This window comes from Solanum dulcamara, chromosome 1 (assembly GCF_947179165.1).
Source record: "Solanum dulcamara chromosome 1, daSolDulc1.2, whole genome shotgun sequence".
Taxonomy (NCBI): Eukaryota; Viridiplantae; Streptophyta; class Magnoliopsida; order Solanales; family Solanaceae; genus Solanum; species Solanum dulcamara.
The window spans coordinates 8,019,078-8,091,166 of record NC_077237.1 but is presented as its reverse complement, the minus strand read 5'-3'; the positions used below and the strand labels follow the sequence as shown (position 1 = coordinate 8,091,166).

At 34.8% G+C, this 72,089-nt stretch overlaps 7 protein-coding genes and 2 pseudogenes across 10 annotated transcripts in view; 4 read left to right on the top strand and 5 right to left on the bottom strand.

Annotated features, from left to right (window-relative positions):
* LOC129886728 (AT-hook motif nuclear-localized protein 20-like) overlaps positions 1-749 on the top strand; it is a 1,858-nt gene extending 1,109 nt beyond the window's left edge. Inside the window, exon 2 of the mRNA XM_055961545.1 lies at positions 238-749. Within this exon, the coding sequence (XP_055817520.1) occupies positions 238-611 (374 nt within the window). The 3' untranslated portion in view covers positions 612-749. The remainder of the gene's footprint in view (positions 1-237) is intronic.
* A 23,117-nt stretch (positions 750-23,866) lies between these two features.
* On the top strand, positions 23,867-25,479 carry LOC129886718 (UDP-glycosyltransferase 86A1-like). The gene is made up of 2 exons (XM_055961533.1): positions 23,867-24,394; positions 24,476-25,479. Exons 1-2 carry the CDS (start codon positions 23,867-23,869, stop codon positions 24,710-24,712), a joined length of 765 nt encoding a protein of 254 aa, XP_055817508.1. The 3' UTR covers positions 24,713-25,479.
* A 2,388-nt stretch (positions 25,480-27,867) lies between these two features.
* LOC129900607 (UDP-glycosyltransferase 86A1-like) lies at positions 27,868-29,523 on the top strand. Its single transcript, XM_055975621.1, has 2 exons — positions 27,868-28,396; positions 28,485-29,523. Exons 1-2 carry the CDS (start codon positions 27,868-27,870, stop codon positions 29,384-29,386), a joined length of 1,431 nt encoding a protein of 476 aa, XP_055831596.1. The 3' UTR covers positions 29,387-29,523.
* On the bottom strand, positions 28,668-38,790 carry LOC129900616 (uncharacterized). Of its 3 annotated transcripts, XM_055975646.1 has the most exons (9): positions 38,454-38,790; positions 32,042-32,151; positions 31,029-31,234; positions 30,866-30,945; positions 30,648-30,750; positions 30,414-30,556; positions 30,229-30,330; positions 29,750-30,092; positions 28,697-28,785 (listed from the first exon to the last, which is right to left on the bottom strand). In XM_055975646.1, exons 1-8 carry the CDS (start codon positions 38,679-38,681, stop codon positions 30,087-30,089), a joined length of 978 nt encoding a protein of 325 aa, XP_055831621.1. In that variant the 5' UTR covers positions 38,682-38,790; the 3' UTR covers positions 28,697-28,785; positions 29,750-30,086. The 3 variants fall into 3 exon arrangements, with proteins under 3 accessions (XP_055831614.1, XP_055831621.1, XP_055831606.1); XM_055975639.1 differs by lacking the exon at positions 29,750-30,092 and having other exon boundaries at positions 28,668-28,785; XM_055975631.1 differs by having other exon boundaries at positions 29,750-30,330.
* A 746-nt stretch (positions 38,791-39,536) lies between these two features.
* Positions 39,537-57,570, bottom strand: LOC129900594 (uncharacterized). Of its 2 annotated transcripts, XR_008769653.1 has the most exons (3): positions 56,318-57,570; positions 48,404-49,255; positions 39,537-40,401 (listed from the first exon to the last, which is right to left on the bottom strand). XR_008769653.1 is itself a non-coding variant. In XM_055975607.1 (2 exons), exon 1 carries the CDS (start codon positions 52,626-52,628, stop codon positions 50,988-50,990), a length of 1,641 nt encoding a protein of 546 aa, XP_055831582.1. In that variant the 5' UTR covers positions 52,629-53,237; the 3' UTR covers positions 39,537-40,401; positions 48,404-50,987. The 2 variants fall into 2 exon arrangements, 1 of the variants encoding a protein (XP_055831582.1); XM_055975607.1 differs by lacking the exon at positions 56,318-57,570 and having other exon boundaries at positions 48,404-53,237.
* A 90-nt stretch (positions 57,571-57,660) lies between these two features.
* Positions 57,661-58,914, bottom strand: LOC129900638 (uncharacterized; annotated as a pseudogene).
* Positions 58,899-60,080, bottom strand: LOC129885517 (uncharacterized; annotated as a pseudogene).
* Positions 60,081-62,979: 2,899 nt separating this feature from the next.
* Positions 62,980-63,603, top strand: LOC129885509 (uncharacterized). Its single transcript, XM_055959806.1, has one exon. The coding sequence runs from the start codon at positions 62,980-62,982 to the stop codon at positions 63,601-63,603; it is 624 nt and encodes a 207-aa protein (XP_055815781.1).
* Positions 63,604-65,760: 2,157 nt separating this feature from the next.
* On the bottom strand, positions 65,761-66,462 carry LOC129885498 (uncharacterized). Its single transcript, XM_055959797.1, has one exon. The coding sequence runs from the start codon at positions 66,460-66,462 to the stop codon at positions 65,761-65,763; it is 702 nt and encodes a 233-aa protein (XP_055815772.1).
* Between the last annotated feature and the right edge of the window lie 5,627 nt (positions 66,463-72,089).

Here is a 72,089-nt window from a genome sequence, read left to right as displayed (position 1 = left end):
TAGGTCTCAACAAGCTTCTTGTCTGCTCTGATTTCATGTTGAATTATGTGATCAGTTCATGTACAATCGTAACCTATAGAGAGTAAAAGCAATACTTAGTTGTGTTATGTATTAACACGCCTTTTGCCTTCTCTGTTACTATGTTGATGAATTGTGTGACTAGTCGATAAGTTTAATCAAATTGTTTGGGGGAGTATGATTATATTAATTACTTAATTATATAATGTCTCGATGCAGGTTTGACTATATACTTAGCAGGAGGACAAGGACAAGTTGTGGGAGGAAGTGTAGTAGGGTCTTTAGTGGCTTCCGGACCAGTTATGGTAATTGCATCAACTTTTTCTAATGCTACATATGAGAGGCTACCTTTGGAGGAGGAGGAAGAAGGCGGTGGACCGGCAGCACAAGGACAACTTGGTGGCGGTGGTGGTGGATCGCCACCGGGAATGGGAGGAGGAGGGCAACAACAACAAGGTGGTGGTGGTGGTGGTATGGGTGATATTCCATCATCAAATATGCCAGTATATAATTTGCCACCAAATTTGCTACCAAATGGTGGACAATTGAACCATGAAGCATTTGCTTGGGCACATGGACGCCCTCCTTTTTAATTTAGAGGTAACAACAACAATAATAATAATTCAAAAAAAGAAAGAAAAAAAGTGAGGATTTAGAGCTTAGCTTCTTCCTTTTGATTATGTTGTATGGTAAAAAAATTTAAAGAAGTTATTTGAGGTCCAATTTATGTATATTAATTTTATCCTTGAATTTGATTCAACACATGATGGGGTAAGGGGTTTTTCCCCTACTTCAATCTTCTTCTTCTAGTTCTACTCCTCATCATATTCTTGTTTTTTTTTTATTGATAGGGGGAATATATTTGAGTAGTTTTCACAGTGGTTTTATCACTGCTAAAAAATTATTATTTTCCCACCAAATCTCTCATTGAAAAATGTCTACTAACTATTTGCACAAATATTTTAATCGAATCAAGAAAATAATAATAACAATATTTTTATATAGAAAAATTAAGAAGTTTAATTCCCATTATTTCAGTGATAAATTATTTTTCATCATGCATTTTCCCGAGTTCATTCAGTGAGAAATAATAAAAAAAAAAACATGTTTTATAGCATAAATTTTTCACTAATTTACGATGAAAAAACCCTTTACTTCTTATAGTATATTATATATCTCTATATAATAAATAATTCTCACCATATCATTTTAGGGTTTCTCTCTTTGTTATTAATTTCTTTTTCCCTATGTTATTTTCTTTGGATGGTGTACTTTACTCCTCCTAGCTAGTATTATATATCATTTTTAGTTGGTGACCCCATGTCTTGACCATCTCACCATCCGTCACTCACAAACCCCACTCTCCAATTATTTCGTTTTAATAATATTTTATTAGATTAAATATATATATTATTGAAAAAAAATATTTTTTTGCTGATGCATAGACCAAACACTAGAAAATAACCCTCAAATTTATTAGGTTTTCTCCCTTCTTACTTTCCGCAAGAGAAAGGTACTTTTAAAGGATAAAGATTCTTATAAAGATATTTTATTTCAAAGTCTACTTCATGCCAACGGAGTTAATTGCCAATATAAAAAGTCATTAGACATTAGGTACCAAGGCTTAACTAATCTAATTAATAATGGGGTTTATTAATTTATTCATATCCATAAACTTAAAAAGAAAAAAAAAACAAGAATCATGCCGTCTCATTTTATTACTGAAATATTGTATTAGGTTCAATATGTTACTTAGTTTGTCTCAATTTATATGTTAAAAAAATATCATTTTTTTTATATTTAATTCTATAAGATGATCTATATAGCCAAGTAAATAAATTAAAAATTCTAAGGTTTGATATAAATAATTTTTAGAACAGTGAACTGAGAATCTTAGGAAATAGAGTTTGCTGAATTCATGGAGAAATGGTGCTTTTGATGCAACTAGCTAGTAGTGACCAACTAAAAGAATGTGAAGATATACTCCTTTCTCAAATAATGGATGTTGTTTCTCTTTTACGCTTCTCTTAAAAAAATATTAATAAGTAATTAGGAGGAAATTTTGATTATTTTATTCTAATTTACTTATGTCTTAAAGATACATTTTTATTTTTATTTTTATTAATTATTCATTCTATTGAGGTATTTATAGTTTTCAAAATTAGTTACTTCTCCTTCCGTTTTAAAATATTTATCATATTTTAGAATTAAACGATATGAATAATATATTTTTTCATCATACTAATATCATAAAAATTACAATAAATTGTACTTTTTGTACGGTTTTTCGATATCTAAATTTTAATTTAAAATATTAAACTAATCTAATTTAATTTAATTTTAAAAATTAATCAAATTAACTTTTAAGAAGTAAAATATAACAATTATTTTAAAATGGTGGGAATACTATGAATAATGTGAAAAAAAATAATTAATTTATTTTTAAATTATTAAAATAATAAATAATTTAAGATAACTATTTTTAAAAATTACTATAAATCCACCAAGCTCTCTCTATTCTAGATCTGATTTTCTGGATCTTATGACAAAAACTGTCTTCTCTGTCAGTTACACAATAAATGGTTCCCATAGCTATCTATATAATATATAGATAAAAGAGATCATCCTATTATTCTGTTCCTTTTTTATTATATATTTTTATTAATAGGATTGACGTATTATCAATGTTTTTAAGGATTGGAACACAAAAGATGTGCAGGCCAAGTGAAAGACATAATAGGCCACAGCTTTTTCTGTAAATCCCATGATACATGCATGTACATACACTCTTTTGTACATTCATGTATTAGAAACAATTTATCTATCTCTGTGATATAAGTAAAGTTTAGATACGCTCTATTTTCTTTAGACTCAATTTTATGGGATTATATAATACAAAATATATTGTTATTGTTGTTATATCATAGAGATAAATATTTGAATTTTAGTGAATTTAGTTTAATATATAGTTGAATGTAAATGAATAGTATAGTATCATATCACTTACAAAAAATTCCTATGATTGAGTAACTTTTTATTAGAAGTGAGATTAGTAATTTAAAAAATAAAACGAATTAGTGATCCAATAACTAAGCAACAACAGGAAGTTAAATACACTTATCATGTAAAAATTATTATATTGTTCGCGTGTATAAGTTAAATTCTTAAAATGGAGAGCAGAATATATGATCAACTCGATGATGCAAAAAACCCTTTGATTTATTGGGTAAAAAAGTTGGATTTAATATACAATTATTTATGGCAGGGAAAAAGGTCAAAAATGCCCTTAAACTATTTGAAATGAACAAAAATGTCATCCGTTTATAGGTTGGTCTAAAAATGTCCTTGTCATTAGTACTTTGATCCAGAAACACCCTTATTGTTATTTAATATGTTAAAAATGTCCCTATTGTTACAAAATGGGTCAAAAACGCCATTTTCCGAATAAATATATATTTTTTAAAAAGAAAATCATGTTCCTTATAAAAATATTACTTTTAAGAACTCTATTCTTGTTTTCTTTCTTTTTAAACCACTTTAAGTAATAAAAATGTAAAAAATTATTTTATTCTTCGTAATCTCATTTTATCAATTAAAAAAGAATAATTTTATGTACTCTAAGTTTTAACGGATAATATATGTCATATATATAAAATCATAATAAATCCATCATTAATTTTTATTCAAATAATGATAAAAAATAAGTATGATAAAATAAGAAATATTTTTAATTTTTTTAATTTTTTCTAATAAACATTTGCTAATAAAAAAATATTATTAGGAAAAAAAAGTGTTCAAAAAGAAAAATAAATAATATATTTATTTGAAAAAAAATATTTTTGACTCATTAAATAACAATAAGTGCATTTCTAGACCAAAATATTGACGACAAGAGCATTTTTAGACCAAACTCTAAACGGATGAAATTTTTATTCATTTCAAATAGTTTAAGTGCATTTTTGACCCTTTTCCTATTATTGAATGTTATGTTAAAGCATGATCAATTATGAAAATTTCGAGAATATTATTTGAAAGAAATTGAAAACTTCATTAAAAAAGTCAAAATGACAAAAACTATAAATTGGCTCAAGAAGTTCAAAGGAAAATGATAGATTTTCTTTCAAAGGGAAAGATGGAAATGTTATTATCAGTCAAAGACTTTTTGACTAGGTCAGAAAAAACATACTAGTAAATTAGCATTATTAAAACAACAATAAAGTTCATAATTGCTCAAGCAAATTAAAAAACATTTAATTCTTTTTGTAAAGGAGAAAAAAAAACTGCAAGAGGCATGCACCTACAATATTCAACTGCTTTCTTGTCGTTTAGAAAAACTCTATAATATAATATGTGAACAAATTATAATATAATTAATATAATAAACCTATTTAATGGTGCATCAAAGTGTGGCCGGATCAAATACTCTTTCCGTTTCAATTTGATTATCCTATTTTAATTTGATACGATTTTTAAAAAAATAAATAAATCGTGTGATCTTAAATTAAAAATATGTATAGCAAATTATAAAATACTCTTAAATTTTATGGTCTTAAATATGTTATGTAAAAAACTGAAATTAAAAAATTAAAAAAATAAATAATTTATAGTTATATAAATATTAACACTAATTTTGAATTGTAAATCTTAATTATTATTTTTCTAAATTTCATGGCCAGTAATAAATATTATCACATAAATTAAGGCAGATGATGTATGTCGTAGAATAATATGAAATGAAAAAAATATATATATGAAGAAATAGAAAAAGGGAATGATGAGTGTTTTGTTTGAGTGGCGCTACAGTTGGCACAATAATGAAATATTTAATTATTTATTAGACAATAAACTGAGGGGTTTCTATCACTTTACTGGTGCTTAGAGGATTAATTAATTAAATAATTAAATTAATTAGGTCAGTGTTTGTTGTGGTCAGTGATTCCTGATTAAAAAATTTAAGTATTAATTTGCTGGTGAACAGATGACCTTTAGTAGCTCACTAAAGCTAATCTAATTTATTTAATTACAATTAATTTAATCAAGCTCCAATTATCATATTATTTATTATTGCTACTGCTTTCTTCTACTTTATTTCTAACATGACTTCTTCACAATTATATTTCTTTCAATACTCGGTATTGAATTGACCGAGGGTCGTTTATCAAAGACGATATCTCTGCCTTCACAAGATAGGAACAAGATTGTGTACGTACATATGATCCTTCTGAAACTCTACTTATAAAATTACGACGAATATTTTATTTATTTATTTAAAAATAATTTAACCAAAACACTGTTAGACTAGTGTTCTAATACAATTGGAGTATGTATGAGAGATAAGAGATTAGTTTGCACGTCACTATTGTAAATTACTTGTTTAGCATTAGCTGCTGCAGATAACCTGCTCATTAAAATAAGAATTTTATAGTCGTTTGATCGAGCTTTTAAAAAGAAATTATTTCAAAAATTGTTTGCACAAAAAGTACTTATGGAGAAATAATAGTTTGTATTTAGCTAATTAATTTAAATATCACTTTTATCAATTTTATATCAGTAATTTATGTTTGATCAAAGTTCTAAAAATACTTTCAGAAAAAGAAAAAAAATTAACTTATGAAAATAACTTTTGGTATTACTCAAAAATACAGTATTTTTTTTTAAAAAAATGTTAGGTCAAATATCCAACTCACTAAAATAAGTATTTTTGAAATTTTAAAAAATAGATATTTTTGACTTCCAAAAATTTGGCCAAAAAGACAATTAATCATAAAATAATATATAAATATTTAACATCATTGGTGTTACTTTAATTTCTTATAGTAAGTTGCTTACAAGGGCGGAAAGTGTTTACTACGAATTTGGTCGAATCCATTTGTTTTGATTTATAGGGCAATGAGGGTTTTTTTTTGGGGGGGGGGGGGGGGATAATTATTGTTATACCCCAAAAAAAGAAACTATTTACAATTGAATACCCCATTACTTTCATACGCCTTATTTTTAACTATCTCGCACATTTGATACCATGAGAATATATAATATACTCTGATGGTATCAAATAATTTCACTGAAACACTGTCTCTTCCTTCTTGATACCATTAGAGTATAATATACTCTGATGGTATCAAGAAGAAACGGCTAGATAAATTGCTTAATACGATCAAAGTATAATATACTCTGATGGTATCAAAGAGGAACAAGGGAAGGAACATCGGCATAAATACACGTTTGATACCATGAGAGTGTATATATATATATATATATATATATATATATTCTGATGGTATCAAGAAGGAAGAGACAGTGTTTCAGCGAAACTGCTTGATACCATCAGAGTATATTATACTCTTATGGTATCAAAGAGGAGCAGTGATGCTGATATCAGCATGACATCATGTATGAAATTAAAAGGGAGAAAGTGGGGTAAGAAAGTAAATATTTTAGCCATGAGTCTATTAAGGGTAAATAGTTTGGGTTAGGTTCAATTTGAGTAAATAGTTTCACAATTGGTCTATTTTGTATAGTTTTTCCTTTTTTCGGACCCCTTCCATAAAAAATTACACTATATAAGGTATTTTTTAAATTTATATATATTAATTTTGAATCTTCTAAACATAAGAATATTAGAGATTGACTAAGTCATTAAGAGAGTTCAGAATTCACCTCGAAGTTCCAAGTTTCACTATTAATCACTATATTTTTATTTTTCAAAACTTCCTTAGTGAAAATCGTGATTGCACCACTGTCAATCACGATAATTTCTAGTAATATAATCAATCCATTGGAGCATTAGCTTAGTAGTCATAGCATCAAGTTCATATTAAAAGGATTAAATTTTATAATATATATAACTTTGGACTTTGAACATAAACTGGATAACTCTAGCAAAAGTTTCAATGAGAAGAATTAATGTTATCAATAAAAATTGAATATGAAAAATACAATTTAATGTAGTGCAATAACATGCCAGTTTTTCTGATGAGGGATGATGAATTAGCGAGTCCGGAGTAAAAAAAACAAAATAATTGATCAAAAATTTCAAAAAGACAAATAAATTACGAAAGAAATTAGAATGGAAAAAAACACAAGAGGCCATATGCCTTACCCTGTATGTCGTTAACGGCGTTAACTAAGAAGGAGGAAGGTGCATGGTGTCAAGCGCCTTCTAAGACACACTGACACCTACGCTTTGCCAGGTGATGTGGCCTCCCAATCAGCCCATTTCATTCCCACCCGGCCGGCCCCAACTTTCCACTTTACATTCTCCAATTCTTTTAGTTTTTTGCCATAATTTTTTTAAATTTCTTTTTCAAAAGTAGTACATTTTGACAGTTTTCTAATCATGATAATGGTTATTTGTTTAATCTAATTTGACTTTTAGTTTACGGGAGCATTTTTAAATCTTATATTAAATAATCTGCATAAATCATTTTTAAATTTATTTAATCATTTAGATTAAAAATTAAAATTTTAAAATGTCTATATTCTATAACGTAGATTAGATTTTTTAATCATTTAAATTAAAATTTTAAAAATTATTAAATATATAAATTTAAAAATGCCTATATTCTATAACGTAGTCTATTTTCAAATGAGAAATTATGTGCCCTTAATATGACTCTAATTTTTCAATTTTATTTGCTGCTATTTTTTTTTAAGATAAGTATTTAAAATTTAAATTTTAAACTAGCAATTTTGGAGATGGTTACAACTTGTCCATTTAATTATAATTGTAGGAGTTTTCAATACCAACTACACCCATTTCCCTTTTTCCTCCTCATGATCACACACTTTCACTTTGAATTTTTATTTTTATTTCCTCTAGGTTTGTGCACTCATAGCACTTATGATGTCTAGTATTTGCATATGTGTGTAGAGACAGATTAAGATTTAGATTCACTATGGTATATTTAGATAGATTAGCACTGCACTTTTTAAATTTTTTCAATTTTTAAGTATTCGGAGGGGTGATTTTTGGGGTATCATAATTTATCTTTTCTGTCATTCAAGTCTCTTTAAATTTCTGTCTAAGCATCTCATTATTTTGAACTTTCCTTGCCTTTTGGTTCTTTAAAAGGAAATTATTTAACAATGCGTCCAATTGAGCATAACTAGGAATATATGCTGATACTTTGGTTAATTTTTATATTATCTGTACTCAATGTTAATTATATATAGTTATTGGTATTAGTGTAATTAATTCTTTTTTGACATTTCTTGATTTCTTCATTTTTATGTTTGGACAGTCATAACTTCCTTTGTGTTATGATACAAGAAAGTAGTTAGGGAGGTTAGAATAAGAAGTTAGGAGTTAGGGTAATTTGGTCCTTTACCAATTCTAGTTAGAATTAACTAACTAACAATTAGTTAGTAACTAGTTAGTTAGTAGCTAACTAGATGTATATATATACATGTCATTGTACAGTGTGCTGAAGTTAGGGCATTGTAGCCCCAAAATCAAAAGGATCAAAATTGTGAAGCTTCTCTTCTCTCGTCTTCTCTTCTTCTTCACTTTCTTTGCTTCTTCTGTTTTTGGCTCTCTGAAAGCACTGATTGTGCCACTTTGTTCATGGTATCAGAGCAACATCACAGTGATTACTGTGTGAAGGTATCCGGTTTTTCAGCTACAAGTCGAAGGCATATTTGCAAAGTCGTCCAAGTTTTTGAGATTGTTTTGTAGATCTGAGCTCCATTGAACCTAAAATCTACGATCAACAGTGATTTCCGCAACAAAAGTCCAAAAGCTTGAAGAAAATGGCAGGTGAAGCAACGACTGAGTCAGCTCAGAATCTAAATCAAAACCACTTCAATGTTCAACGAGGCTCTGCGAGTAGCAACGGGCAAGGTATTGACTATAATCATCCCCTATTTCTTAGCCCTACGGATGTAAGTGGAATTAGTATTATATCGTTCCAGCTGAGTGGTGTGGAAAATTATACTCTATGGAATCGGTCAATCAAACTAGCTCTGTTAGGAAGAAACAAGCTAGGTTTAGTGGATGGAACATGCAGGAAAGAAATGTATACTTAAGAACTGTGGGGTCAATGGGAACGAGTGAATGCTGTTGTCCTGTCATGGCTAATGAATGCAGTTTCGAAAAGCCTACTTAGTGGAATAGCATTTGCTTCGAATGCTCTGGATGTGTGGACTGATCTGGAAGAGAGGTTTGATAGAGTAGATGGATCACGAACCTACAGTTTGCACAAAGAAATTGCTAGTCTACAGCAGGGGACTGCTTCTGTGGCTGTATACTACACAAAGCTAAAGGCCTTGTGGGATGAGTTTGAAGTTTTGGTGCCATCACCTTGCTGTAAATGTGAGAAATCCAGAGGATTTGTAGCTCATATGAACAGACAAAAGCTATATCAGTTCTTAATGGGACTAAATGATTCATATCACCAAGCTAGGAGTCAGATTCTTATGATAGATCCACTACCAACTATCAATCAGGCGTATGCTATGATAGCAGGAGATGAGAGTCAAAAATCTGTGGTTATAGGCATAAGTAACTTGGGTCTAAATTCTTCCATCCTGGAGTCAGCTGCTATGTACTCTAAAAGTGACTCAGGTGCTAGTCAGAGATTCAAGAAAAATACTCACCTAATCTGTGACTTCTGTAAATGTAGAGGTCATAACAAGGAATTTTGTTATAAGGTGGTTGGTTATCCACCAGACTTTAAGTCCAAAAGAAAGATACAAAGTGCAAACACAGCCTACTTTGGTGCTCCTATCCTGTCTAATCAATCTCAGCAACCAGTGCAGGCTCATTTTTCTCATGGTTTGAACACCAATGTAAATGATCAATCAGTATGGGGAAAAAACATCACTTCACAGCACAACACAAAGTCAATCCAAAGTGAAGCTTCTACATCCAATAATACTATCAGCCAAGCTGAAAAGGATGTCAAACAATTACTTCAGGGCTGCACATTCACAAAAGACCAGTATGATCATATCCTTAAAATGATGAGTCAACAATCCAGGTCAAATGTCACTCCATCTGATGGCAATAAGGCAAATGTTGCAGGTAAGGCATTGCTTGTCACTGAAAATAGTGATGTGTGGATTGTAGATACAGGTGCAACAAACCATATGATTTCCAATTTGGATATGTTACAAGAGAAATCTGTGTTAAACTTGCTATTCCTAAGGATGTATGTTTACCAAATGGGGGCACCACACAAGTAACACATATTGGTTCCTGTAGTCTATCAGCTAGAAGTGTTATTACTAATGTTTTCCATCTACCAGAGTTCAAATATAATCTGTTGTCTGTCAGCAAAATAACAAAGGAATTGGGATGCTCAGTCTCCTTTTTCCCTAATTTCTGTATTTTCCAGGAACTTTACACTGGGAAGGTGAAGGAAGTTGGTAAAGAAGAAGGAGGCCTATATCTGCTGTGGAGACAATTAACTCAAAGCACTGTTAGTAAGACTAAGGAGTCTGCTCTTGCTGTTGATACATCTCATTCTCATTCCAGAGGCAATGATTCAGTCACAGACATGGAACTATGGCATCAAAGGCTTGGACATGTATCTTCAACAGTATTGGCTAAGATGTTTACTATGAATAAAACTACTATGTGTCAGGTTTCTAAGTGTGTAGTGTGTCCAGTTGTAAAGCAAACCAGATCTGTATTTCCTTCTAGTAGTATCAAAAGTGGTAATTGCTTTGACTTGTTACATATTGATCTTTGGGGACCATACAATACCCCTACCTTTGATGGCAACAAGTACTTTTTTACAATAGTTGATGATTTTTCAAGAATGACCTGGTTATTTTTACTGAAACAAAAATCAGATATTTGTGTATCTCTTCAAATCTTTCTGCAGTATGTTAAGACTCAGTTTGACAAAGTGGTCAAGGTTCTAAGATCTGATAATGGTACAGAATTTGTTAACTCAGTTTGTGATAGTCTGTTTAAAAAACTAGGTATTATACATCAAAGATCTTTCCCTTACACACCTCAACAAAATGGTGTTGCTGAGAGGAAACACAGACATCTTCTTGAAGTCACAAGAGCTTTAAGGTTTCAAGCTAAAATACCTATACAGTTTTGGGGCCACTGTGTACTGGCAGCAGCTTATCTAATTAACAGGCTTCCTAGTAGTGTGCTTGGTTTTCAAACTCCTTATGAAAGACTATATGGTGTCAAACCTATGGTATCTCATTTGAGGACTATTGGTTGCTTGTCTTTTGCAAAGAATCTTACTGAACATGATAAACTCATGCCCAGATCAAAATCAGCTGTTCACATGGGATATTCTGAAGTGCATAAGGGGTACATTCTATTTGATTTACTCCACAGGTCCTTCTTTATTAGCAGAGATGTCATCTTTAGGGAGGATATCTTTCCATTTGCCACTGAGGATAGTTTTGCTCATCAGCCAATATTTGTAGATACACTGCAAGAGTCAGCTGTAGTTGCTCAGGATGTTCCTCACATAGCTCCTGTGGTGTCACCAATTGCTGACCAAGCTGTTGATACTGGTGGTGAGCAGCAACCTGAGGCACATATTGATATCTCTGAGGTGCAGGTTCACTCTGATGCAAGTGGTCCTACTGTGCCACAAACTCCTGCTCCTCCACAGGTCACTAGAAAATCTACAAGATCTAAACAGCCTCCCCTCTGGCTGAAAGATTTTGTATCCTTAAATGCAACCAAAGATGTTCCTTATCCCTTGTCCAACTATGTGACATACTCTCATTTAACACCCTCCTATAAGTGCTACATTGCTGCTACCTCCATTGAGACAGAACCTGCCAACTATGCAGAAGCTATCAAGGATTCAAGATGGGTTGATGCTATGCAAGCAGAAATTCAAGCATTAGAGAGCAATAATACCTGGGAAATTACCACCTTGCCTGCAGGCAAGAAGCCAATTGGTTGCAGGTGGATTTACAAGATTAAATATAAGTCCACTGGTGAAATAGAAAGGTTCAAAGCCAGGTTAGTTGCAAAGGGCTATAGTCAGCAAGAAGGTATTGATTACAAAGAGACCTTCTCTCCTGTTGTGAAGATGGTAACAGTGAGAACTATTCTATCCATAGCAGCCTCTAAACAGTGGCACATCCATCAAATGGATGTCTTCAATGCCTTTCTTCATGGGGATCTAGAAGATGAAATCTATATGCAACTTCCTCAGGGGTTTGTCAGTCAAGGGGAGAAGGTGTGTAGACTGACAAAGTCCCTATATGGACTCAAGCAGGCTCCTAGGCAATGGAATCACAAACTTACTGAAGCTCTCATTTCTCTTAAGTTTACACAAAGTCAATATGATTACTCCCTGTTCATCAGCAAATCAACAGAAGGAATTGCAATTGTACTTGTGTATGTAGATGATATGCTGATAACTGGCAGCAGCTTGAAGTTGATAGAAGAAACAAAGAAGGCCTTACAAAGAGTCTTCAAGATGAAAGACTTAGGGGAGCTCAAATATTTCTTGGGGATTGAATTTACAAGATCCACAGAAGGTATACTTATGCATCAGAGAAAGTACACTCTTGAACTTATAGCAGAAGTAGGGATGACTGCAGCCAAGCCAGCAGGAACACCTGTAGATGCCAACATCAAACTCACATCAAGGCAATATGATGAGCATGTGAACAAGAATCAAGGAGAGTTAGAAGATCCTCTGATAGATCAAGCAGCATATCAGAAGCTCATAGGTAAGTTACTGTATCTTAATATGACAAGACCAGACATCTCCTTCAGTACTCAAATACTGAGTCAGTTTCTAAATCAGCCAAAAAAGTCCCACATGGAGGCTGCACTAAGAGTAGTCAGGTACCTAAAGATGCAACCTGGACAAGGCATTCTACTGTCCAGCCACTCAGATAGTCAGGTCACTGCCTTCTGTGATGCAGATTGGGCAGCTTTCCCTCTCACCAGAAAGTCTGTCACAGGTTACATGATCAAGATTGGCAAGTCCTTAATATCATGGAAAGCCAAGAAGCAGACCACAGTATCAAGAAGTTCAGCTGAAGCTGAATATAGAAGCATGGCTTCTACTGTGTCAGAGCTAGTATGGCTACTTGGATTGTTGAAGGAAGTGGAAGCTGGAGTTAAGCTACCAGTACAATTGTATAGTGACAGCAAAGCTGCAATCCAGATTGCAGCAAACCCAGTGTATCACGAAAGAACAAAGCATATAGAAATCGATTGTCACTTCATTAGAGAAAGACTACAACAAGGACTGATCAAAGTAAACTACATACCAACTCAAGAACAACCTGCAGATATACTAACAAAAGGACTGTCTAGAGCTCAACATGAATATCTTCTGTCCAAGCTAGGAGTTTTGAATATCTTTGCACCTCCTAGCTTGAAGGGGAGTGTTATGATACAAGAAAGTAGTTAGGGAGGTTAGAATAAGAAGTTAGGAGTTGGGGTAATTTGGTCCTTTACCAATTCTAGTTAGAACTAACTAACTAACAATTACTTAGTAACTAGTTAGTTAGTAGCTAACTAGATGTATATATATACATGTCATTGTACAGTGTGCTGAAGTTAGGGCATTATAGCCCCAAAATCAAAAGGATCAAAATTGTGAAGCTTCTCTTCTCTCGTCTTCTCTTCTTCTTCACTTTCTTTGCTTCTTCTGTTTTTGGCTCTCTGAAAGCACTTATTGTGCCACTTTGTTCACTTTGTTATAATAGTGATACTTTTTATTGCTAAAGTTGAACAGATAAAAGTAATACATGATGGGATCTCATAATACACTATTTGATTTAGTAAAAAATAATCAATATTCTTCTTTTCATTTTTAGGATTACACAATTATGTTGCAGCTAAATTATGTTCAGTTCTTTTCTGTTGATGAACTTAGAGTATTTATATAGTGTTGTAACCTTTCCTTTTATATTTCATAATTTTTTGTTTCTTACAAAATCTCTTTGAGGGAGAATAGTGTGATTTAAAATTACATATATAATACAAAATGTTACCATGCAATTAGAACAATCCAAAAGAATGAAAATAAATATCTAATATATCACACATGGTTCGTATGCATATGTTTCTATTATTTTTTCTTGACGTGTCAGTGCTTCAATTATTTTTAAAATTTTTAGTTTATAAAAAATTAATTATCTATATTTAAAATAGAAAATAAAAATTTATCAAGAAATGTCAATTTATAAAAAGATGCATATACTTAAAAAAAAATTAAAAATGTCAATTGACATAAACGCATACAAAACTGTCAATTAACAAGATTATTTACAATTGTTTTTAAAATTTAATTTCAATAATTTCTGTGACAATATTAAAAGAATTTTGAATAGAAAAAAATTTAATATTGAATATTTAAAATTTTATATTTGTTAGGAAATAGCAAGTGGATGTTCCACTGGGACCCACAAATGCAAATTATTTTTCTCCCACTTTTCTTTCCACTCCCCTTTGTCCTCCATACGTTTTTTCCTTTTCTTTGCTATAAATTGCCTCGTTTTGCAATTTAAATGAACACAGATACATACAAAATTCTCCTCTATTCTCCTTTTTTTTCTCTTACTCTTTCCTCCTTATTTTGTTAAGTTAGTGTATTTTATAACACGTTATCAGCACGAAGTTCTAATTTTCTTCAGATAAATTAACTTCTATATCAAGTATATCTACTGAAGAAATTTTATTTTAGTTGTCTTTGTTATTTCTAAATTAATTTCTATATCAGTTGTCATCATGTCAAATTTATCAAAACTCGAGTTTGTGGCACTTGACATTTTCGAAAAAAATTATTTATCATGGATTCTTGATACTGAAATTCACCTTGACGCTAAAGGTCTTGATGATACTATTGAACAAGAAAATCAAGCATAAAGCCAAGATAAAACAAATACCATGATTTTTCTCTGTCATCATATTCATGAATGATTAAAAACTGAATATTTAACTGTGAAAGACCCCCTTGAATTATGGACTAATTTGAAGGATCGATATCACCACCTAAACCTTACGGTGTTATCAAAAGCTCGATATGACTGGATATACCTTCAATTTCAAGATTTTAAAACTGTGACAGAGTATAATTCTGCTATCTACAAGGTAAATTCCATGTTAAAATTTTGTGGAGATACTATCACTGATGATGACTTACTTAAGAAAACTCTTTCCACTTTTCACGCTTCAAATGTGTTACTACTACAACAATATCATGAAAAAGAATTTAAGAAGTATTCTGAATTAATTACATGCCTACTTGTGGCTGAGCAAAATAATATTTTGCTGATAAAAGATCATGAAGCCCGTCCCACTGGGTCTGCTCCATTTCCTGAAGCGAATGTTGTAGCAGCAAATAATCAGTCTGAATCAAGACAAAATAATTATCGCGGCCGTGATCGTGGACGTAGGCGAGAATGTGGAAGAGGACGAAACAATTATCGTCATCATGATAGAAATTAACATAAGAACAATAAAGTTCTTCAAAATAATCTTTCCGGAGGTAAATCGAATATTTGCCACCGGTGTGGTATGAAGGGTCATTGGGCACGTGAATGTCGTACGCTCGATCATTTTGTGAAACTTTATCAAGCCTCTTTCAAAAAAAGAGATAATAATGTAGAGGCACACTTGAATTTTCGGAATGATGATAATGAAGCAACTCCCTCAAATAAATATGAAGATATTGAGGCGAATCTTGCTTATAAAGATGAGTTTTCGAAGATCTATCAAATATTACTTATTTGAAAGTTGAAGATTTTATAAATGTTGACTGAAGAATTGATCATCTAACTGGGGATAAAAAATAGTTATTTTTTTATTATGTTTGATATTATGTAGTCCTTCGTAAAATGTTTCTTAAGGCAATACGGTTTCTTAAAGTTTCTTATATTATTAGTTTTTCACGTTCTTATCATGTATCTTTTTGTTTATGAAGAATATGAAAATTCTTCAGTCATCAGTTGGATCCAAAAATAATTATGATGATATATGTCTTATTGATAGTGCCACAACACACATTATTTTAAGAGATAAGAAATATTTCTCTTATTTGATTATGAAAGAAGATAATGTTAATACAATATCTGATAGTACAAAATTAATTGAAGGATTCGGAAAAGCTAAAGTTGTTCTTGTCGGAGAAACAAATTTAACAATTAATGAAACATTATATTGTAGTAAGTCTCAAAGAAACTTATTAAGTTTCAAAGACATTCGTCAAAATGGTTATCATATTGATACTACAAATGATGAAAAAAATGAATATCTTTACATTACTACAATGATGTCGGGCAAAAAATTTATACTTAAAAAGTTATCCGCTCTTTCATCCAGCTTATAATTCACAAGTATTAGCATGGTTGAAACACATGTTATAGTAAACCTTTGGTTTACTAACTCAAATGATTTTATTATTTGGAATGACAGGTTGGGCCATCTCGATTCTAATATGATGCGCAAAATAATTGAGAGTTCACATGGACACTCTTTGAAGAATCAAAAGATTCTTCAATTTAAAGAATTCTCTTGTGCTGCATGTTCTCAAGGCAAATTGATTACTAGACCATCAGTAATCAAAGTGGAAAAGGAATCCCCAGCATTTCAAGAATGTATACAGGGTGATATATGTGGGCTCACTCACCCATCATGTGGACCATTTAAATATTATATGGTTTTAATAGATGCATCTACAAGATGGTCACAAGTGTGCTTATTATAACCTCGTAATATGTCATTTGCGAGATTACTTGCTCAAATAATCAAGTTAAGAGCACAATTTCCAAATTATGCAATAAATACAATTCGTCTTGATAATGCTAGCGAATTCACATCTCAAGCATTTAATGATTATTGTTTGTCCATTGGGATAATAGTTGAGCATTCGGTTGCTCATGTTCATATTCAAAATGGTCTAGCGGAATCATTAATTAAATGTCTCCAATTAATTTTTAGACCAATGCTTATAAGAACAAAACTTTCCATTTCATTATGGGGTCATGTTATTTTGCATGCAGCAAGTCTTGTGCGGATCAGACCCACAAGTTATCATAAAGTCTCCTCATTACAATTGACTTTTGGTCAGGAGCCGAACATTTTCCATCGTAGAATATTTGGATTGCAATATATGTTCCAATTGCTCCACCACAACGTACAAAAATGGAACCACAAAGAAGAATGAGGATATATGTTGGGTATGAATCTCCTTCTATTATAAAATATTTGAAACCTATGATTGGATATTTATTTACTGCATTATTTATTAATTGTCATTTTGATGAATCAGTATACCCAACATTAGGGGGAGAAAATAAGCAGCTGAAAAGAGAAATAGATTGGAATGCATTATCACTATCTCATTTAGATCCTCGTACAAATAAATGTGAACTGAAAGTTCAAAAGATAATTCATTTGCATTGCAAATCAACTGCCAGATGCATTCACTAACCTATCAAGAGTTACTAAATCTCATATTCCAGTTGCTAATGCTCCAATTCGAGTTGATGTCCTAGTAGGATAATTAATTAATGCAAATGAGTCCAAACCACATTTAAAATATGGTAGATCGATCGGTTTCAAAAATAAAAATCCTCAAAAAAGAAAATGAGCAAGCAATCAAGATGATCATGATATGAAATAATCTTCTCAAGAAGAGCGAGGAGACATAACAATTAATAAGACCTTGGGAGAGGTTATGGCGCCCGAAAATGATAAAGAAATTTCAATAAATTATGTCTCATCAGGAAAAATATGGAACCGAAATAATATAATTATCGACAATAGTTTTGCTTATAATGTTGCTATTGAAATAATGCAACAAAATGTGGATCTTGAACCAAAATATGTCGATGAATGTAGAAAGATGAATGATTGGTCGAAATGGAAAGATGCAATTTAAGTTGAATTAGCTTCGTTTGAAAAATATAAAATTTTTGGACCGATAGTCCGAACACCTGAAGGTATAAAATCAGTGGGTTACAAATGGGTCTTTGTGCGAAAAAGAAATGAGAAAAATAAAGTCGTAAAATATAAAACACAACTTGTGGCACAAGGATTTTTGCAAAGACCCGACATTAATTATATGGAAAAATATTCTCATGTGGTGGATGCAATCACTTTCAGGTATCTTATAAATTCGACAGTTTATGAAAAATTTGACATGTATCTGATGGATGTCGTTACAGACTATTTATATGGTTTTCTGGATAACAATATTTTTATGAAAATTCCTGAAAAATTTAAAATATCTGAAATATATAAAGATTTTCGAGAAACTTGTTCAATAAAACTTCAAAAATTATTATATGGGCTGAAACAATTAGGGCGAATGTGGTACAATTGTCTCAACGAATATTTGCTAAAAGAAGGATATTAAAACGATCCAATTTGCCCTTATGTCTTTATGAAAAGGTCTGGATCTGAATTTGTCATGATAGCAGTATATGTTGATGATTTGAATATAATCGAAACTCCTGAAGAACTTTCAAAGGCAGTAAAATATCTGAAAAGAGAATTTAAAATGAAAGACCTCGAAAAGATAAAAATTTGTCTTGGTCTACAAATTGAACATTTTGCAAATGAGATATTTGTCCATCAATCAACATATACAGAAAATATTTTAAGGAGATTTTACATGGATAAAGCACACCCACTGAGTACATCAATGGTTGTGAGATCTCTTGATATTAATAAAGATTCATTTCGACCTTATGAAAATGATGAAGAGTTTGTTGGTGCTGAAATACCATACCTTAGTGCAATTGGTGCATTAATGTATCTTGCCAACAATTCTAGATCAAATATAACTTTCTCAATAAATTGTTAGCAAGATTTAGTTCTTCCCCAACATGAAGACACTGGAATGAAATTAAACATATATTCAGATACCTCCGAGGGACCACAAATATGGTATTGTTTTATTCAAATGAATCTACGTTAGAATTGATTGGTTATGCAGATGCAGGATATTTGTCTGATCCACATAAAGATCGATTGCAGACGGGCTATTTATTTACATGTGGTGGTACAACTATATCATGGCGTTTAACAAAGCAAACTATGGTTGCCACTTCTTCAAATCATGTAGAGATAATAGTCATTCATGAAGTAAGTCGAGAATGTGTTTGGTTAAGATCAATAACTCAACACATTCAAGAAACATGTGGCCTCTCTTTGACAAGAGACGCTCCAACAATATTGTATGAAGACAATGCTGCATGTATAATTCAATTAAAGGGAGGATACATCAAAGGAGACAGAACAAAATATATTTCACTAAAATTCTTCTTTACCCATGATCTTCAAAAGAAAGGTGAAATAGATGTTCAACAAGTTCGTTCAAGTGATAATTGAGTAGACATGTTCACCAAGGCATTGCCAACTTCAACCTTTGAGAAATTGAGATAAAAGATTGGAATGCGTCATTTTTGAGATATTAAATGATGTTTTCATCAGGGGGAGTATAATACGCGCTGCACTCTTTTTTTCTTAATCTAGGTTTTTTTCCACTGGGTTTCCTAGCAAGGTTTTTAATGAGGCGGCGTATTATTAGATGTGTGTACTTTTTTTCCTTCATTAGGCTTTTTTCCACTGGATTTTTTCTAATAAGGTTTTAACGAGACACAATATCTATGGGGATTCAGAATAACTACTATGTATATTATTTTTTTGTAAAGTTTTTAATAAGGCACATTACACGTGGACATCCAAGGGGGAGTGTTAGAAAATAGCAAGTGGATGTTCCACTTTATAAAGTGAGGCCCACAAATACAAATTATTTTCCCCCACTTTTCTTTCCACTCCCCTTTGTCCCCTATACGTTTTTCCCTTTTCTTTCATATAAATTGCCTCGTTTTGCAATTTAAATGGACACACAAATACATACAAAATTCTCCTCTGTTCTCCTTTCTTTTCTCTTACTCTCTCATCCTTATTTTGTTAAGTTAGTGTATTTTATATTATAGCTAATTAGTAATCAATGTAATAAGATTGAATTTAAATTAACACATAAATTATAATTAGATTAGTTTAAATAACTTAAAATATTAACTACATATTTAGGTTAAAACATAAAGTATATATTTATATTAAATTAAAAAAGAAGAAGAATAAAAGAAGAAGAGAGAGAAAAAAAGGAAAAAAATAACTAAACAAAACTACACCCGTCCCTTCAGCCCCATATCCCCACTAACTCACAAACAGACACATGCATGAATTAAATAAAATTAAATTTCAGATAATCAAGAAATAAGTAAATAGAAAAAAATTTATAATTCAAAAAAATTTCACAATAGTTTCAAAAGGAAGTTACACACGTTTTTGAAAGTTTCAGATCCTATATTTTTGAAACTGCATTTTCACAAAATATACCTAATAGATAAAATTGTGTTTTTAAATTTATTTGTTTGCATCAATTTAAATTTTAAATTATTCTTAATTGTTTTTCAATGTTATATAAAAAAAACTTCAAACTAAAAAAAAATTACTAACAAATATTCAACAAATTATTCTAAGATTATTACACTTTATCAAAAATAAAAAACTCACACAATAAAGTATAAATTATTAAAAAAATTGAAACAGTGTAAGAAAAATAAGATATGGAGTCTTTGAAATGTTTTTTTTTAAAATATGAAACAAGAAATAACTTTAAAAACTAATCTAAATAAATGGAAATTTCTCCAATAAAGAAGGAACTGATTTTTAATAAATCAAAATATCGACAACCTGAATTAATTTAAAAAAGAATTTACAAAATAACTCAAATTAATTTATTTGAAACAGAAAAGATAAGAAAATATCCACATCCGTATTTAAAGCGGTTTCTAGGGATAAGGAGTGTCTACTACTTACCTATTTTTAAGCACAAAAGTTCTATTCTTAACATTCTCTTCTTCCTCAATTTTTTTCTTTTCTTAAATATATGTTTTTTTTAATTGCAATGAATGAATAAATATTTTTTCATTTATAATTTAATGTTTGTATGAGTGTTGATTATTAATTTTTTTGTATGTTATGAATGACGTAGAATTTGTGAAATTTTATGTTGTATCCACAAAGAATTTTGATATATATAATAAAAATTAGTGAACTATCAAAGGCTATTGCAATGAAGACATAGCAGTTCTTTCTTGCTTGGTAATGATGATGATCCTCATAGTTTCACTGAAGATGTCAAGTAAGTTTATTGTTAAATGTTTTCATAATCATTAATTATCTTTATTTAAAAAAAGAAAGAAAGAGATGACTGAGAAATGACTTAAATGATGCATTTTTTTCAGATGAAAAGAGTTTTATCGTCAACATTTTAACAAATTTATGAAGCCAACCATCTATAAAATTGAGGGTGAATGAAAATCTTTCAGAGAAAAGAGGAATAATAATTTACATATAGGTAGAAGAGTTAAACCTTATTTGAATTAATGGATTTATAACTTTATGATTATAAGTCAAAATAATAATTTAAAAATTTGAACTTATAATTTTTGACTTATTATTATCTTTTAGACTAAAAAAACACGTGCTTAGAATCATTTTTTTTATCATACTATTACAAAAATGATTAAAACTATTTTTGTTTTAAGAGACTTAAAATAAGTCAATTCACAAATGGGGTAAACATATTCAAAAAATGCTAAAAAAAAGAGAGTAGAGAATTCTCAAATTATCATAAATGCATGCATAAATATTGCTGTCAAAATTAGTTAATATATCCTATCTGACTAATGTATTTTGATAAAAGAATTTTTAAAATATATAAATTATAATTTTATTTACAAGTTTTATTCAATTGCTTAAAAATTTACTTTTCTTCATATTCAATAAATATTAATATTTTTTTATTGCTTTTCTATGTTAAAAAAATGTGAACAAACATATTAGTTAACTAATAAGGTTTGTGTGCAGGTAAGATAAATATATGAATTTGAAATTGTCAATAAATTAATATTTACTAGTTAGTAATAATATATCATCCATCATGTTCAATGAACCAATTGCTTTTTGCTGACATAGCTCACATAACATATGCTAGGTATCTAAAATATGTAACTTTGATGTGACAAAATATTGTGAAGTTGTGAGTTGTAACATTTGTAAGAATAAAAGAGAAAATAGCATTGAAAGAAATTTATGTTAAATATCTGAAAATAATGCGAGTAATTTTTATTTTCTCTCACATTTTTGACTCTTTACTCAATAACATTTCTCAATTATACTTTAACAATTTAATTGGACTAATTAATACAATAAATGGTATAGTCATTGCCAATGTTTTTGGTATAATTTCAATTAATTAAACTTTTAAAAATTGTAAAACGTTCAGCCAGTATGTCAAAATTTTCACAAACTTTGTTCTCATCGTCCAAAATGTTACAAGTCTGAAAATGAATTTAAAATTACTTCCTCTTTTTAAAATAAGTTCAATAAAGAAGAGAAAACTCTTCAAGTTTTTTACCTTTTTTTTAGGAAAAAGATGATAAAGGAAAAAATTGAGAAAACAAAATGATGACTTACGACATATATCAAATTTATTTTTTATTTATTTATTGACACTTGGAACCATAACATAATTGCAAGATTGAACTAAATTTAAACGAATTAAATTGGGCTGAGTTATAAATAGGTGAATCAATAACCCGTTTAAACTTGAACGAATTGGATGGATTGAGTTTGATTCTTGTCATCCCTAACTACAATTATATGTTTTCTAAAAGTGTTTGAATAGTTTCTTTGAAAAACTTGTAATCTTGTATTCGAAAAAATTTCAACCAAACATCATTTGTTCATATGACAGGGGCGGAATAATACATATAAGATGCTACATAAGATGCGAATTGTCAAGTAGAACATGTGTGCCTACTTGTTTAACTCTATACAAATTTAATTTTCTACTTGTACGCACCCAAAATTAAAAGACATAAATATGAGACGAGGCTAATTAAGTTAAATGTCATATTATAATTCTCTTGTCTTGTTGATTAGTCTTTCTTTCTGCAAATAATTGTATCGTATTTTATCATAAGAATTTTATAATTGTCCACATTATCATGTATTTTTTTTCCCTCAAATTATTAAAAGTCAATTTTTGAAGGCGCACTCCTTGTTAGTGTTGTATTTTGTATTCTTTCACATCACATGCTTTTTTTTTCTTACAGAAACAAATCAGACAGTGTCTCTCCTCCCTCTGTATCATTTTTCCAATGTTACTACTCATTTCGTTTCAATTTATTTATCTGAATTTGATATTGAGCGTAAGAAAACAAAAAAAGAATTTTGAATCATGTGGTTTTAGATTAAAGATATGTAAAATGTATGATCTTAAACATGTTAGATAGAAAGAATTAAAGAATAGTCAAAAAGGAAAAGTAAAACAAACAAATCGAAACAGTATTTGTTAAACGAATGTAGAACACAAGTCGACGTTACACTAAAAAAACGAACACAGAACACGAGTCAGTATTTATACAAAATAAAAATAAATACAAGACACACACTTGGTATTTACACACAAACAAGAACGAATGCAGAACACAAACCAGCATTTACACCAAAAAAACAAATACAAGACACAAGCTTAGTGTTTACGCACAAACAAAAATAATGCAGGACACAAGCCGATGTTTACATCAAAACACAGTTTCTGTGTCCTGCATGGCATAATGGCCCATCTCAAATCTTTAAATTTCAAAGTGGTAGCCTAGGAGAGGCTCCAAAATTCATATAAATGCAGCTATAAGTCCAGCAGGACACCAACTTAGACAATTACTAACACTCAACACTTCTGCATCAAAAAGAACATATATAAATCAACCATCTCCTATTTACTTCTTGCCTGCAGTCACAAGTTCTATGTTAGTACTACACTTTGCTTTCTCAAAAAAAGGCAACCATATTCTCCTATATTTTAGGACTAAAATGGAGCTAAAAAAACACCAACAGCCACATGCAGTACTGATACCACTTCCTTTTCAAGGCCATATAAATCCATTCACACATCTTGCCATGAAGCTTGCCTCAAAAGGTTTTACCATCACCTTTGTCAACACAGAATCAACTCACCAGCAGATAGCTAAAGCTCAGTCTCTTAAACATGACGACAACCCTTTCTCCCATGCAGAGGAATCTGGTCTTGACATTCGTTATGCTAAAATCAACGATGGTTTTCCACTGAATTTTGACAGGAGGGCCAATGCGAGCCAGATCACGGAAGGTCTCTCTCATGTTTTCCAAGCTCATGTCGATGATTTCATTGAAAATCTAGTCCTCTCGAAATCAAATCCACCAAATTCTTGTATAATAGCTGACAGCTTCCACGTATGGGGATCAACGATTGCCAAGAAATATAATCTTGTCAATGTCTCATTTTGGACTGAACCAGCAACAGTGCTTACAGCTTTCTATAACACCGACCTGCTTAAGATTAATGGCCACTTGGGCGTCATGGTATGAAGCTATTACTGTCTAATTTCTGACTACATTATACATAATCAATTAGCTAGAGTTATCATTTTTTTTCCAGATAAGTACGATGACACCATTAGCTACATACCAGGAATCCAAGCCATTAAACCAGAAGATTTACCTTCATATTGTCAAGTTGATGATCCAAAAGCGAGTAAATACGTGTTCAAGTGTATTGAAGATGCACAGAAAGCGGACTTTGCCATTGGTAATAAAGTGCAAGAGCTAGAGTCTTCAACCATCTCGGCCTTACAAGAGCAGCAGCCATTGAGAAAGAAACATTTTGCCTCTCGGATTTGAAGAAGAAACTGCAGATAGAGGATTGGTTGTGCCATGGTGCTCTCAATTAGTAGTACTATCACATCCAGAAGTTGGAGGATTTTTGACTCACTGTGGGTGGAATTCAATCTTGGAGAGCATATGGTGTAAAGTTCCAATGGTGTGCTTTCCTGTTTTGGCGGATCAACTTACTAGCAGGAAATTAATTGTTGATGATTGGAGGATCGGTGTGAATCTTTGCACTAGAGGATTGATCAGGAGGGAAGTAGTAGCGGAGAATATTAGAAAGATAATGAGTAAATCAGATGAATTGAGGGAAAATATAGAGAAAACAAAGATGATACTTCAAGATGCACTTTCTGATGAGGGTTCTTCAGAGAAGAATCTCAACCAATTCATACAAGACATAAAGAACAAGATTCTTCAGAAAAATTGAGCTTGCTATCACATTCTCACTTACCAATTACAATTCCGCAAAGCCAGAACATAGCAAGTGATGTATTTTTTTTTTTTTTGAAGTAACTTAGCAAGTGAGGTATTAGTTCTATGATGTTTCGGAGTGAATAACAGAAAAAGACATACATTTACTAGTATGCCGTAAACTAGTCTGGTCAGCTATATGAATCCTCGCTATTTATCCTGTTCCATTTGAACCAGTTGAATAATGACATGGCATAATTGCAAAAGATTTGCTTAGCAGATATATTTACACCAAACATATTGCATGTCAATATCCTCTATATCCCAAGTTCAATTGCCTGATAATGACAACAGAAACTACGTCTCAGTCCAAAACAAGCTGCGATCAGTTAAATGAATCTTCCTCACTGATCAGAATGTCTTGACAATGACAAGGTGAAAAAAGTTTACTTGACAACACACATCCTTTACTTCCTTTTCACAGTTAAATTCTCTTCCAGTACAGGAACAACGATATTTTTCCCTTTGGAAGCTTCTCATACCAAACTGCACCTTCATAGTAAGGCAAAGAATATCATCACCATCTTGTGAATTTTGTTCATCCTTTTCTACATCTCATTATACAACCTCAGCATCATTCATTTATTTCACGAGACAAATTGCCTCTCTGCGTGAATACATAGAAAAAACAGCTTAATCTTTCATTTTCCCAGAGGAATCTAAGGGACTGACATTCTCCACTTCTTATGCATCACTGATTTAGCTCCGTTAGAGAAAAATTTAAAGGGTTAAAAATAACTACTGTTTATCTCTTTTTAAAGTTCTTAAGCTCATGGAATGCTTGTAAGCTCACCTTCTCACATCAAAACCACAGAGTAGTGAACTTTCCATGAATCCACACTCTTCGTAACAAAACCAATGGATCAAAGAAATCTCACTTACTGCAGCTTCTTGCATCTGCATGAGCAAAATATTTAGACTAAAAATTGAAACAGAGGGAGTAATATGGTTCTGAATAGCGTATAGCATTGAAATTCTCAATTAGCAACTGAAAGTGAACAAGTAGTTCAGCATTGCTCTTAACTAAGGTTAAGTAATTACATATTTACACCATCACCAAACCAATATATAGCTCAGTAGTCCATCAGCAGTGTTGTTTCTAGGTGACATTTGAATAGGAAGTAGAGATTAAATTTTTTTATGAACTAGACAATTAGTGGTGATGAGATTTGAATTCAGGATATTTGCCTACTTTGATACTATGAAACAAAATTGAGTTTTAATCAACCTTGAAAGCTAACGCTAACTCAGAATGTGAGAATTGTTCAAGATCATATAAAGAGGCACATAATATCTCTTTACAAGCAACACGAAAATTTCCTACAGGGTTACCCTCCTAGTACTATTCTCGCCTAAGGGTGCTTAACTTCAAGGTTTTGATGATTCCAATGCATTAGTGTTGATATGAATTCAATTCTTTGTGCGTTCAATATTGAGTTTCCATATTATCTTGTTTACGCTCTAACTGTCGGATCCAAGCTTGCAAAAGGGTGTTAGTGATCCTACACTACTTGATGGGATAACAAAGCAAAATTGTGATGTAAATAGATGAAATAAATCAAATTTTTTGTTCAAGAATGAAATCTTATTGGAATCATCCGATTTTGTCTATAGCAACGTTTTGTTGTATGGAATTATGTAATTGTCCACGTCAATGTGTTTTTTTGTCTTGTTTTTTCCTTAGATATTTATTCAAGTCACCATCTCTCTTTCCTCTATGCATTTTTCTGAGATTATTATTTCTTATTTATTTCGAAAACAATCTCTCTACCTTTATAAGGTAGGGATAAAATCTACATACAGAACTATTTTGTGTAATTTCTTAGGGGCGAATTTTGTAAGTGGGTAAAGGCGGATATTTTTTGTTACTCTGACTTAAGTAATCATACATGTAAAAGTCCAAAATTAAAAGAAATTACCATCAAAAGTCAAAACCATACTGTTAACATAATATATTAATCCCAGCCCAACATAATCAAAAGGAAGAAGAAGAAAAGTTTGATTTTTAAAGGGACCAGACAAAAACAATCAATCAACTATGCAAGGCAATTATTGGAAAGGCACACTTCTCTATGTCTATGATGACCAATCAAGCACTAACAAATCCAATTTCTCTATATTCTTGCCAGGCCATACATCATTTTGTAGTTTCCAATAAGAACATATTAACCGAAAAAACTTACCCACAACCAGTATTTACATCAAATAAATGAATACACGACACAAGCCGGTGTTTACAGACAAACAACTACAGGCCACAAGCTGGGTTTCACACCAAACAAACAAACAACTGCAGGCCATAAGCCAGGATTTATTTTTTTTAATGACAAGGGAAATCCGCAATTGCTATTTTTTGGGTGCGCACATCATAAAATCCCGCTCTTATGTAATAGCTCCCAAACAAAAGACATGTCATATCTCATTATCTTTAAATTCCTAAAGGATGACCTAGGAGAGACTCCAAATTCAAATAAATGCATCTATAAGGACAGCGATACACCAACTTAGACAATTAGTATTCAACACTTTGCATCAAAGAACATAAAGCCACCATCTCCTTCCAATCTCTTACATAAACACACAAGGCATCCATTCTCCTATTTACTTTTTTCCTTGCACCCCCTTGATGTTATATTAATAATAATACACTTACCTTTCTCAAAAAAGGCATCCATCTCCTATAGTTTAGGACTAAAATGGAGCTCAAAGAACGCCTACAGCCACATGCAGTACTTGTACCACTTCCTCTTCAAGGACATATAACTCCATTCACACATCTTGCCATGAAGCTTGCCTCAAAAGGTTTTACCATCACCTTTGTCAACACAGAATCAACTCACCAGCAGATAGCTAAAGCTCAGTCACTTAAAGATGAAGAAAACCCTTTCTCCCATGCAGAGGAATCTGGTCTTGACATTCGTTATGCTAAAATCAACGATGGTTTTCCACTGAGTTTTGACAGGAGGGACAATGCAAGCCAGTTTGTGGAAGGCCTCATTCATGTTTTCCAAGCTCATGTGGATGACTTCATTGAAAATCTAGTCCTCTCAAAACCAAACCCACCAATTTCTTGTATAATAGCTGACAGTTTCCACGTATGGGCATCAACAATTGCCAAAAAATATAATCTTGTCAATGTTTCATTTTGGACTGAACCAGCAACAGTGCTTACAGTCTACTATCACATGGACCTGCTCAAGAGTAATGGCCACTTTGGGTGTTATGGTATGAATCCAATATCTTCAAGCTATTACTGTCTAATCACAGACTACATTACATAATCAATTAGCTGATGAGTAATGATTTTGTCCAGATAAGTGTGAAGACACCATTAGATACATACCTGGAGTCCAAGCCATTGAACCATCAGATTTACCTTCATATTGTCAAGATGCTGATCCAAACACTGTGATGCACCGTTTTGTGTTCAAGTGTATTGAAGATGCACAGAAAGCGGACGTTGTCATTGGTAACACAGTGCAAGAGCTAGAGTCTTCAACCATTTCGGCCTTACAAGAGAAGCAGCCCTTCTATGCAATTGGGCCAGTCTTCCCCACAAGCTTCACCAAGAGAATAATTTCAACGAGCCTGCTACCGGCATCAGATTACACCAACTGGCTCAATAGCAAACAAGATGGCACAGTGTTATACATCTCATTTGGTAGTCTAGCTAATTTAAGTAAGCAGGATATTCTGGAAATAGCACAAGGCATTCTGATAAGCAAGGTAAGTTTCATTTGGGTGCTACGTCACAATATCTTAGTATCCGGAGAAAGAAACATTTTGCCTCTTGGATTTGAGGAAGAAACTACAGGTAGAGGATTGGTTGTGCCATGGTGCTCCCAATTAGCAATACTATCACATCCAGCAGTTGGAGGATTTTTGACTCACTGTGGGTGGAATTCAATCTTGGAGAGCATATGGTGTAAAGTTCCGATGGTGTGCTTTCCTATTTTGACAGATCAATTTACCAACAGGAAATTAGTGGTTGATGATTGGAGGACTGGTTTGAATCTTTGCACTGGAAGACTAATCAGGAGAAAGGTAGTAGCGGAGAATATTGGAAGGATAATGAGTAAATCAGATGAATTGAGGAAAAATATAGAGAAAACACAGATGATCCTTCAGAATGCACTTTCTGATGAGGGATCTTCAGAGAAGAATCTCAATCAATTCATAGAAGACATGAACAACAAGATTCTTCAGAAAAAATGAGTGGTCCACAAGAGCTTTGCTCTCAGCCTGTCACAGTACTTACCACCTTTGATTCTGCAAAGCCAGAACTTAGCAAGTGTTTAGTTCTAAATTATTGTTGCAAAGTGAATAATGATATGATATACAACAATAACTAAGCCTTATACTAGTTGGGTCAGCTATATGAATCCATAAAATTTCCTCCCCGGTTGTATGATGGCATCCATAATTGCGGGAAAAAAAGGACTAAGCGATTCATTCATCCCATAAATGTAGCATGGCGATATCTTCTACATTCAAATATTGAATGTCTGATAATGACAAGGTAAAAAACATTTAATTGACAACACACATCTTTTACTTTCAGCCTTCAAGTTGACTTACTTTTCACAATTAAATTCTCTTCCAGAGGAACAACAATAAATCACCCTTGAGAAGCTTCTCAAACCAATAATGCACCATCATAGTGTAAGCAGACGTTAAAACAGCCCCAAGCTTAAGAGAACAAACTGCCGGAGTAACAGAAAGAATATGGCCATCTTGTCAACTTTTTGCTCATTCTTTTCTGCATCTCATCGTACAATCACAGCACTACTTAATATGTTTCACGAGATAAAGTGCCGCTTTGCATGCATAGCTAAAAAATGACTGAATCTTGAATTCAAAGGAATCTCAGGTGCTGAAATTATACTCAAGCATTCTACTTCTACACGTAATTGATTTAGCTCTGTTGAAGGAGAATTAAAGGGTAAAAAATTACACATGTTTATCTGCTTTTTTCAGTTTCTTAAGCTCAAGGAACATAAACGTAGCTGTTTGCAAGCTCACTTTCTTCCATCAAAACCACAGGGTTAAGAACCTACGTGGACATGAGGCTTCTGGAACTTCCCATGAATCCATACTCTTCGCATGATCTTCCCATTCCGTCGATTCACTGACTGGACACAACAATATTCAAGCTCAAGCTGCAAAAAGGTTCATAAATATGTTAAAATGCCGTCAAAATTCCTGTCTATAGTTCCACAAAGTAGCACATAGGAAATAATACCTCGGTGAATCCTGTGCCGCAGAAGAGATCTCGCACATTATCCAAGCAAAAAAAGTAAGACCTTGTTCCATCAGTACGCATGTATTCCCTGTATCCTACTCTTTGCTCTGGCTCGAACCGAAGCATGGTCATATCATAAAGACCTGAGTTTCACGTTCATCGAATTCAGATACTAGAAGAAAATCTAAACAGATCCCATCATTCAAAAGATACAAACTTAGGCCAGGTTAATACCATAATCCCTGAATAACAACAGCCCTCCGGGCTTTAGAACAGAGAAGCATTCTGTGATTGCTCTCGACATCCTGTGAAGTGGCACTGCTGATAGTGTAAATATCTGGCACATTACGAATAGAATATCCATATACTTAGACATTTGATTTTTGTAGAAACCAATACAGTTGTGGGAGAAAAAGAGCCTTTTTTATAGACATAATTACGAATGTACATACTAAGGTAACAAAATCTACTCCACCAATGCAGTTATTGTTCTTGGCAGATGGGAAATCTTGCTTACTGTAGCTTCTTGCATCTGCATGAGCAGAATACTTTCATTTTAAAAAACACCTCTCTGCATATACAATGAAATGCAGAAGAATTGATACATTTACTGACCTGCCATATTCTGCTTCTGGAATAAATTTTCATAGCAAGAAGTGCAGGCTAACCAGTTTGGAAATCCGCTTGCAGAGAAATCACATTGGAATGGGTAAAAACGTTCTTTAGCTAAGTTTATATTAGCAGCTTCAATATTCTCTTTAGCCCTCTCAAGAGCCTCTTTGCTGCAGTCACAGGCATACAGAGAGATGCTCTTGTTTCCACTAAAGAGATAAGCAAAGTTTCAGCTTTGAGATCAGACTAATATGGTTCTGAATCTTTGCATATAACATTGAAATTCTCAATCAGCAAGTGAACAAGTAATCACGTATTGTGTTTGGACATGAAATTGTGGCTACTTCCAAGTTTAACAAAAGAATAAGATGACAAACTTAGAAATAGATCCACTAAATATAATTAATTATGAGATATCAAAATAGGACTACAACAACAACACATACCCAATGTAATCCCATAAGTGGGGGCTGGGGAGAGTGGTGTGTACGCAGCCTTACCCCTACCCTGTGAAGGTAGAGAGACTATTTCTGATAGACCCTCAGCTCAAGTCAAGCATATCAAAATCAAGTAAGGATAGGAAATACAGTAATGAAGAAACCAAGCTAAGATAAAGGTGAAAGAGAACAGTAGCAACAACAATAACATGGTAACCGAAGCAAAGGACTGGGGAGCGAAACAGCAGGTAATAATAGGACTAGTGGCTTATAATTATGCACCTTAAAGAAAGAGAACTTTGGTAGTAAGCTTCCTCAGCTCAAGTCAAGCATATCAAAATCAAGTAAGGATAGGAAATACAGTAATGAAGAAACCAAGCTAAGATAAAGGTGAAAGAGAACAGTAGCAACAACAATAACATGGTAACCGAAGCAAAGGACTGGGGAGCGAAACAGCAGGTAATAATAGGACTAGTGGCTTATAATTATGCACCTTAAAGAAAGAGAACTTTGGTAGTAAGCTTCCTCAGCCTAAAAGTGTGTAAATAATTAAGTCACTCAAGGCAGCTGAAGTTCTACCGTAGTATTGCCAGAGCTGTACTACCATTTCCACATCCAATCTCCAAAACTGTCGAGCATTCCCCGCAAGAGGCTAGCTCTGGAAATTCCTTAAGCAAGTACCGACGCTCCTACATGGAAGAACTTATGTTAAAGAAAGAATGCAAAGTGGAATATAGGTTTTTCTAGAGTTCAAGGAAAGGCTTGCTCTTCTTGCTGCAACTGCCCATCAGATCAAAGTACTGAAATATGCAACCAAAAATAAATAATAAATATCCATACAAGCAGTGATGACCATTAGTCTTGAAAGACAATAACATGATGATGTCATTTGAAGAGAATAATAGATGAGTTTATGTTAGAATAGGATTAGGTATATACAATCCTACTTAGAATAGGAATAGTAATAGGAATAGAAATAATAAATAGTATCCTACTTGGTAAAGGATTGCATTATAGTGTCTATAAACAGGGTCTCTTTGTAATAATGTAGAGACACAATTCAGTAATATTCTTCTCCTATATTTCTCACGTGCTATCAAAGCCTCTACAATCTTGGTAGAAAATCAAAGAGCTTCCGCTGCTGGCGGGCGGCTATTACCCATATATGTGCCCGTCTGGCGAATGGTTATGTTAACAAAGTAGGGCCAATGATATATGCATGAACCCCATATTCAGGGGAAGAAAACTCAATCAGACAGGTCACCGTGCATCAATTTTCGATGACTTTCTAGAGCATTTTTGTCAACCCCATATCCGTCAGTGTTTGTATAGCACCGTGTCAGCTTTTCCAGTGATTTTCTTATATCTAATTTGTGTAGCACCGTGTCATCTTTCCGGTGACTACTTTTTCATATTTAATTGTGTAGTACCGTGCCATATTTCTGGTGACCACTTTCTCATATCCAATTTGCGTACTCCCGTGCATCTTTTCGGTGACTGCTTTCTCATATCTAATTTGCATAGCACCGTGCATCACGTAAGACCACTTCTCATATTTAATTTGCGTAGTACCATGGATTTTTCAAAACTACTTTCTCATATGTGAGTTGCATACAGTGTTATCAAAGACACCTTAAGCGCGCTTAAGCCCTGAAGCAAGGCTCAATTCGTGTTGAGCACTTCGCCTCGCTTAATGTGCATTTCAGTATCGTCATCAAGGTTCTAAGACATATTTTTCCTTGCCAATGAACCTCTTCTGAAGAGACAACACTAAACAATTGATATTTCACTTTATCGTAAATATTTTTCAATTTCTTTATTCATATACTTGTCATTCATGCTTATAAATTATTAGTCTTGGACTAAACACATATATTTGTATTGTTTCTCCTTTTGAGCCTTTTTTCATTAAAGCCAACGGTTTCTTTGCGCTTACAGCCTCAACGAACCTTAGAACTTTTTTGCGCTTTTTGCTTTTGATAACACTGGTTGCATAGCAGCGTGTTTCTTTTCGGTGATTCCTCAAATTTGATTTGCATAGTTCTATGTGTCTTTCCGATGACTCCTCAAATATGATTTGCATAGGGTCGTGCCATCACTCTGACTCTACCCATATAATTTCTCCTTTTTAGTAGCGTCGTGCCGTCAATCAGATCCTACCCATATAATTTTCTTTTTCAAAAGGGTCGTGTCATCATTCCGACCCTACCCATATAATTTTATTTCTCAGATTGTGACCACTTTCAACCATCAAATCTAGCAATACGGCACATGAGCATGTTTTGGTCAGTTTTATGGTGACTTTCTTGTTTAAGATCTACTCATCCCTTGATTTCGAGATAATGCATATATTTATATCAAACTTCGGGCACAATCTGTTTCAAATTTACTTTTGCCAAAACAAAAACAAAGAAGGTATACTCATATATCTGGGCTGAACTACAATGATATTTGTTCTCCCATGGCTAAAATAACATATGTCTGCCTTTGCCTATCAATGGTTGTCGTTCATCATTGCTCAATCAGTTGGACATTAAGAATGTTTTCTCCAGGTGATCTCGAGGAAGAAGTCTATACGGAGCAACCACCAAATTTTGTTGCTCAGGGGGAGTCTGGTAGCCTTGTACGTCGATTGTGTAAGTCACTCTATGGTCTGAAACAGTCTTCTCAAGCTTCATTTAGGAAGTTCAACACTATAATTTTATCACTCTATGTTTTATCGACATTATGCATCAAATTCAGTATTTCATAGAAGACTAAGCAATTTAGATTGACTGGCATTCTGCATCAAATCCAGTATTTCATGAGAAGACCAAGCACATTGAGATTGACTGTTAATTTTGCGAAGTCGAGTGATCAATTTGCAGATATCTCACCAAGCCCTTCATCGGTGCTCGTATTAATTATATTTGTAACAAGCTAGTTACATATAAATTGTATGTACTAGCTTGAGGGGGAGTATTACAATAGGAATAGGTATAGGTATAGGTATAGGTATATAAAATCCTACTTAGAATAGGAATAGGAAAAGGAATAATAAATAATATCCTACTTAATAAAGGATTGTATTATAGTGTCTATAAATAAGGTCTCTATTTAATAATGTAGAGACACCATTCAAAAATATTCTTCTCCTATATTTCTCACAGTTTAAAAATTGAGATTTACAGCTAAAAAAAATAATGATGAGCCAATGCCTCAACTCATTCTAGTTGACATTTGAGAAAAATAAACCTTGCACTTCCGTCTCTTTTTGAGCAAGAAATTATCTTCTTAAACTTTATATACGTTCTTATGATACAAAAGCATAGTTCTTATGATACAAAAGCATAGAGACCATTGTTGTACTACATTCTAGTAGATGTAATGTAGAAGTTGTGACAGACGAAGCCAAAAATTTTAAAACCTCACTCTTGTTTTCCATATTTTGATGATCGGAAAGAGCAACGTTTTTAAACAATTCTTTGCTAATTATCTGATATATGAATACTAGTAATCTTAAAAATAGCACAAAACTCTAAACTGGTGCCCCAATACTTGATGTCTTGGAAATCACACCTTTGGACTTGAGATTGAATCCCTGTTAACTCAGCTGCCAAATCTTGCTTACAATCCTATAAACCGTGGAACTTAGACCTCAAATGCATACTTATAATGTGTGAAACTCGTAAGACACCCCAGGAGCCTCATGGATTAAGCTTCATTGCCCAAGTGAAGGGAGGACTTAGTAAGAGAAAGGGAGAGAATATAGAGCTTCCTAAGAGAAAACATTTGCATGGAGTCTATCATTTTGAGCAGAGACCATGCTTTTATTAGAGATCTGTTGAAGAGAGATTTGCCTGGGAGAGAAATGTTTTACAAGTGATACAATGCCAACCATTAAAGTGTAGCTTCTTGGCCAAGATGGGCAATGTCAAGGCCTAGATTTGTACACATACTTTGTTTTCTGAACTAGGTCTTCTTAACAGTCCAAAACTTGAGATTTGAATCATTGAGTTAAGTGGGCCCGCAATCTTAAATCCATGGAGCTAGCCATAGTCCAACCTCTAATCTAGCCATATTATAGCTTTTACTCTTACCTTCCTATTGTACCTCTTTGTCATTACTGTTGTGTATACCGCTTTTTCTATAGCTTCTCATATCATATCTTTCATGTCATAGCTCGTCATAACATTCCTCTCCTTTCATAGCTCCTTCTATCATACCTCTCAATTCATAGTTTTTCATACCAATACCTATTCATTGTAGTTTATGTGATGAATAAAGTTAGACTTGGTAGAAGACAATTAGAATTTGCAAGGATCTCACTATTAAAGGTATAAGTGTTTTCAATGAGCTTTGAGGTTCAAATATTGGGACGAATCTGTTTGACAAGGAAGAAAAATCGAGCTCAAAACTCTGGAGATGAGCTCTGGCAGGGCTGCACACCCAAGAGAGAAAGGAACGAAGAAAGATGGTTGTTAAAAGTTTGGTATAGGCAGTGGGGTGCATAGTCAGGAGAAAATGAAAAATATGGAGCTTCAAGCTCTGTGGTCAACTTTAGCCATTGTGTTTCAACGATCAACTTCTAAACTGCTTCCAAATTTAGAAACTTCTCTACATATGAAAGCGGGAGCATCAATATCGGAGTTTATAGCTAAGTATGTTTGATTCACTTGTGGGCTTAAAATCGCAATCCAACTCACATAAATTTTGGGCTGATTAGACTTAGATCACCGAGCATACTATGAGCATCATCCAAGGGGATAGGGTGTTATCTATCTCTAGAAGAGCATTCCTACTATAACTCAATCTCTCCATAGTAGCTGTGAGCAAGCTGTCTGTCAAGATGGTATTGGAATATACACCTTCTCATATGAAACTATCTCCATAGGTCCATCCTCTCACTTACTCCTACCTAAGTCCTTATCTGAGTTACTCATCAAATTCTATTCCCACATCAACTCCAACAATCTTTTATAGCCATAGGTTCAAAGTACGAGACACGAGGTCTCTAGGATTAAAAGCAAGTCCTAGTGGCTAAGCCAGATGTCTATGGACCCAATCTCAACTGACTTTAGGAGCAAGGTTCAAATCTTCAACTCTTGAGGCACAAGATTCTGGTAGTAAAAATACTAACACTAGCCACTCAATTTATGAGCCCAAAATTAGGGTTTGATGGTGCATATCTTGGCAAATGAGCTATGTAGCTAATCGTGATCATATTTCAGAAATTAGTTTGAGTAAATTTCTTCATATTGGATTTCCTGAATATGAAGTACTTTGCTCTTTAATGTACAATGTAGTATGTACACAAGTTTTCTTATGAGAAGCTCACTTATCTATTTCCTGTCTAGGTCCTCATCTACCACCCAGGAATTATACTAGCGTATGTTCGTTGTATGAAGTATAGAGGATAGGAAGCAAGCATAGCAGCTGAGTCATCTAGAGAAGGATCTAATTTCAAATCTTGATGTATGACATCCAATCATAAAACCTTGAAGCAGGGACAGATCTACTCAAGAAATAGTGGTACACATGAACCCATGGTCTCTCCGACAAACTAGGTATTTTATGTACATATTTTCTAGAATTAATCTAATATTATGTGTTGGCACACATGCTCCAAAAGGGGTGAATGGTGCACTTGATTGAATGTTGAGTTATTTATCTAAAGGAACAAGGATCAATTCCCGCTTAATACATTCTTTTGTTTCTTTCTTTAGTGGTGCACCCATGTACTTGAAATTCTAGATCCTCCTCTGCCTTGAAGTACGTGGTTTGGGTTCCATACTACTTTAAGTACTGAAAATGCTAAAAATAGCATACCCATGAGCTCAAAGATCATGGACCTTACATATCAAAAGAAGAAGAAAAAGAGAAGGATCATAGACCAACTACCTCAGCAATAAAGATCGCAAGTGTTGGATCAATTAATAGATCTGGCCTACAGAATTGAGTATGTGCACAAAAATAGGCTCTGGTACAGTGTGCACAGAATAGTATCTCGAAATGAACATTGCTGGTACAACTGTATCCTCCAACCTCAGTAAAAGTACACGGTATAAATAATCCTTCAAATACAAAGATTTTAATGCTCTCTCTCTCTTCTGCCTAGGTCCTCACTGACATAGGTATAGGCACACCAGGAATTTCATGAGTTTCAAAGGTCACAAGTGTGCATTTGACAGACAATGCACAAGATCTATAGGATTGGAAGCAAACCTTGAGGCTGAGTGAGCTATCCAACAGTCCAATGTCAAACCTAAGGTGCGCGTTTTCAGTCATCAAACATTGATTGGCGAAGTTCAGGTTCCATACTTTGTTTAGTACTAACAAACACTTCTGTCAAATTTCTTTTTGACATTCCTCCAAGTTCACCAAATTGTTTCCCACATTCATGGCTACTCGCATTTCACAACTAATGATCAGTGACAACTGTGTGGATACAGAGTGTTAGTTGCAGGTTCAGGGAACCCAATAGCTTTTGCTCTAACTTTGTATAAATCCACTAAATAACAACAACAATAGCATACCCAATGTAATCCCACAAGTCGGGTCCGGAGAGGATAGTGTGTTCGCAAACCTTACCCCTACCTTTGTGGGGTACACAGGTTGTCTCCGATAGACCCTCTACTATATATCCACTAAATATTTACAAATATTTGATTGTGAACCTAGTTATTATTGCATATTAACTTGGGGTTGCTACAGAACCCATAAATTTCAAATCTTGATCCCCCTATGAGTAACAAGCAATCATTTCCCACTAAATTATTATTGCATATTAACTTGGGTTGCTACAGAACCCATAAATTTCAAATCTTGATCCCCCTATGAGTAACAAGCAATCATTTCCCACTAAAATTACTAAAGTTCAAATCTTTCAGTAAAATCTTGGGGTTCTGCCACTTTTCTAATGCAGCCCCACTAAACATAACCAAGGGAAGAAACAAAATATACAAACGCAAGCTTGACACGATACCAACATAAACAGTGAATTATTACTTACCTTGAAGAATTTTCCAGTGGAATGGCGAGTGTGGAAGTTGTTCCATGCTTCAGAATCTTCCTGCGGGGAACATAAAGACAAAAGGGTATGTTGATTTTGGGTGATGGAATTAGGAAAAGGAAGCAAATGGTGAGCAAGAGAAGGATTGTTTTCGATCTCTTGTCGAAGTTGGTCCCATTCAAAGTCCTTCGAATAGTAGTTTGCCGCTGCCTTAATTTCTTCTCCCATGGCTGCTTCTCCTCTTTCTGCTCCCTCTCAATAGGTGTTTGACATGAAAAAGAATTTATTTTTTTCCCGAGTTGAACTCCAGAAAATTTAGGGAAAATTTGGAACTAAATTAATAACATAAAATGTCCTTTTTTAAAATTATATTTTCAAAATTTAGCAGCCGGTACAAACAAAGGTTTTTCAAAATTTGAACCGAAAGTATGCTATAGAAATATTTTTTCATACGTTGAGGACAAATAATAATTCAGGCGTCAAATAAAATTTAATGACAAGTTTAAGAAATCGGCAATATATTAAGCATAAAAAGATCAAAAATCTTGTCCCAGTCATAAATGTTTAAAGACATTTTTTACTCTTTCTGGTTTAATGTATGAGTTTATAATCTGCTAAAAAATTGAGTTACAATGATATTCCTCTGATTGAAATCCTTTTCATCTATGGTTCATTAATTAGTTTTGAAGTATAATTTGGTCTTTCTTATATTTTGCTTGTGACTGAAATCTTTAGGACTCTTGATTTCTTCGTGTGTTTACTATATATTTTGAATCATTTTATTGAAAATTTTAGCTCCGATAATACTTATAAATCCAAGCTAATTCTCTCTACGTTTTTTATGTCATTTCTATCCATCTCAGGTGACAAGTCCAGCTCATAAATTACTTTCTCAATCTTCTCGACAATTTAGTAAGGGCAAATAAAACGAGAACTATGCTTTACAAAGTATGTTTGGTCGAGAGTTACAAAACACGTGTTTGACGGAGGAGGTAATAAGTACTTGGTGGATTAGTCGAAGAAAGCACACGTTGACCCAAACACCATGGTTATACACCATGGTTATAGGAAAAGCACTAGTCAAAGTTTAATGATGTTTGTAACCAAAACTAACAATGTGTCAGGTGCAATATTCAAGCTTTAAGACTTCCACAAGGTTTAATTGAGATCATGGGTGAGAAGCTGGTATCAGCTTGCAAGGATTAAAAGTCTCTCTTCAAATCAGTAACATCCTTCCTGTTTATTGGGGGAAAAATGATGGAACCCATACCACTATCTTGACATTATCACTTCAACATATGCCAAGTAAACTGAATTGCAAGTAGACGTATCGTTAGGAAGAAGCTGATTTGCTCTAACAAAGATGTAATGCAATCTCCACAAGGGGGCATGATATTAAGGTCTCCAGGAACCTTTTGAAGTTTGCTTTTCACCATTAGTACTACACCCCACAAGCCATCACCAACACCCCTTTGAAGGAGTCGTTGAAGTTCATCGGCTAAGCCTTGTACGAGAACAGGTTTCCTTGTTAGACCATTCATTCCCACCTGTAGGCAGATACCATACGTGTTCCTCTGAACTAGCAGTCAGGGTTATGATCAATGGCCAACTACGGCTGAAGAACTTACGCACCCTCAATGCTACTTCAAATTCATCCATTCCTGGCATTTGAAGATCCTGGCTGACAACTTGAAAGGTTGTCAGTGAAGGATCTAGAGCACTCAGGCACTGAAAACCGGTTGAAACACTTTTTGGTTACCAGTCTATTTACATCATTAAGCGTCTCATCATAAGCGAGGAGTACATGAAGGCCTCTGAACATTGAGCTGGTTTCTATTTAAACATGTGTTTCCTAAAAGATTAACTGTTCTTGAAATCACAGAATGAGTGTCATCACTTGCACATGGCCCTGGGCATTCAAGGACAACCATATATTTCCCTGCATCATCTGAAAATTTTATGCAAAAAAGAAGAAAATACAGGTCAGTGTAAGCAATATGGTAACCAGGCTATTACTGCGTCACTTTCACAAACCAATGTACCACTTCAAATAGCAGAAGTAAGGAAACTAAAGACAATAGTTTTCTTATCTGGATTATTTATTAACATCATAAGCAGCATCTAAAAACTTTATACAATAAGACAACAAAAATAAAGAGAAATCATCAATTCTAAGGATGAAATTCTTACCAAAGGAAAAAATGGCGGGGCCTATGTTCACACTAGTTTCAGCCACAGTAGGCCGTAGTTAAATAAACAAAAAAAGACTACAATGAAATCACAATTTTACATTGAAAAACATGGATGTTATAATTTCAAAATCACATATTCTGTAGTCATACCACAAAAACAATCATCTTGAACAATCGACAGATTCCGATTACAGGGTCTTGCCTTGATAGAGAGCATGAAGTCGTACTGAATGCACTCCTTTATTTTACACACTTCTTATGAAGGTTCATTCAGTGAAAGTGAATACAACTTAAATCCCAAACACTGAAGCTTCCAATGTTAACAATCAGAAGGTAAAGGACAACTTGTAGCAGTGCTGTCTGCAGAAGCCCAAGGCTTAAAGGAGTACCAATTGCATTGGAAGTTATATATGATAAAGAGGCAGTGACGGTAAATATATGAAACACATGATAAGTAATGTATCATTTGAGTATCTAAAAGTAGTATAGCACCCATTCATAGACAGAGTACTATTTTGTCACATTAAACCTAGACACACAATTGATCTCTCAGAAGCTCAACTGGTGACTAATCTTCTTCATCCTATTTAGTTGATTTAACATATATGATATACCTACAACTTACAAGTACGGGGTTCCAGTCTATCACCCACTAATGCTCTAAAACATGTGTCATTTTCTCAAGGCATATGCTGGAGTTTCTTATAAGTTCTGCTAATATCATTTTCAAGAGAAGAAATCCGGAACTTTTTTGACCCAAAGAAGAAATCTTGAACTTTCCCTGCTCACTTTGGATTGAGTTTAAGAGATACAAGGTCACTTCCACAAACCAGCAAAGACTACCCCCCCCCCCCCCCCCTTGAGCTCAGATAAATGAAGGCAACATCTTTATCTGCATCCTTACTAACACATCTTTTATTCTCATATATAGCCAATCCCCCATCCCTTTCTCTGTCCCTCTCACACCCACATTTGATGCATGCAGATGTGGGCGCAACATATCTATCCAGGTGACTAAAATGGGCGCGACATTTTAGTTTCACATTACGAACTAAAATGAAGCTAACAAACATCTAGTGTACATACGTTGCATCCAAGGTATGGCCTAGTGGTCCATGAAGTGGGTTGAGAACCACGAGGTCTCGTGTTCAAAATTCAGTGGAGGCAAAAACACTACGTGATTTATTTCCATCAGCCCAAGCCTTGGTAAACAAGTTACCTGATGCCTGTGCAACCTTGGTAGACAGTGTAACCCAATATTTGTGCTAGTGGGAGGTGACAGATATCCCGTAGAATTTGTTGAGGTGCTGCGTGCAAGCTGTCCCGTACACCACGTTTATAGAAAAAAAAAAATCAATCCTACTCTTGTCAACTCTTCACGATAAGGATGACCTCCATGCTAAGCTTTTTGTAGTCTTGGGTTTTTCTGATCTGTCCATATTACAATTTTATTCAGAGGCGCAACAGATTCTAAGGAAATTTCAGATAACTTCTTCTCACATCACAAGGATTCCAACTGCATATACTTTCACCCCTCCAAAATGCTTCCACTAGAACATAAGGACAAAGTGGTTGAAGGCCAGCATAATATTTGCTTTAGAATTGCAAAGTTTTTACTGCAGTAATTTTATTAATATAGACCCAGCCAACTAGTTAGCCTTTTTAATTAGGCGTTGATTTCTATTTGAATTTTGAATACATAGTATTTTCTAGACTTTAGGAGTTTGGTATTTTCAACGGATCTTTTTGCTTCTGTTAAGGTTTAGAAGTATTTCTATTATAAAATTGTATTTTTAGACTGCAGTAAAAATACATCGATCTTTTTACTTCAGTTCATAAGCTTTCTTTCTTGTTTTTCATTCCTTTAGTATTTTTTATCATTTTCCTGCAATTTCTTCTCTTGTAAAACCATCAAAAGGTATCGAGAGCCATTTTTCTTGAGGGACCTATGAGTAAAGAGATGGATTCTGAACATAGTTTTTCACGAATGGCTCCACCTGTTTTTGATAGTGAAAATTATCAATTATGGGTTATGAGATTGGAAACTTACTTGGAGGCTCTTGATATTTGGGAAGTTGTGGAAGAGGATTATGAAATTAAACTGCTACATAATAATTCCACCATAGCATAAATCAAGAGTCACAAGGAGAAAACAGGAACTCTTAAGGCGAAGGCAACTATGTTTTTTGTTGTTTCAACAACTATTTTCACAAGAATTATGTCTCTTACATCACCAAAAGAAATTTGGATTATCTAAGAAAGAATATGATGGAGATGAAAGAATTCGAGAAATGCAAGTATTGAATTTAATAAGAGGAGTTCGAGTTGCAGAGAATGAAAGACTCTGAGATAGTCAAGGAATACTCAGATTATTTGGCATTGTTGACAGGGTAGGTAAGATTACTGGCTATGCCCGGTTACCTTGGAAAATACACGAGATCTGTCCAAGATTATCTTGGTAGAGTTGTTAAATTCTTTTTAGGCATAGCAACAAAGGAGATTTATGAGGCAAGATGGTATGGTTGAAGGAGCCTTAGCAGCCAGCCATAAAACTTGAAGCAGGGGTAAAAATTTGAAAAATTACCCACCTTGTGAGCACTGGAAAAAATGGGTCATCCACCCTACATATGTTGGAAAAGGCCAGACGCGAAGTGGAGCAAGTACAATCAACTAGGCCATGAAGCAGTGATTTGCAAAAACAAATTTGAGAACCATGAAGCAGATGCACGTGTGGTCAATGAAGCTAAAGAAGAAGAAAACCATCTTTTTGTTGCAACATGTATCTCAAGATTTCATCAAATTTTTGGCTGATTGATAGCGGTTGCACTATCCACATGACTTATGACAAGAGTTTGTTTAAAAAATTAAAGCATACTGAAATATCCAAAGTTAGCATACTCAAAACAAGTTCAGGTAATAAGGCGATTTCAAATGTTCTTTATGTAGATATTGATCAAAACTTGTTGAGTATTTGTAAGTTGGTAGAAGAAGGATATAAAATATCCTTTGAGGATAAACATTTTCGTCAATGATGGTGCTGGAAAAGAAGTTTTAAACATTAAGATGAGAGGTAAACATTTCTCATTTGATCCACCGAAAGATATTCCTACAGTATGAAAAAGATCATAGGCCGAAAAAATTAGAAGATGATCCTTCAATTGAAAAGGCACAAGCAAATGTGAACCTACTAGGTTTAAGGAGCTTTCAATATTCTCAAAGGAATTGAACCTATGGAGGAGTTAACTATGTTTCATGAAATAAAATGAGTAAGTTTAAATTCAAGATGCAAATTAAGCAGGAAGACATGCTTAAAAATTTTAGTAGTCAAGAGTTGCGTTCAGGATGAGAAGTGAATTTAGTTCACTACAAGCCCAAAGATGAATTTGCAGATTTATTCACAAGGTTACTTTCAGCTATCAAGTGTGGAGATCCCAAGATAGAAGTCCAAAATTTTGCAGTTTCTAAAGCAAGGAGGAGTGTTGAATATTTGATTTAGAATTGCAAAGTTTTTTATTATGTCAAGGAAAACCCGCAGCCGTTACCCTTTGGGTGCGCACAGGGTAAAAATTTCGCTCTTATGCAATAGCTCGCAAACCACACAGGAAAGGTAACCCGCACTAAGCAAGCCCAGTGCGGCGAACTCGACCCTAGAGGCAAACCCCTTGCCAGGCGTTTCGAAACTGAGACCTCCCAACATGGAAGTCTCAAGCCCAAACCACTGGGCCACCCCGAAGGGTGAATTGCAAAGTTTTTAGTACAGTAATTTTATTAAGATAGACCTAGTCAACTAATTATCCCTTTTCTATTTGAATTTTGAATAAATAGTATTTTCTAGACTTGAGGAGTTTGGTATTATCAAGATATCTTTTTGCTTATTTTTAGGTTTACAAGTAAGTATTTCTATTATAAATTGTATTCTTCGACTGCAGTGAAAATACATTGATCTTTCAACTTTAGTTCATAAGCTTTCTTTCTTGTTTTTCATTCCTTTAGAATTTTTTTATTCTTTTCCTGCAATTTCTTCTCTTTTAAAACCAACACATTCCATCATATTGAATCCTAGAAATCTCTTTACCTAAAGATTTACGGATGAACAGTAATTAAAGAACCATCTCCTACACATGAAAAGAAGTCCTCAAGCTGCATATTCTGAGATCTTTCAGCTAAGTAATGGTCGATAAGAAAAGAGGGAGTCACATTTTCATTTATTCAAGTTTCTCTTCCTCTTATTCTTTTTTGGTGGGGGGAGGGGGCGGAGGGGGAAGGGGGATACTGAGTAGGTGATCTTACCAGTAACCTATTGGAATAAAACTAGAAATAGGTATATACAATCCTACTTAGAATAAGAATAGGAATATGAATAGAAATAGTAAATAGTATCCTACTCTGTGTAAAAATGTAGAGACACAATTCAATAATATTTTTCTCTTATATTTCTCACATGGTATCAGAGCTTCTACAATCTTGATAGAAAAAAAAAGCTTCCGCCAATGGCGGATGACTATGACTCATATATGCCGTCCGTCTGGCCATTGGTTATGTTAACAAAAGTAGGGCCAATGATATATACATGAACCCCATATTCAGGGAAAGAAAACTCAATCAGACAGGTCACCTTGCATCAATTTCCGGTGACTTTCTACGGCTGTTTTGTGTCAATCTCATATCTTTCCGTGTTTGTGTAGCACCGTGCTATCTTTTCGATCTACATTTTTATATCTAATTTGTGTAGCATTGTGCCATATTTTCGGTGACTACTTTCTCATATTCGATTTGCGTAACACCATGAATATCTTTGGACTACTTCTCATATTTAATTTGTGTAGTACCGTGAATTTTTCCGAACTACTTCCTCATATATGAGTTGCATAGTAGCATGTATCTTTTCGATGACTCCTTAGATTTGATTTGCGTAGTTCCATACATCTTTTGGGCAACTCAAATTTGATTTGCATAGAGTCGTGCCATCATTCTTACCCTAGCCATATAATTCTCTTTTTCAGTAGGGTTGTACCGTCAATCCGACTCTATCCATATAATTTACTTTCTCAGTAGGATCATGTCATCATTCCGACCCTACCCATATAATTTAATTTCTCATATTGTGACCACTTTCATCCATCAAATCTAATAATTCGGCGCATGAGCATGTTCCAGCCAGTTTTACAGTGACTTTCTTTTTTGAGTTCTACTCATCTCTTGATTTCGAGAAGATCCATATATTTTATACCAGGTTTTGACCACTTTCTGGCGACTGCTGCATTGTGAAGAAGTCTACATGGAGAAACCACCTAGTTTTGTTGCTCAGGGCGAGTCTGGTAGCCTTGTATGTCGATTGTGTAAGTCACTCAATGGTCTAAAACAGTCTTCTCAAGCTTGGTTTGGGAAGTTCAATACTGCAATTCAGGAATTCATCACTCTGTGTTTTATCGACATTATGCATCTAATCCAGTATTTCATGCGAAGACTAAGCACATTGAGATTGACTAGCATTATGCAACAAATCTAGTATTTCATGAGAAGAATGAGCACATTGAGATTGACTATTAATTTTGTGAAGTCGAGTGATCAATTTGCAGATATCTCACCAAGCTCCTCATCGGTCCTCGTATTAATTACATTTGTAACAAGCTAGGTACATATGATTTGTATGCACTAGCTTGAGGGGGTATGTTGGAATAGGAATAGGTATATGCAATCCTACTTAGAATAGGAATAGAAATAGGAATATGAATAGAAATAGTAAATAGTATCCTACTTGGTAAAGGATTGTATTGTAGTGTCTATAAATAGGGTCTCTGTGTAATAACGTAGAGACACAATTCAATAATATTTTTCTCACATAACCTAAACCCCAAGGGAGTAGAGCAATCCTTCACATTCAACTCAATTTTTTTGACATTATGTGGCATTTGTTGGCAACCTCGGCACAACATTTATCCAAAAACATGCAACTCCTCTGACCATTTTAGGTTATGCATTTTCCATCTTAGGATGTTCCAAATGTTTGGCACACGCCTTTTTTATCAGGTATATATTTCATTAATCACAAGGCCAAACTTGCCGTATACAAGAAATATACCAAAAAGTAAAGAACCTACAAAACAATATGGTTCTCTATAAAAGACGCTCAATCCTTTATACAACCCAGAACTACATGGGTACACCAAAAATAACTATCAGAGACTAAACTTTACCTTTTTCAAAAAAGTAACTATCAGAGACTACTACTCAACTGCCAAAAACTCAAATCTACCCCTTCAAAGGCCCTCATGTTTCTCTCTCTCCAGACAATCCACACCAATGCCATAGGAACAATATTCCATGCCGTACACTTTCTCCTGCTTTCCAGCAAAACAACAGGTCTTTCATGGATCTCGGCATTGTCCAAGGAATACCAAATCAACTAAACATATCCCGCCACAGTCTCATGGCCAGTTGATGCAAACAACTTTCTTTTCCTAAGGTTCTCCACCATCAAAATCAATAAACATTTTTTTTTAAAAAGGCATTCTGTTTGGCACACTTCTACGAATCATCACATATTATGTACCATTTACACGTCTCAAATTTCTTAAACAATAAAAAGTTAGATTATGATGTGTATTATTCTCCACGTCGGACTACTTCCACACAAACTCATTTTACCTTCTTTTTTTTAATTAGGTAAGGTTAGACGAACTCACTCTACTATTTTCCTCTACTACTACAAATATAACATGCAGCTCAAATTTACCCTTAAATCTCCAAGTAAAGTCACAGTCCATACTAGAGGTGGGCGTTCAGGCCGTTCGGATTGGATATGAAGACTTTGGTTTGGATTTTCGTTTTTCGGCTTTAAGAAATTAATATCCAAATCCAATTCAATTAAGTTCAATTGGATCAGATTGCTTATGTCCGGTGTCGGATTAATCGATTTGATTATCTCAGATTTCTGGTTTTGAGATTATAAGTTGAGCATCTTCTTCTTGCAAAAATAAACATCCTAGTAAAGTATTCATGTCAAATTGTCTTAATAATTTTACATTCACACGACAATCATCCAAATAAAATATTCATTCAAGCAACGAAACCATTATGAAAGAAATTTCTAATCTAAACAGAGTAAAATCATGTATAGATACTCATTCAAGCAATGAAACCATTATGAAAGAAATTTCTAATCTAAACAGAGTAAAATCATGTATAGATAGATCATACTACTAACAGTTCATATTCAATTCAACATTACTCAAACCTGATATATTCTATGTGAATTAAATATCAATTAAGATGCTTCCATAAGGACCCAGTGCCACAATCCACAACTCAAATAAGAATGAAAAATACAGTCACAGTGAATGCACCTCAGTTTGCACTATCCATTAGCCTAATAAGGTACATTGACTGATTTAGTAGGGTATTGGACTTAATATTAGGTACATGGGCTTCTCTGATATGTAAGGATAAATATAAGGTATAAAATTTTGGATTTTCGGACAAATCGAAAATCTAAATATTTTAGAAGTTAAATCCAAAATCCAATTGGTTTCCGAAAATCCAAACAAATTGGATTTCAGTTTGGCCCAAACTCTGCCATGGCCTAGTCAATACCTACATGCAGACTACATGGCAGCATGTATGTACACAAGTCATGAACAGTACTTATACATGATCAAGAGCTATAATCATCTATAGATACTTGTTAGCTAGATAAACCAACTTAAATGAGAACATCATGAAAAGAAAAATCGGGAAAACAACAGCATGTATTCTAACCTGGACGATCTTTTTGCAAATGCTGAAACTTCAGCCCTCCAACACCTCCCTGATGTTATGCCGTCTTTCACCAAAATGAATTGGAGATTGAGCTATCTGATTTGAAAGCCTTCAAGACTAACCTCAATATATGATTTTATTGTCACATATTCATCTGTTGTGCATTATCTTCTTGTACCTCAAACTGTCATTCCCACCATCAGCTCCAGTCTCTAAAACAACTCCAAATATAACAGAGCCTTGTCCAATGCAGACATTTAATAAATGTCCTACCATATGTAACAAAACCTAAAATACTCTCTTCTCATCGCCCATCACCTGATTAGGCAAAGAAGTAGGAACATCTGTAGAAAATCCAAAGCCCTTATTGATACACAAGCACTTAACAAGACAAGAAGTCCGCCTGACCAGTAAATGCAATTGAAAGTGACTCATTTCTACTGGAAACCTTCCAGCATCTTTCGAAGATATCTCTATCGCAACTTTTTTTGATGTGGAGAGAAAAGTGTGTGTTTTCACCATTGTGTTAAAAAAAATCTTCTGGTCAAAGCTTGCTTTCTCGTCTTGAAATATGGAGAGAAAACCCAAATTTGAGTGCATCCGCCCCCTCATTCCAATGTTCATCACCTTCAGAAACAAAGTCCTTGTCTGGCTTGCCTTCATAGCATTCTATTTAGTCTTTAGCCTGCTGCAGCACACAATTTCTCATTTCTAGTTTCTCCCTCGTTGTCTGAGACTCTTCAAGAACAGTAGCATGGGACAAAGCCACAGCCTCCCGATCAGAAACTACTTCCACTATCTCCATCTCATCATAGCTCAAGACTCTATCATCAGCACTTGAAAGAACCAATCCTAATTTTAGGCTTAATTTGCTTAGTATAGGGCTCAAACCCGCGTCTGATGTGATTGAAATCTTTATGTCTATGACTATGATTCATGGATTAGTTTTGAATTGTAATTTAGTAGGCGTTTGGGCATAGATTCAAAAGATTTTTCACTTTATTGGATTTTATATGAAGATGGAGTTATGTTAGGTTATACGTTTTGCAAAAGATAGAAGAGAGCACTTTTTTGGGATTTTATGAAGATAAGAGTTGGAAAACAGGTTTGAAGCACTTTTCCAAATTTGGAATCCAACTCCAAGTTGGACTTGGAAATTTTATAACCAAACATTGATTTTAAAATAAAGTGAAATTACTCCGAAAAAAGTGATGATTCTCATGAAAAATTAATATCTACATTTTGCATGAGATTATAAATGAACAATATGCAGCACACATGTATCAGCAAAATTATCATTTAGGAATAAGAAAAAGAAACATCAAAGACCAGCAATATCAAACATGGACCCATCATCACAAAAAACTTGGGAGATCCAAATTCAAAGCAACCAATCACATATAAAACAAAACATGAATATTTAAAAAAGAGCACACTCAAATGAGAGTATTGTTGGAGCTTAGCATTTCAGAGCATTCCAGGCTGAAAGATTAATTTTACAGATGTCGAAAACATTGATGTCACATGCTATAACAAGGGACAGAACTAAAGTGAAAGATATTTTGTTGTCACCTTGCAATGACTATTTTTGACACAGACAGGAGTTCAACTTGCAATTAAACTTTGTTTTACAATGATCATATAGTGGGAAATGAGACCCCATGATAGCCCCATTTCATCTCTTAAAAATGAAAACATGATCTTATTAGAATGGAAGAACTAAGCAATATAAAGAAAACTATGATAACTAATAATAAGATTACTCAAGGAGCATGGAGATAGAAGAAGTAAGCTGATTACTGAATCTGCTTCGGAGGAGAATAGTAACAAATTAGCATTAAAATAGAAACATCAAAACAAGTGCCAGAGTAACTCTACACCATTGTTAACTACAGCATCCAGGAGACAAAAAATTAAAGCAACAACTACAACCAAAGAAGTGCCTTACTTTGCTAGGCAGTGTTACGGTCCCCTGTTATGGATCTAGTAATGGGACGCTGCAAGATGAAATCTGTTGTTTTCTTCCTACGACCTATGGTGCTGGTTCTTTAAGAGAGAACTTGCAATCTCTTGAGTTAAAGTACTCAAAAAATGGAACAATTTTCTGCTTAGATTTCATGATAAACATAGAGTTCAAATACAATACTTATAAGATAACTACCCCTAGAAACTAGGACACTGGACATGACTTCCTAACATTACTGGAATGAGAAACTGCAAACTACTACAAAGAAATAACTACTACTAGAATGAGAAACTGCAAATAACTACTACAAGCAAACAACTACTACTGTAAACTGCTCGGAGACTAAGGAGTGATAACAGGCAGCCTCCATCTTATCACCAACCACAGCATTAAGTATAGGAAAACTACTAAGAATTCATCAAGACCTTCAAAAAACCCTATTACATCAACAGTACCATCCTCTCCCTCCCCTGCTTCATTTTCTCGGCCCATCTGAATTATAGGCTCTTCAACCTCATTACTGAACTCCACATACAAATCAAATTCCTCAAGTGTTTTGCAATCCTCCCAGGTGTCTTATTGTCTTACTTGTGACACCTCTGCTACTTGACTCGACTGCTACAGCATGGGCATTTCTACGCCACCTTCAGTTGCTAAACCATCTTGCAAATTGCCATCATTATTCCCTTCAACAGTTTTTGCCTTGTCAGTGTGCTGTTTCTTGGCCTTTTTTCTTGGGGTTCCAGTCCTTGCACTCTTTCGCTTCACATTCTTTGCTTTCTTCCTCTCCTTGTTCCGATTCCAATCCACATCTGAGTCCTCGCTTGACTCTGATGCCTCAAAAAAAACACCAGCATCATCACCATAAACACATATTCTTGGAGCAAAATGCTTTTGTCCACTCCCACTTATTGATCCACCAGCATTAAGTGAACTGCCAAGATTATTCACATTACTCCCTCCAATTCCCCCAAATCGCGGAGAGGTAAACATGGGAGAAAATGGAGACCATCTCGAAGAGTTATCTGTATTTCTATCAAAATCCTCCAAAGACAATCCAAAAGGCATAAATCCCCAACAACAAAAACTACTATTTTTTCCATCAATAACTGGAGGAGGAGATGCAATTGGTACAGCTTGAAAACCCCTCTTACAATTTTGACACCTTAAAGTACAATTAGTATAATCCAGAGAGTACTCATACATAAAAAGACAATAAGGACATGCAGTCCAGAAACTCGGTATCCTCTTACCTGATGCATCTACATTCCCTTCTTTCTCCTTCACATTATCACCAGTACTTGCAGATTTATTTGCATTGACTCCCACCACATTCTCATTTCTCTCCGGGCTCTGTTGATTCCCATGCTGCTCTACAGTAACCACCGGTTCTTGCCCTTGTGTTGATCCCAACCCCATACCAAATTGTGGGTTTCCTCTATTTAAGCTTCTCACAGAGGTTACCGGCTGTGGTTGGTTCAAACTCAAGAATGTAGCAGGTGGTTCATCTGTGTTCAAAAATGAAATTGAAGTCACAGGTTGTGTTTGTTGTCTCAGAAACGTTACAGGTTGTTGCGGTTGCTGCTCAATGTGCCAACTTGCCATAGAGGTCACAGTTTCTTGTTCATGAGTAAGATATGTCACTGGCATAGAAATTCCAGCTTGTGGGTCTTCACTGAAGCTTATTCCAGCAGCATGTGACCCTTGATCTTGAGTAAGAAAATTCATTATCATTTGGTCTGCATTCGAACTGGGCATTGAAGGATAAACACTCTGATGCACAGGGGTAGGTGTAGAAGCGACAATTGGGTAAGGGTTAAGGAAGAAACCGAGCTCCTTATCATACATACTTTTTCTCAAGGGGTCAGAAAGAACTGTGAATGCATCAACAACAAGACGGAAAGCCTGATCAGAAAACGGGAAATTGTCGTTCTGAGGTTTCAGAAGAAAATTAAACCGGCGATACTGCTCGGCCATGAAATCGGCATTTTGGGTCTGGTTAGGAGGGATTTGGAGGATAGAGTAGTAGTCAAAGTGTTCATTGTTTATACGTTTGTCTCCAGCATTCAGGATATCGGCAATGGCAAGTATTCGGTCAGCAGCGGGTGCTAATGTTGGGTCGGATTCACGGGCACCGTTGGCGAATGACTTGCTACCAACTAGATCACGATTTGCTAAGAGCTTTTCGGCAGTTAATAACCATTGCATCGCTTTTGATCGGTTTGTTTGGGGGCCATTGATGAAGTAGGGATACTCCATTAGGGTTTTAGGAGAGAAAATGAAGAGGAAGAAGGAAGAAAGGCGGAATGAGCGAGAGAAAGTGTGTTCCTCTGAAATGAAATAGAAGTCAGATGTTGTTCGCAGATTTCGAGGACGCCATATTGCAAATTTGCAATCAATTCACTAACCTTTTTGAGTTTTTCCTTTTTTTTTAACTAGTCATAATGTATGCGCCTCGTGCGTGTCCCTTGTATTAATAAGAACAGATTTTTAAAAATAACATAAACAATATTTAAAAGATGTGTTTGAGTACATTATAAGATTTCAGAAAGAGAATTATAATATCTAAGGGGTCGTTTAGTTTGAATACAAGTTATGATGGGATAAGTCATACTGGAATTAGTTATATGGGATAAGTTATGTTGGGATAGTTCGTTGTATTCAAAATAATATGCATTGCATAAATTTTAAGAACAAGTTGTTTGTTTACAAAAATACCCTTCACTTTATTTAGTTTTTTATATTTTCTTTGCAAGCTTTAGTTATTCATTCTTAAAAATAAAATCTTCATCATATTTTGCTTAAATATCTTTCTGTGTGCATTCCCATGATGGTACTTAAAAATAAAACCTTCATCTTATTTAGCCTTTCAAGTGACTAAAAATGTATAACTAAAAATATGTAATTTCGTAATAGAGAAATCAAAACATAAATAAACACAAGAATTAGTCAAATAAATTAATAAATAAAAATTATATTTGTATAGTCTAATTTTTTAATTAAAAAATATAAAGAATTATCATAAAAATAAGGAGTAGTGAAAGATTGTAAATGTTATTATACATGGTATTAAAATTAATGTGAAGATACATGAATATGAAAAGTGATGTATAAAAGGGTTTAAAGGGATATTTTTGTCATCTTCTCTATTTTATCTCGGAATAAGTTATCCCGAGATTACTATACCACCCAAGAAGAGGAATAACTTATCCCGATACTAATTATTAATCACGGGATAAGTTATTCCGGACTTGTCAACCAAACAACAAATTAAGTAGCACTATAATTTAATCTCGAGGAACCTTGGAGTAACTGGTAAAGTTGTTGTCATGTGACCAGGAGGTCACGGGTTCAAGCCTTGAAAACAGCCTCTGGCAGAAACGCAAGATAAGGCTGCGTAAAATAGACCCTTGTGGTCAGGCCCTTCCCCGAACCCCGCGCATAAGCGGGAGCTTTAGTGCACCGGACTGTCCTTTTTTATAATTTAATCTTGGGACTGTTTGATGTTATCCTTCACACCAAACGACCCCTAAGTGATAAATGATCATATTTAAGAGTTTGATCTACTCTAGCCGTTCTCCATTCAGTTTGTTCTAATACTTGCTTCAACAAAAGCATTGTAGAAATAGCGTTTGATTGAAAGGTAAAAAAAGTCATTCGTTATTACATGAGCACTTAAATGCATGTATTATGTGTATTTTCATGTTGATTATTACAAAATTTGTATTACTACGCTATTAACAGATTAAGACTTTATATAAATACTAGCATTACGAAGAAGCATTGTAATACAAAGTTGTACCATTAAATTAACATATGGTATAAGTTATTTGTTTAAACAATTAGCACTTACGAAATTGTATCGCAATTTATTAGCTTATTTTGGCATTAATAAATTGATATTTTGTCACAACTGCATTATTTATTTGTAATTGGTCGTTAAGGAATTGTTATGCCACCAAACTAAGAAAGATTCATCAAAATTAATAGAAACAACCAATAATGCCTACATTGAGGTAGGTTGTTAATATCACTCCTTGAATGTGATCCTACCTTGGACCCTGTTAACACGGGATGCTTTGTGCACCAGGTTGTTCTTTTTCTTAATTGTATTTTCGGAAGTCCTAAACATCAGGTTGCTTTGCACTGTAAGTACAATTTTATTCAATGTGTAATTATTTCGTAAAAGATAAAATCTTATTCAGTTTTAAATTTTCTAAATAATAAAAATTTCTATATATTTCAACTAAGGAAGAATTTAATACATAAAAGTGTTTTTTAAAATTCTAAAAATTAGAAAAATAATAAAATGACTATTTTTTCAAGAGTCAATTTTGTTTTAAAAGGGTAAAAATGTGAACGCCATTTTGCTATGGTGATTCATACTTTAAATATTTAGTAATAACTTAATTTTCAACTTTTCTGTTTACCTTTATGAGATGATTTCAACTCAAAAGGAATTCTTTGTCTCTTAATCTATGTATCCAGTCAAACACCTTTACATAAATTGAAACGGAAGAAATAGTTTAGATTTCACTAAAGAGAGTGAATAACAAAAGCACTCAATTTATTGAAACAACTTAAAGTATGTTATGTTTCTATACTTTTCTCGATTATACAATTCAAAAAAAAAAAGTAGAAGAAAGAATTCAAATAATTGATGCAAAATGATGCTACACTCTTTAATTTATTTTCTAATACCGTGAGTTGATAAATTGTGATGGATAATTAGTTAGTTTAATAAAGAAATGATTGCTGTAAGTTAAACAAATTGTAATTGATTTTAAAATCTTAAATGTTAGGACTTCTAATATAGTTCAAATACGGAAAGATTTAAGAAGTAAAATTTTAGTCAATTTTACAATATTAAATATTAGGAGTTCTTACCTCTTACAAATAAGTAAAGATTTAATAGTTATAACTATAATTAATTCCGAGTTCCTAAATATAAGCTTTACTGGAAACCTGGTGAAGATGGTGTTATTTCAGTAAAGTCTGCTTATCATTCATTGTGTAATTAGGATCAGCAAATACCACAATGGCCCTGGAGATATATTTGGAAAGTTACGATTCCTACAAAAGTTTTGTGCTTTTCCTGGTTAGCGGCAAGAGAAGCTTGCCAGACACGAGAAATCTAAGGAGAAGGGGATTCCAATTATGCTCGATATGTCCTTTTTGTGATTTACAAACAAAATCCAATAGCCATCTGTTTCTTCATTGTTCTGTCACTGGTCTTCTGTGCCAACTTTTTCTTTACATTGTGGGACTCCAATAGTGTATGCCTTCCAACACTAGTGACCTGCTAAGGAATTGGAATTGCAACAGGGTGTAGTCAGACAGAAGAAATGGGGGAGATTGGTTCCTTCTTGTATATGGTGGACAGTTTGGATAGAACGAAGTTTAAGAATTTTTGAAGGAAGAAGTAGCTCTTACAGAATTTAAAGATGAAGTGCTCTCTTCCTTTTCATTTTTGGTTTAACGTTTTGTAGAGGAGGCAGTATCCTATCCTAAGTAGATCTGATAGGTTCTCTGTAACTGCTAGGATTTCATAGCTGGATCTGCTGTACTTTCTCTCTGTATTTATGGTTTTGGCACTATCCTAGTGCCTTTTTCTTTAATACTCAAGTTACAATTCTCAAAAACAAAACAAAAGAATGTAAGGTATTAAAAAAATGGATTTCTGGACAAAAATCCAAAATCCAAATATTTTAGAAATTAAATCCAAAATTCAATACGTATTTCGAAAATCCAAATAACTCAGATTTTGGTTTGGCTCAAACTATGTCAAGCCCTACTCAATACCTACACGCAGACCTACATGGCAGCATGTACACAAGCCATGAACATTACATACATAATCAAGAGCTCTAATCATCTATAAATAATTGTTAGCTAGATAAACCAATTTAAATAAGAACATAATGGCAAGAACATTCAGGATAACTAACCTGGACAAGCTTTTCACACATGCTGAAACTCAAGCCCTCCATCACTTCCTTGAAGTTGTGCCTTCTTCCACCAAAGTGAATGGTGGAGATTGAGCTATCTGATTGAGAGCCTTCAAGACTAATCCCAATATTAAATTTTATGGTCACATATTCGGCTGTCATCCATGGTCTTCTTGTTCCCCAAACTGTCATTCCCACCATCAGCTAAAGTCTCTAAAAACACTCCAAATATAACAGTGCCCTTTCCAATGCAGACATTTAATAAATGTCCTACCATATGTAACAAAACCTAAAATGTTCTCTTCTAATCGCCCATCACCTGATTAGGCAAAGAAGTAGGAACATCTGTAGAAAATCCAAAGCCCTTATTGATACACAAGCACTTAACAAGACAAGAAGTCTCCCTGACTGGTAAATGCAACTGAAAGTGACTCATTTCTACTGGAAAGCTTCCAGCATCTTTCGAAGATATCTCTATCGCAACATTTATTGATGTGGAGAGAAAAGAGTGTGTTTTCACCATTGTGTAAGCAAAAATCTTTTGGGCAAAGCTTGCTTTCTCATCTTGAAATATGGAGAGCAAACCCAAAATTGAGTGCATCGGCCGACTCATTACATTGGTCATCACCTTCTGAAACGAAGTCCTTGTCTGGCTTGCCTTCATAGCATTCTATTTAGTCTTTAGCCTGCTGCAGCACACGATTTCTCATTTCTACTTTCTCCCTCATTGTCTGGGACTCTTCAAGAACAGTGGCAAGGGATAAAGCCACAGCCACCTGATCAGAAACTACTTCTACTATCTCCATCTCATCATAGCTCAAGAATCTATCGTCAGCACTTGAAAGAACCAATCCTAATCGTTGGAACTTTGGGATGATCCGTTATCCAATAAAAACTTAGGTCCACTGCTTTATCTTTCTCCACTTAAATACAAGCCTTAATTTGCATGGTATAGGGCTCAAACCCGGGACCAATATGATTGAAATCTTTATCTATGAAAATGATTTATGGATTAGTTTTCAAGTATAAGTTAATAAGCGTTTCACCATAGATTACAAATATTTCACTTTATTTGGAATTTATGAATTTGGAGTTGAAAATGGAGTTATGTTTGGTTATACTCTTTGCAAAGGAGAAAGGAGAGCACTTTATTTGGAAGTTATGAAGATGAAGTTGGAAAATAGGTTTGGAGCACTTCTCCAAATTGGAAACTAACTCCAAATTGGATTTGGAAATTTTATAACCAAACATTGATTTTGAAATAAACTGAAATTATTCCAAAAAGAAAAGTGAATAATTCTCAGGAAAAATTAGTATCTACATTTTGCAAGAGAAAATAAATGAACAATGAGCAACACATATGTATCAGCTAAAGAAGGTTGTCATTTCAGAAACTGAAAAAGAAACATCAAAACCAGCAATATCAAACATGGACACATCCTTGCAAAATACTTGGGAGATCCAAAATCAAAGCAACCGATCACATATAAAACAAAACATCTTCAGGACCTTATTACTCATTAGTTCTGGCTTTAGATAGTTTGTATAGTCAGCCAGAGATTTATTTTTGATGAAGGGTCAGCCAGAGATTTTTTGTAAGCTCAAATGCCTCATCTTGTAATTCTTGCATCGTCTTGATGCCATTGTTAATACTCCAGCAGACAAAAATTAAGGCTACAATTACAACCAAAGTGCCTTACTTCGCTAAGAAGTGTTACAACCCCCTGTTATGGATCTAGTAATGGGACGCTGCAAGATGAACTTAGTTGTTTTCCTCCTACGACCTATAGTGCTGGTTTGTTAAGAGAGAACCAGAAATCTCATGAGTTAAAGTACTCAAAAAATGGAACAATTTTCTGCTTAGATTTCATGACATAAACATAGAGTTCAAATACAATACTTATAAGATAAATACCCTTAGAAACTAGGACATGACTTCCTAACATTACTGGAATGAGAAACTGCAAACTACTACTACTACTAGAATGAGAAACTGCAAATAACTACTACTGTCAACTGTTAGGAGAATAAGGAGTGATAACAGGCAGCCTCTACCTTACAACCATCCACAGCATCAAGTATAGGAAGACCGGTAAGGAATTCATCAAGACCTTCAAAATACCCAATTACTTCAGCATTATCGTCCTCTCTCTCTCATGCTTCATTTTCTCGGCCCATCTGAATTATAGGCTCTTCAACCTCATTACTGAACTCCACATTCAAATCCACATCTGACTCCTCGCCTGACTCCAATTCCTCAACAAACACATCATCATCATCATCAATATATATTCTTGGAGCTTCGTCCACCCCCACTTATCAATCCACCAACATTATGCGAACTACCAAGATTATTCACATTACTTTGGCCTCCAACAGCATGATTAGTTCCATAAATAATTGGAGGAGACGCAATTGGTACAGCTTGAAAACCCTTCCTACAATTTTGACACCTTAAAGTACAATGAGTATAATCCACGGAGTACTCATACATAAAAAGACAATGAGGACATGCAGTCCAGAAATTGGGTATCCTCTTACCTGATGCATCTCTATTCCCTTCTTTCTCCTTCATAATACTCTATTCTCCAACAGCATGATTTTTTCCATCAATAATAGGAGGAGAGGCAATTGGTACAGCTTGAAAACCCTTCTTACAATATTGACACCTTAAAGTACAATGAGTATAATCCACAGAGTACTCATACATAAAAAGGCAATAAGGACACGCAGTCCAGAAACTGGGTATCCTCTTACCTGATGCATCTACATTCCCTTCTGTCTCCTTCACATTACCACCAGTACTTGCAGGCTTATTTGCATTGTTCCCCACCACATTTTCATTTCTCTTCGGAGGCTGTTGATTCCCATGCTGCTCTGCACAAACCACTGGTTCTCGCCCTTGTGTCGAGCTCAACCCAATACCAAATGGTGGGTTTCCTCTATTTAAGCTTCTCACAGAGGTTACCAGCTGTGGTTTGTTCAAACACAAGAATGTGGTAGGTTGTTCATATGTGTTCGAAAAAGAAATAGGAGTCACGGGTTGTGTCTGTTGTTTCAGAAACGTTACAGGTTGTTGTGGTTGCTGCCCAATGCCCGAGCTTGCCATAGAGGTCACAGTTTCTTGTTCACGAGTCAGAAATGTCACTGGCATAGAAAGTCCAGCTTGTGGGTCTCTACTGAAGCTTACTCCAGCAGCATGTGACCCTGGATCTTGAGTAGGCAAATTCACAAACATTTGGTCTGAATTCGAACTGGGCATTGAAGGATAAACACTCTGATGCACAGGGGTAGGTGTAGAAGCAGCAACTGGGCAAGGGTTAAGGAAGCAACCCAGCGCCTTATCATACATGCTTTTTCTCAAGGGATCAGAAAGAACAACGAATGCATCAACGACAAGACGGAAAGCCTGATCAGAAAACGGGAAATCGTTGTTCTGAGGTTTTAGAAGAAGATTAAACCGGCGATACTGCTCGGCGATGAAATCGGCATTTTGGGTTTGGTTAGGAGGGATTTGGAGGATAGAGTAGTAGTCAAAGTGTTTGTGGTTTATACGTTTGTCTCCAGCATTTAAGATATCAGCAATGGCAAGTATTTGGTCGGTAGCGGGTGCTAATGTCAGGTCAGATTCACGGGCACCGTTGGCGAATGACTTGCTACCGACTAGATCACGATTTGCTAAGAGATTTTCGGCGGTTAATAGCCAATGTATCACTTTTGATCAGTTTGTTGGGGGGCCATTGATGAAGCAGGGATAATCCATTAGGGTTTTAGGAGAAAATGAAGAGGAAGAAGGAAGAAAGGCGGAATGAGCGAGAGAAAGTGTGTTCCTCTGAAATGAAATAGAAGTCACGTGTTGTTTGCAGATTTTGAGGATGCCAAATTGCAAGTTTGCAATCAATTCACTAACCTTTCTGAGTTTTTCCTTTTTTTAACTAGTCCTAATGTATGTGACTCACGCGTGTCCATTAGCACTTACGAAATCGTATTGTAATTTATTATTGGCTTATTTTGGCATTAATAAATTGACATCAATAAATCATTATCATATCACAAATGCACTATCTATTTGAAATTGGTCGTTAAGGAATTGTTATGCCACCAAAGTAAGAAAGACACGTCAAAATTAGTGGAAACAACCACCAATGCCTACATTAAGGTAGGTTGTCAATATCACACTTCTTGGGATGCGATCCTAACCTCGAACCCTATTAACGCGAGACGGTTTTTGCACTAGGCTGCTCTTTTTATAATTGTATTTTCAAAAGTCCTAAACATAAGGTTGCTTTGCATTATAAGTACAACTTTATTCAACGTGTAATTATTTCTTAAAAGGTAAAATCTTATTCACTTTTAAATTTCTAAATATTAAAATTTTCTATATATTTCAACTAAGGAAGGATTTAATACATAAAATTTAGTTAACTTTTAAAATCTTAATATTAGAAAAATAATAAATATGACTATTATGTCAAGAGTGAATTCTATTTAAAAGGGTAAAAATGTGAACGACATTTTGCTATGGGGCTTCATACTTTGAATATTTAGTAATAACTTAATTTTAAACTTTTCCGTTTACCTTTATGAGATGATTTCAACACAAAAATATTTTTTTCTCCTACCTATGACATAACCACTTCTACCTCAATTTTTTATGATAGAAGAGAGGATGAAGCTTTGATGAAAATCACAACCTCATCAACAGAAGTTTCCATCTTCTACCCTGAAGCTGAGATACACAAGGAAGATGGAATGTTAGGGGCTTAATGGAGATGACAAAAGGAAGCTGATCAAGCAATTAATTCAGCAGCGGGGAGCAAACATCCAAGTTCTTTTAGAAACAAAACTGGATAGAGATGTTAAAGACTTGCTAGGAGAGTTATGGACAAGCAGATGGGTGGGGCATACTCATCCTGTGGGATAAGAGGGAGTGGAGGGGAAAACTATTTGAAGTTGGTAGCCAAATGAGCACCTGTAAACCCACAGGCATCAACCAAGACCTAACTTGACTTCTCAGTGTTGTTTATGCAGACTGCAACAATCTCATCAGAAGAGATCTTTGGGGTGAACTAGCATCATGTAGAGCTAGCTGGGAGGGGCTTTGGGTGATTTGTGGTGACTTCAATGTCACAAGATTTATAGCCGAAAGGGTAAACTACAGCAGGATATCAGGGGCCATGTCTGAGTTCTCTGAGTGCATCAACGACCTGGAACTTGTAGACCCTCCTTTATTTGGAGGGCCTTTCACTTGGAGGAGAGGGGAGAACCAAAGGAGTGCCTCCAGAATAGACAGGATCCTGTACTCAGCTGACTGGGAAGACTCCTTCTCCTAAGTCAAGCAGACCCTACTCCCTAGATTGGGATCAGACCACAACACCATCCTCCTCTCTTGGGCGGACTGGGATTCCAAAACGTCAAATTTAAAATTCGAAAAACTGGTGGATGGAGATAGAGAGGGTTTTAAAGATAAGGCGAAGGATTGGTGGAGCTCATTCCCAATCACTGGCAGACCTGCCTTCATCTTGGCAAATAAACTCAAACTACGCAAAAAAGAGCTTATGCAATGGAGTAAAAACAACAAGGTGACCTGGAAGCCGAAAAAAGAGGAGATCCTGATACAAATTAGTTCTTGAGAATCCTTACAGGAACAAAGATCCATCTAACCATGGAATTTGAACTAGGCCAAAAAATCCATCTAACCATGGAATTTGAAGAGGTAGCAAAGAGGGAGGAAATTGCTGGGAGGCAAAGGTCCAGAGTCTGATGGCTGAAAAATGGAGACAAGAATACTAAATTCTTCCACAGAATGGCTAATGCTCATAAGAGATTTAATTCTATTGACACATTGAAAGTGGGAGATCTCAACATTACTGATCAAGAAGCCATCAAGAAATCTGTTCAGTGTTTTTATCAGTCACTTTAGAAGGAAACTGAAGAGTGGAGGCCTGAATTCACCATCCAGAATGCACCAGCTATTTCACTAGAGGATCAGACATGGCTCCAAAAGAAATTTTGATGAAAACGGGAGACTGGAAAGTATCAAATCATGTGCCATTGACAAGGCCCCTGGAATCAAGGGAGACATTATGGGAACTTTGCAATATTTCTATGATCATCAGGTTTTTGAGAGGTCTTAATGCTACATATGTAGCTCTTATTCCTAAAAAGACAGGTGAAGTGGAACTGAGAGACTTCAGGCCAATCAGCCTAATATCCGGAGTCTATAAGATATTAGCCAAAACTCTAGCTGGAAGGATGAAAAGGGTAATAAGTAGCTTGATCAATAGACACCAAATGGCTTTCGTCTAGGGCAGACAAACAATGGATGCAGTTCTACTAACAAGTGAGTGTGTTGATACAAGAATTAGGGGTGAAGTGGCTGGATTAATGTGTAAGCTTAACATTGAGAAAGCTTTTGATCATATCAACTAGAATTATCTCCTGAACATCATGCTTAGCCAAATGGGATTTAGAAACAGATGGCTAAAATGGATAGTTTTTGCATTAAAACTGTTAGGTTCTCCATTCTTGTTAATGGAGAACCCAGCTGAAAGGGGCCTTAGACAGGGAGACCCACTCTCCCATTCCTATTCATCATTGCTATGCAAGGTCTGAGTAGTGTGAGAATTGCACTACAAAATAGTTGGTTGAGGGGCTTCAAGATGAATAATGGAGGACCAAGAGAATTGGAGATTTGCCATCTTCTCTATGCAGATTACACCATCATCTTTTGTGAAGCTGAAGCAGACCAGGTCAAATACATCAGAGTAATACTTGTGGTCTTCGAAGGTGTCTCAGGTTTGAAAGTTAACTGGAGAAAGAGCAACCTATTCCCTATCAAGGAGGTGAGTAACATTCAGTCTCTGGCTGACATCTTAGGGTGTGGTGGGGAAAACCTACCTATTGTCTATTTAGGCATGCCACTAGGATACAAGCACAATGAAGTGGTGATATGGGACAGCATCATTGAAAAGACAGTGAAGAGGTTGTCACAGTGGAAAGCTCAATATTTATCCCTTGGAGGAAGAGTCACTTTAATCAACTCTGTCTTAGACTCACTTCCCACATATGTGATGTCCCTTTTCCCTATCCCTTCCAGTGTAGCAGAGAAACTCGACAGGCTTAGAATAGACTTCTTATTAGAAAGACAACAAAGAGGGGGGTTGATACAATCTGGTCAAATGGGAAATGACACACTTGAGCAAAAATCAAGGAGGTTTGGGCATCAGAAATTTAAAATCCCACAACAAATGCTTGCTAATGAAGTGGCTATAGAAATTCAGTGAAGAAGATGCAACACTTTGGAAAGAGGTTATCACCCACAAGTATGGCCAAATCAGTCCCTGGGTTTCCAACGAGGTCAACAACACCTATGAAGTAGGAGTCTGGAAATCAATCGGATCCTTATGGCCCAAAGCTTCAGAACAATACCAAAATGAAGGTGGAAAATGGCCTTAAAACAAAATTCTGGAGAAACAACTGGATTGGGCAAACTCCACTGCAGGAGTCTTTCCCTGATCTCCTGATCCTAAGTAACAATCCAGAAACCACTATTAATGAATGTTCGTCACCACAAGGGTGGAACCTAACATTCAGAAGGAACCTCAATGATTGGGAAGTAGAAAGGGTGGCCAGTTTGCTAACTGTGCTGGAAAACTTCACTGGCACAACACAGGGCCTTGATTCCCTGAGATGGTAGCACATTGAAGATGGAAACTTCTCAGTGAACAGCATATACAAAAGGGAGAACAGCATAGCTCAAGGAGTGAACACAAAGTTGTGGAAGAACATATTGAAGAACCAGGCCCCCACCAAAATAAAATGTTTCTCATGGTTGGTGGTCAAAAAAGCTTGCCTCACACATGAAGTTCTTCAAAAGAAAGGAAGGACAGTAGTGACCAGATGCTTTTTGTGTTATGAAACTTGGGAGACCAACAACCACCTCTTCCTACATTGTAAATTCACTGCTCGACTTTGGCATATGCTCTTATCTCTCACCAAGACTGAATGGACAATGCCTGAGCATACAGCTGATCTAATGAGTTGTTGGATCAGAAGAGAAGGGAGCAAGAGTTAGAAGAAGTAGTGGATGATAATCCCATCATGCATATGGTGGTCAGTGTGGAAGGAGAGAAATGGAAGATGCTTTGAAGACAAATCAAAGTCCATCCATGTTGTGAAAGGGAACTTCCTATCCACACTGTTTTTTTGGTGTAAAGGAAATTTTATTTTATTTTTGAAATTGGTAAAATTGTATGATCTATGAATGATCAAGATCAAAACAGTACAGTGGTTGAACTTGCACCATATTTACATCAAAAGACTCTAAGAAACTGGAGCTAATCTAGTATTTTAGAGGGAGTCTAGTACATCTAGAATTTCAATGGTTTCTACCGAGACTGTCTACACCAAAAACAAAAGAGGAAAATACAATTCATCTTGATCTGTTGGATAGAATTGCTCCTATTTTCAAAACAACTGGAATTCCTCTCTTTCCATACTATCCGCCATATACAAGCTGGAACCATTCTCCATCTTCGTTTGTCTCTGACCTCCAAACTTACTTCTTCCCAACTTGCTAGAGTTTCAGAAATCTTTCTGGGCACTATCTATGTGATACTTCTGAGTGTCAGGAACATCCTCCCTTGACCTGTTATCTTGAAATGGAGGAAAAGATGATTTACTGTCTCTGCAGTTTCCCCACATAGGCAGCATCTGGGGCAAATAGTAATCCCTCTTTTCATCAAGTTATCTTGAGCAAGAACTACTTCTCTTGCCAAAAGCCAGACAAAACATGAAACCTTATATGGTATCTTAGTCTTCTAAATGTGCTTCCAAGGCCATTCTACCATTTGATGATTGGTTTGGTTCGGTTCATATGTTTGTAAGCTGCATTCACTTTGTAAGCACAACTATTGAGTCCATTCCACCATAATCTATCAACCTCTTCCTGTAGACCTCCAAAAGTTCCCAAGAGATTGAAGAAAGTAGTCACTCTGCTCACCTCCTAGTCATTAGGCATGCTTCTAAAGGTAATATCCCAACCTTGATTTGACCACTATACTGCCACTGTATTATGTTTGACGAAGTACAAGATTGTAGATGTCAGGGAATTTCTCTTGTAAACTCGCAGTCCCTAGCCATTTATCCTTCCAAAAAACAATTTTACTACCATCTGCAACTTTAATGGAGCTTATGTTTTTCAGCAAAGGCCATAAGATCTTGATAGATCTCCATAAACTAACCCCATATGGAGTGTTGATCTCCTTTGTCATCCAACTATCCTCTTCCTCATACTTTGCTTTGATAGCCCTTACCCATAGCATTTGGTCTTCTTGTGTGTTATCTCCAAAGCCATTTCATTTTTAAAGCCTTGTTCTGGAACTTCAGATCTCTAAGTCCCAGGCCACCCTTCTTCTTACTCATTGTTAAGGCCTTCCATTTCACCAAATAAACCCTTTCTTCTCCTTATTTCCTTGCCACAAGAATGAACTTCTGATGTTGTCTAATCTTTTGATAACACTTGTAGGGATTGGAAATAAGGACATCATGTAAGAGGGGAGGTCATCTAACACAGAGTTGATGAGTATGACTCTTCCACCTAGTGACAAGTATTGAGACTTCCATCTGGATAATTTCTTCTCACACTTCTCAATGACACCATTCCAAATTTCATTGGAATTTGATTTAGCCACTAAAGGCATACCAAGATATACAAATGGTAAGGACCCTACTTCTCCTCCCAATATTGAGGCTAGAAACTCCATAGCATTGACATCATCAATTGGATACAGTGAGCTTTTCCTCCAATAAATATGCATACCAGACAAACATTCAAATAAAACCAGAATCACCCTCAGATACTTCAGTTGATCCATATTTGCATCGCAAAAAATTAGAGTGTCATCGGCATACTGTAAGTGTGTGATCTCCATGCTACTATTGTCCCTCCTTTCCATTTCAAAACCGTTAATCCAGCCAATGTGCTTTGCTTTTTTCACCATACCGTTTAAACCTTCCATTGCCAAAATGAACAAAAAGGGGGACAAGGGATCACTTTGTCTTAACCCTCTTTGAGCTTTGAAAAATCCAGCAGGAGAGCCATTGATCAGAACTGAAAAGCATACTGTGGTGATACAATGCATGATCCAATTGATTCATTTCCCTCCAAATCCCATCCTCTTCAGGATATCCAACAAGAACCCCCAGTTGACATGATCATATGCCTTTTCTATATCAAGCTTGCATAGAATACCAGATTTTGTTTTGTTTGATTCTAGAATCTACAGCTTCATTAGCCACCAAGACAGCATCCATAATTTGCCTCTCCTCGATAAAAGCCATTTGCTGAGAATCTATCAGTTTTGCAATCACTTTTTTCAATCTCTTAGTTAGTACCTCTGAAAACAATTTATAGATATTGTCTACTGGACTAATAGGCCTGAAGTTTCTCAATTCCTTCGCTCCTTTCTTTTTGGGGACTAGAGCTATAAAAGTTGCGTTAAAGCACTTTTCAAATCTCTCGTTCATGAAAATTTTTGAATGCATCCAAGATGTCTTGTTTCAATATAGAAATGCATAGTGAAGCCATCAGGTCCTGGCACTTTGTCCCTGGCACAACATTTGAGGCATTGCCAAACCTCTTGTTCTTCAAAGCTAGATTGCAAAATCTTCTTTTCTTGCTCTGAAATAGTGGGACAGTTGTCAAAATTGTACACAGGTCTCCAACACTCTGCTTTCGTGTATAATTTCTGATAAAAGTCAATGATCCCCCCTCTAATTCTTGATGAATCTTCAGTAATTTCTCCTTGAATCATCAGCTAGTCTATATTGTTGTTTCTCTTATGAGCATTTGCCATTTTGTGGAAGAATTTGGTGTTTTTATCACCATCTTTTATTTTTGTCCTGTATCTTTGTCTCCATGAAATTTCTTCATTTTTGACAAACTCCTCATAATCTAAAATCAGTGCAGCTTTTCTCACTTTCTCCTCATCATTCAATAGTCTTCTATCCAGTACAACCTCCCAATCAGCTAGTTGCCCGAGTAGATTCCTTGTCTGGGAGTTAAGGTTTCCTTGGTAACTTTTGCTCCACTCCTTTAACTTTGTTTTGAGAGCTTTGAGTTTATAAGCCAAAATGAAGTCTGGTTTCCCTGATGGCTGAAATGAAACTCACCAATTCCTGACTATGTCCATAAATCTTTCAATTCCCAGCCACCATTTTTCTACCTTGAAGTAAGATTTATTATGTGCCCATGTTCCACATTGCAAAGCTATTGGGTTGTGGTCTGAAACCAATCTCTGCAATAAAACTTGCTTTATGTTGTTGAATTGTCATCCCCTTTTTTTGAAATAAGAATTCTATCAATCCTAGATGTTGTGAGGTGGTTATCCCCTTTAAACCATGTGTAGGTTCCCCCTTCCAAGTTAAGATCAATCAACTTCATATCTTCCAGAAAATCAGAGAACTTCACCATGTTTCTAGATCTTCTCTTGGAATTCCTCTTTCTGTAGGATATCTGACTGTATTAAAATCCCCTCAAACAGCCCAAGCTCCTTACATCACACCCCTAACTGCAATAATTTCATCCCATACATCCCTTCTTTTACTACCACAATTGGGGGCATATACACCTGTAATATGACGAGAATTCCTGAAGAAGAGCTTCAAATTTGCAAGTAATAGTGTAGGCTCCAATTTCTAAAACCTCCCCTTTCCACACTCTATTGTCCCATAACAATAAAATTCCATCTCTTGTACCACTAGCCTCCAGGCATGCATAGCTCACCCATCTACCTCCCCATATTTGATTAACCATCTCCTTTAAACCCCCCCTCCAATCTGGTTTCTTGGAGGCAGATGATATCTACGCTCCAATCCACAACCAAACTCTTCACTAAACTTCTTTTGTCCCTCCCATTTAAACCCCTTACGTTCCATGAAACAAGTTTGAAATTCATGATTCAGTTGTTATCCAACTCCTTCCCTTGTTCCTGTATAGAGGAAATAGAAGATTTTGTAGATTTCAGAAGCTCTCTCTAATCTAGATTCTGCATTTACTTCCCTTGCAACACTTTTGGAGGTAACACGTAACACTCTTGGACGTAGCCAGCATTCCTTAATGCTGAGGAATACAACAGTACCATTTATCAAAAAATATATTTTTTTTCTCTTAATCTGTGTGTCTACTCAAACAACTTCACAGAAATTGAAACGGAAGAAATAGTTTAACTAAAGAGAGTGAATAACAAAAACACTCAATTAATTGAAACAACTTAAAGTATGTTATGTTATATTTTCTTTTCTTTTCTCGATTATACAATTAAAAAAAAGTAGAAGAAAGAATTCAACGTATTAATGCAAAATAAAGCTACTCTTTAATTTATTTTCTCATACTATGAGTTGAAAAAATGTGATGGATAATTAGTTAGCTTAATAAAGAAAGGATTGTTATACGTTAACAAAATTGTAATTGATTTTAAAGTCTTAAATGTTAGGACTTCTAATATAGTTCAAATAAGGAAAGATTTGAGAAGCAAAATTTTAGTCAATTTTAAAGTACTCCCTCCGTCCCATTTTATGTGGCACCATTTGACTTGGCACAGTGTTTAAGAGAAAAAGAAAGATTTTGAAACTTGTGGTCTAAAACAATTCTTAGATATTTGTGGGGTTGTCAATCATTTCATTAAAGGTAAAAGAGAAATTTTAAGGTTAATTGTTTCTAATTATAGTAAGGTGACATTCTTTTTGGGACGAACTAAAAAGATTAGGGTGCCACATAAAATGGGACAACTAAATATTAGGAGTTCTTACCATTGAATAGTTAGAACTGTAATTAATTCCAAGTTCCTAAATGTACGCTCTACTGGAAACCTGGAAAAGATGGTGTTTTTTCAGTAAAGTCTACTTATAATACATTGTGTAATTTGGATCAGCATATACCACAGTGCCCCTGGAAATATATTTGGAAAGTTAAGGTTCCTACAAAAGTTTTGTGCTTTTCCTGTAGTGGCAAGAAAGGCTTGCCTGACACAAGAATCTAAAGAGAAGAGGATTCCAATTATGCTCTAGATGTCCTTTTTGTGGTTTAGAAACAGAACCCAATAGCCATCTGTTTCTTCATTGCTCTGTCACTTGTCTTCTGAGCCTACTTTTTCTTAACATTGTGGGACTCCAATGGTGCATGCCTTCCAACATTAGTGACCTGCTAAGGAGTTGGAATTGTAATGGGGTGTAGTCAGACAGAAGAAATGGTGGAGATTGGTTCCTGCTTGTATATGGTGGACCGTTTGGAAAGAAAGAAATTGAAGAATTTTTGAAGGAAGAAGCAGCTCTTACAGAATTTAAAGATGAAGTGCTTTCTTCTTTTTCATTTTTGGTGCAACGCTTTGTAGAGGAGGCAGTATCCTTAGTAGATCTGATGCTCTGTAACTGTTAGGATTTCATAGTTGGATCTGCTGTCCTTTCTCTCTGTATTTATGGTTTTGGCACTATCCTAGTGCCTTTTTTTTTAATACTCAAGTTACCATTCTCAAAAACAAAACAAAAGAATATAAGGTATAAAAAAATAGATTTCCGGACACAAATCCAAAATCTAAATATTTTAGAAATTAAATCCAAAATCCAATACGTATTCTGAAAAGCCAAATTAAAAATCCAAAGAACTCAAGAGTTTGGTTTGGCTCAACCTCTGCCCAGCCCTATTCAATACCTACGCGCAGACCTATATGGCAGCATGTATGTATATCAAACAAGCCATGAACATTACTTCTTATACATAATCAAGAGCCCTAATCATCTATAGATACTTGTTAGCTAGATAAACCAATTTAAATGAGAACATAATAGCAAGAATAATCGGGATAACTAACCTGGACAAGCTTTTTGCACATGCTGAAACTCAAGCCCTCCATCACTCCCTTGTTGTTATGCCTTCTTCCACCAAAGATTGAGCTATATGATTGAGAGCCTTCAAGACTAACCTCAATATTAAATTTTATAGTCACATATTCGGCTGTCGTCCATGGCCTTCTTGGACCCCAAACAGTCATTCCCACCATCAGCTCCAGTCTCTAAAACAACTCCAAATATAACAGAGCCCTTTCCAATGCTGACATTTTAATAAATGACCTACCATAACAATACCTAAAATGTTCTCTTCTCAATACCCATCACCTGATTAGGCAAAGAAGTAAGAACATCTGTAGAAAATCCAAAGCCCTTATAAATGCACAACCACTTAACAAAACAAGAAGTCTCCCTGACCACCAAATGCAACTAAAGGGGTTCATTTCTACTGGAAACCTTCTGTCATCTTTGGCAGATATCTACATCTGCATCATTTATTAATGTGTGAAGAGAACAGTGCTTGTTTTCACTTTTCACCACTGTGTTAACAATAATCTTCTGGTCAAAGCTTGCTTTCTCATCTTGAAATGTGGAGAGCAAACCCAAAATTCAGTGCATCCGCCGCCTCACTCCATTGTTCATCACCTTCTGAAACGAAGTCCTTGTCTGTCTTGCCTTCATAGCATTCTATTTAGTCTTCAGCCTGTTGCAGCACACGATTTCTCATTTCTAGTTTCTCCCTCACTGTCTAGGACTCTTCAAGAACGTGGCATGGGACAAAGCCACACCCACCTGATCAGAGACTACTTCCACTATCTCCATCTCATCATAGCTCAAGAATCTATCATCAGCACTTGAAAGAAACAATCCTAATCGTAATTTTCAGAACTTTGGGATGATTCGAAACCCCCTGTTGTCCAATAAAAACCTAGATCCACTGCTTTATCTTTCTCCACTTAAATACTAGGCTTAATTTGCTTGGTATAGGGCTCAAACCCGCGACCGATGTGATTGAAATCTTTATCTATGACTATGATTCACGGATTAGTTTTCAATTATAATTTAATAGGCATTTGGCCATAGGTTCTAAATATTTTTCACTTTAGTTGGAATTTATGAAGATAGAGTTGAAGATGGTTATGTTTGGTTATACTTTTAGCAAAGGAGAGAAGAGAGCACTTTTTTTGGAATTTATGAAGATGGAGATGGAAAATAGGTTGCAGCACTTCTCCAAAATTGGAATTCAACTTCAAATTGGATTTGGAAATTTTATAACCAAACACTGATTTGAAATCAAGTGAAATTATTCTAAAGAAAAGTAATGAACTAATGATTCTCATGAAAAATTAGTATCTACATTTTGCATGAGAAAATAAATGAACAATGGGCAGCACATGTGTAACAGCTAAATAAGGTCATCATTTAGGAATATGAAAAAGAAACACCAAAAACACGCAATATAAAACATGGACATATCATTGCAAAATACTTGGGAGATCCAAAATCGAAGCAACCAATTACATATAAAGCAAAACATCTTCAGGACTTTATTACTCATTAGCTCTGGCTTAGATGGTTTGTATAGTCAGATAGAGATTTTTTGTAAGCTCAAATGCCACATCTGGTAATTCTTGCATCTTCTTGATGCCTTTGTTAATACCACTTTATCAACAAAAAAACAAAAACATGAATATTTTTTAAAAAAAGTACACTCAAATCAGAGTATTTTGCTATTGGAGCTTAGCATTTCAGAGCAGTTCCGACTGAAAGATTATTTTTACATATGTTGAAAATATTGATGTGACATTCTGTAACAAGGGACAGAACTAAAGTGGAAAAAAGATATTTTGTTGTTACCGTGCAATTACTACTTTTTTCTTATCTGAAGCAACAAGTTGAGGATCTTACTGGTTAGAAGCATTTA

What these genes read in the sequence shown, in the direction of transcription:
- LOC129885498 (XM_055959797.1), bottom strand. Translation starts at nt 66,462, where the DNA reads ATGCATTGTATCACCACAGTATGCTTTTCAGTTCTGATCAATGGCTCT.
- LOC129900616 (XM_055975631.1), bottom strand. Translation starts at nt 38,681, where the DNA reads ATGGGAGAAGAAATTAAGGCAGCGGCAAACTACTATTCGAAGGACTTT. An exon ending in CCACTGGAAAATTCTTCAAG is followed by an intron (nt 32,152 to 38,453) that starts GTAAGTAATAAT and finishes TCTTCCATGTAG; the next exon opens with GAGCGTCGGTACTTGCTTAA. An exon ending in ACAGCTCTGGCAATACTACG is followed by an intron (nt 31,235 to 32,041) that starts GTAGAACTTCAG and finishes TTATCTCTTTAG; the next exon opens with TGGAAACAAGAGCATCTCTC.
- LOC129900594 (XM_055975607.1), bottom strand. Translation starts at nt 52,628, where the DNA reads ATGGAGTATCCCTACTTCATCAATGGCCCCCAAACAAACCGATCAAAA.
- LOC129886718 (XM_055961533.1), top strand. Translation starts at nt 23,867, where the DNA reads ATGGAGCTAAAAAAACACCAACAGCCACATGCAGTACTGATACCACTT. An exon ending in ATGGCCACTTGGGCGTCATG is followed by an intron (nt 24,395 to 24,475) that starts GTATGAAGCTAT and finishes TTTCCAGATAAG; the next exon opens with TACGATGACACCATTAGCTA.
- LOC129900607 (XM_055975621.1), top strand. Translation starts at nt 27,868, where the DNA reads ATGGAGCTCAAAGAACGCCTACAGCCACATGCAGTACTTGTACCACTT. An exon ending in TGGCCACTTTGGGTGTTATG is followed by an intron (nt 28,397 to 28,484) that starts GTATGAATCCAA and finishes GATTTTGTCCAG; the next exon opens with ATAAGTGTGAAGACACCATT.
- LOC129885509 (XM_055959806.1), top strand. Translation starts at nt 62,980, where the DNA reads ATGAATAATGGAGGACCAAGAGAATTGGAGATTTGCCATCTTCTCTAT.